This window comes from Vicia villosa, linkage group LG2, assembly GCF_029867415.1.
Source record: "Vicia villosa cultivar HV-30 ecotype Madison, WI linkage group LG2, Vvil1.0, whole genome shotgun sequence".
Classification (NCBI taxonomy): Eukaryota; Viridiplantae; Streptophyta; class Magnoliopsida; order Fabales; family Fabaceae; genus Vicia; species Vicia villosa.
In genome coordinates this window covers 223,502,747-223,574,835 of record NC_081181.1, presented here as the reverse complement: position 1 = coordinate 223,574,835, position 72,089 = coordinate 223,502,747, and the positions used below count along the sequence as shown (strand labels likewise).

The 72,089-nt window shown below is 34.8% G+C and overlaps 4 protein-coding genes and 1 long non-coding RNA gene across 8 annotated transcripts; 2 read left to right on the top strand and 3 right to left on the bottom strand.

Annotated features, from left to right (window-relative positions):
* The first annotated feature begins 59 nt into the window (after positions 1-59).
* LOC131654035 (cinnamoyl-CoA reductase 1-like) lies at positions 60-3,547 on the top strand. Its single transcript, XM_058924434.1, has 5 exons — positions 60-309; positions 422-576; positions 1,585-1,770; positions 1,913-2,265; positions 3,186-3,547. Exons 1-5 carry the CDS (start codon positions 174-176, stop codon positions 3,364-3,366), a joined length of 1,011 nt encoding a protein of 336 aa, XP_058780417.1. The 5' UTR covers positions 60-173; the 3' UTR covers positions 3,367-3,547.
* A 2,603-nt stretch (positions 3,548-6,150) lies between these two features.
* LOC131651451 (aspartic proteinase CDR1-like) lies at positions 6,151-13,293 on the bottom strand. Its single transcript, XM_058921114.1, has 3 exons — positions 13,061-13,293; positions 12,418-12,986; positions 6,151-6,443 (listed from the first exon to the last, which is right to left on the bottom strand). Exons 1-3 carry the CDS (start codon positions 13,291-13,293, stop codon positions 6,151-6,153), a joined length of 1,095 nt encoding a protein of 364 aa, XP_058777097.1.
* Positions 13,294-28,083: 14,790 nt separating this feature from the next.
* On the top strand, positions 28,084-30,876 carry LOC131654034 (uncharacterized). 4 transcript variants are annotated; one of them, XR_009299193.1, is made up of 7 exons: positions 28,084-28,257; positions 28,489-28,664; positions 29,167-29,224; positions 29,830-29,890; positions 29,991-30,075; positions 30,186-30,410; positions 30,505-30,876. It is a non-coding gene; the product is annotated as an uncharacterized LOC131654034 (long non-coding RNA). The 4 variants fall into 4 exon arrangements; XR_009299194.1 differs by having other exon boundaries at positions 29,991-30,410; positions 30,505-30,625; positions 30,706-30,876; XR_009299192.1 differs by having other exon boundaries at positions 28,511-28,664; positions 29,991-30,410.
* Positions 30,877-56,010: 25,134 nt separating this feature from the next.
* LOC131651450 (uncharacterized) lies at positions 56,011-57,321 on the bottom strand. Its single transcript, XM_058921113.1, has one exon. The coding sequence runs from the start codon at positions 57,319-57,321 to the stop codon at positions 56,011-56,013; it is 1,311 nt and encodes a 436-aa protein (XP_058777096.1).
* Positions 57,322-57,821: 500 nt separating this feature from the next.
* On the bottom strand, positions 57,822-58,904 carry LOC131648331 (glutathione S-transferase T2-like). The gene is made up of 2 exons (XM_058918093.1): positions 58,613-58,904; positions 57,822-58,528 (listed from the first exon to the last, which is right to left on the bottom strand). Exons 1-2 carry the CDS (start codon positions 58,902-58,904, stop codon positions 57,822-57,824), a joined length of 999 nt encoding a protein of 332 aa, XP_058774076.1.
* Positions 58,905-72,089: the final 13,185 nt, after the last annotated feature.

Genomic DNA, 72,089 nt, shown 5'->3' with positions numbered 1-72,089 from the left:
ATATTGTAACGGGGTTGGTGAGAATCGATTTTTGTTATAAAAAGCTTCTGATTGTAATTCCTCTCTCATATTTCCACTTCTTACAACCCCACGTCACAAGTCATCACATCACAACAACTTTCCCATTATCACCTTCTCTATCCCACTCCCTTTCTCCTTTCCCCACCACCAATATGCCTTCCGCCGAACCTTCATCGCTCTCCGGCCAAACCATATGCGTCACCGGCGCCGGCGGATTCATCGCTTCATGGATGGTAAAACTCCTCCTCGAAAAAGGCTACACCGTCCGAGGAACCCTGCGAAACCCAGGCATGTTGCTTAATTTCTTAATCGCGTTTTAATTTTCGATAATCAAATTCATCTGAATTAATTAATTAATATATTTTGACGTGAACATGCATGAAATTTGATTTGATTTCAGATGATGCAAAGAATGGACATTTGAAGGAGTTGGAAGGAGCAAAGGAAAGACTAACTCTGCATAAAGTTGATCTATTGGATCTTAACTCCGTTAAAGCTACCGTTAACGGTTGTCACGGTGTTTTTCATACTGCTTCTCCCGTTACCGATAACCCCGTCAGTTTTCATTCCCTTCATTTTCTTCCTTTTTATTTAAAGAATCTTTTTATTTTCTCAATCAAAGGATCCAATCACAAATAAAACCAATTAAATATTGGTCTGCTAAATCAGAATGGGTTTCATGTATATTAGAAAGAAAATACTTTAAAATAGATATTATATTTACAATTTTTAATTTAATATTGATTATGTTTTTGAGATTAATGTGTATGCCTAAAATAATTTTATATTGTCGTTTATTAAAAAATCATTAATATGTCAATGTTGTCAAATTAATTTTAGAATATATATCTGATTTGGCTAACATAAGTTGCTGATTGGTTGTGTATATGAGAAATAATCAATTAGGTTCATTTCTATAAAAAAAATAGTAGATATCTTATAAGTTAATTTATAACCGTTGAATTTTGTAATTAATCTAGCTTAATGATCCATAGAGAATAAGCTATCAGATTGAATTTACAATAATTAATAAAAAATCAACCTATTTAAATAATTTATAAATGAATTTCTTAAAAAGTATTTTTAATTGATAGTTAGTATTTTTAATTTAGATAACGGAAGTAAAATTGAGAGAAAAATAAATAAATTAAAAACCATTTAAATTAATTTATAAGAAAAGGTAAAAACATGACATTGCCAAACAAAGCTTATTATACACTGATTAGATCCATAGAAAGTACCGTTGTAGCATAAACAGAATCATGTCATACGCTGTGATTATTTGAACCGTTGGTTGGTGGGTCTTATATTTCCATAATTTTTTAATAATATTTCCATAAATAAACCTTGTTTGTTCTCTTTCAAGACAGAATAAAATGAACGTGTGTAAAACTCTATACGACGTGGCATATAAATTTCACACCCACCAACTTTCAAATTAATCTTCCACTATATATCTTTTAAATTAATCTATTACTATTAATAATATAAAATTTCAAATATACTAATTTAATTTTACACGAAAATAATTATTAAATTTCTTATTTGGGTAATGTGTTACAGGAAGAGATGGTGGAGCCTGCAGTGAATGGAGCAAAGAATGTTATCATAGCGGCTGCAGAAGCAAATGTGAGGCGCGTGGTTTTCACTTCCTCAATTGGCGCAGTCTATATGGACCCGAACAGGAGCGTTGATGTTGAAGTTGATGAGTCTTGTTGGAGTGATTTGGAGTTTTGCAAGAACACCAAGGTCAATATTCCCTTCATTTATAAACCACTATTATAGTACTAGTGTCGGTGTTGTGTTCTAGGTGTCCGTGCTTCATAAATTATAACTCATATTCTAATATTCTAATGATGAATGCAACTGATTTGAAATTTGAATATTATAGAATTGGTATTGTTATGGGAAAGCAGTGGCAGAACAAGCAGCATGGGATATAGCAAAAGAGAAAAAGGTAGATTTGGTTGTGGTGAATCCAGTTTTGGTTCTTGGACCATTGCTACAACCCACAATCAATGCAAGCACAATTCACATACTAAAGTACTTAACTGGCTCTGCAAAAACCTATGCAAATGCAACACAAGCTTATGTTCATGTTAGGGATGTTGCATTAGCACACATACTTGTTTATGAAAAACCTTCTGCTTCTGGTAGATACTTATGTGCTGAAAGTTCATTGCACCGTGGAGAACTTGTTGAAATTCTGGCTAAGTATTTCCCTGAATACCCAATTCCTACCAAGTAAGCCACTCTTCAATTATTCTTCCTATTATAATTTTCATTATTAATTAATATGAGCTGGTAGTTCTGTTAGTTCCGGTTAGTTCAGACGAGTCGTTATTTATGCAGAGATATCAGATGCAGAGACACATATTCATAATTGTGACATCCCACTTATTTATTTTCTAAAAAGACAAAATTTCATGCAAGGACACAATATTCATAGTTGTGACAACCTACTTATTTATTTTTTAAAAAGACAAAATTTTATTCTTTAAACTAGTCAGTAAAAAAAAAAAAGGAGCTAGTATAGAATAAAAATTTATAAATGTTGAAAAAAATTGGAAAAGAATTGAAAGGTGACATAGTAGGTATACCAACTTTGACTATCTTATGTTATCTATATTCCATGTTCCATTTCCACCACCTAAATAAAGTATCGAAAGTGAAATTAAAACTATTGGTATTATTTTATAAAGTTGAAATAAGTGGAGCATATGCCTCCTTACCAACCTCAATGTCCTTACTCCTTATCACACTATCTATATTCTATATATTATCTACCTCTTCCATTAATATGGGCATATCTAAATAATTAATATCAATAAAATTTATCCTTTTGTTTTTAATCATTTTATATGTTTGCTAATAAATGTTACATTCAATGTCGGATGATGATTTGCTGCAGTAGCAATATCACACTTCCACGCATTTAGATCATTAGAAACCGTTGAATCAAGATCACACGATTCAAATTTAATATTTTATATTATAAGATTAACATTTGTTTTCCTTGAACCGTTGGATCAAGATCGAACGGTCACCAATGGTCTGAATGCGTGATAATGCAAACTGCAGGGAATTTAATTTCTTCAAGGTCATAACTTGCACCTTGGGTCATATAGGTTCAAAGTTAACAAAGTTAATGTTTTACAATGCAGGTGTTCAGATGAAAAGAACCCTCGAGTGAAGCCACATATCTTCTCAAACAAAAAACTGAAAGATTTAGGATTGGAATTTACTCCAGTGAGTCAATGTTTATATGAAACCGTTAAGAGTCTGCAAGAGCATGGTCACATTCCTGTTCCAAAAGAAGATGATTCTGTAGAAGTCAAATCCTAATCCTTATTCAATTTGTCAAAAAGTTTAATTCATGACAAAAACAGAAGCAGCTTTTAGCAATCTACTAGGTACTGGCTCATGTTGCGCATTATGGACATCTTTCCTACTATAGAAAGGCATCATGCAGATTGTAATTGTCATGTTTGAAAATAATCTCAATATGTTATTGTTGTCCTTGTCAGTGATGTTCTTAATTCACCCTATTGGCTCAATACTTGAGAAGTTCTTGGAAATAGTATTTTGGTTTTATATCATGTACGAGAAGGTAACAGAACTTTCTTTATCTTCATAAATTTGAAAGATTCTTTAGATTTTTGCAGTATGTTGGTTTTAGATCTTTTGTTTTTTCGTTTCATTTTGTTGTTGTATGTTTTAATGAAAGCAAAAGATAAAACTAGTCTCAAAAGGAAGGGGAAAACAACCATGGCAGCGAAGAGAGATACTCAATAAGTCAAACAACCAATAGAACAATAAAGTTATAATCATGAGAGAAATAACTAAATCCCCCTACGAAGCTAGAGAGTAGTAAGAAGATTTCTTGGTAGGAAGGTAAAAAAATCGAGGCTACCTAGAATACCATATCCTAAGCCTGATGCCACCATCTTTATCCAGAGAGAGTGGCTATTTTTCTGATGCCACAATCTTTATAGAGAGAGTGGATATTTCTGAATAACAGAAAGTTGATTGGCAACCATCTCATGTTCTTAAATAAAAACGGATCTCATCCATCTCCGATCCCAAACTAGAACTCGTCTTCCCACAAATCTTCCTTGCTCACAAACCACTCTTGTTGATATGAGATATTGAAAAGTTTACGAAACCTGATTTTGAGCAAGGTAAAATCAACCCTCAAGTCTAGCAAGAAAGATGTGTGAGGATGATTTCCCACCTACTTACTAATACCATTCTCAAACCAATCATAGGAATCGTTTGTTATGGATCCAGTAAGAAGCACACATTTCCCTTAAGTGTACGTACACGTGACATACCCAAGTCTAGAAAGAAACACCATGAAATCTATATATCTATCGGATAAATATTAGACTAGAGGCCCGATACATATGAATCCAATTTCCATCTCTATTTGTCCAAGAGTGTGTTTAGATGATGCATTTTAATAAGGTAATGCAATGTTTCAAAGGAATTTAAAATGATTTGCACAAAATTTATTATTTGGATAAAAAAATGATGAATTGTTAAAGTGATGGAAATTTATAGAGTATTTTATCTAAGTTAAATTTAATCATTTTGAAATGACACCAAAAATCAAAGAATTTGAAATTCCTCTTATACTGCATAAAATGTATTTGTTACTATTATTTCTCCAAATTTTGCAAATTGATCCTCATATTTTCTGAAATTATGAAATTGACTCTACAAATTTTCAAAAAATTGCAAATTGGTCCTTAATAATTTTTAAATTTTACAATTTGGTCCTTTAAATTTTTAAAAATTGCAAATTGGTTCCTACTTTTCAATTTTTTAACTTGGTCCAAATTTTTTAAATTTTATAAAAAATTACCTCAAAATTCTAACAATTATTATCTTAATACTCCATCCAAACAAAATAATTTAAAAATGAATGGATTTCAATTGAATCATTTGAATTGCTTTGAATTTTAAATTCCTTAAAAATTGTCAATTACCTCATCCAAACACACTCTAAAAGAGCCAAATTTACAAAGCAGAGATCTAAACGCACCAGCTACCTCTTAGCTTAGATTTGCAATCATCATACCACTTAACTAAAAAAACCTTAGAATCACCCTTCATTGAAATTCTAGAGGAACCTTCTTTCTTTGAATTCTAAAAATCTTCTACAAGACCTTAACAAATCATTTTTATAAAGGACAAGAACAAAATATGTAAGCCCTTAAGAACTTAATTAAGTAAGATTACTCTACCCCCAGGCTGACATACCTATGTTTCCAAGAAAATAACCTCTTAGATACCATATTAACCAACAAATCCCACGTAATCTTAAAGTAGGGGTTGGCCCCATCAGAAAACAAAGATACCAAAAAGGAATGATCCATTGCCTAAAATTGCGAAATTCATTAACTAAGTTAAAACAAATCGAATCAACATTGACTATTATAAGACTACTCTTTATAAAGTTAACACAAAGTCCACATGCAAGCTCGTAACCCCTCGATGGAAAGCCCTACTGAGCTTGATATTTTGAAGGTGGGAGACTACTAACTTCAAAAACCTCACCCTAAAGACTACTCTTTGTAAAGTTAATACAAAGTCTATATGCAAGCTCCAAACCCCTGAGCATAGCCCTAATAAGCTTTATATTTTGACAATTTCTCATCCCACCCCATAACTGTCTTCCGGAAGCACCTTTTTTTTTTGTAACGTTGTTTTATTCCGTAGTTGCACTTACGGAACTCTTCCGTAGATGCATCTACGGGATTAACCCAGACTCATAAAACCAGAACAACAACACTTGTAAGGATAAAAGATCCATTCATTGATTAAAAGACACATCGTAATTTGAAACAAAAAATTAAAAAAACTAAGAGACTTCATCCATTCTTATTGGCTCACCTAATCTCCCCTTTTTAGAAATAACACAAGCACACGGAAGACCATACGTGATAATAATAGTGCAACCACACTTTGCGCTATAACCACCAAAAGTTCCACCACGTTTGGCCTCGTGAAAGATATAATTCAATCCGGCCTGAGACACATTGCCGATCAATTGAGAGTAAAGGATGTTGTCCTTAAATTGATGCTCCACCACCATAATGCTCCGACCGAAAGAGGTTTGTATGCTCAGACTTTATCAGTCCATGCACAAACAAACTTCTCCTTCACCTTGTCAAGAATGGTGCTTTCAACGTATTTCAATAAATCGAGATATTTTTCACATATTTTCCAAAATTGAAATACAACATCAACATACAATTCTTTTCTCGGCGAACTTGCAATACGAGCCCATGCATCCATTATTTGGTCAACAATCACTTCGGGCTTCACCGGTTTTCCACCTTCGGTCTCTACTTGTTTCGTCCCTAGAGCGGGTTTAACCTTACATCTCACATTTCTTGATACAACCTCTAAGAAACCTGCTTAACACTCTCAAGCATCCAGTTTTGTATGGCTTAAAAGCTTTCTTATGTGAGCACTACGACTTCTTATCATTCAAATTTTAGCTTCTTCCTTAAGCTCCTTTCTTGAACTTTAATGTTTCTTCTAGTTTGAATATCAATCTCAACTAAGCTACTATTCTTAATTTATTGATGTTTCAACTAAGCTACTATTCTTAATTTATTGATGTTTCACCTAACTAGCTTCAGTTGGCTTTACCATGTTGCATCGTTGTACACACACACATATATAAATTTTGACTTCAAGTTCTTCTTTTTCTTTGAGCCAAAAATTTTCTTCAAATTGTACTTAGATATTTCAATTTAGCTTTAGTTTGTATCATCATTTCATCAGCGCTTTGGCTATGCATAGCAGCACCCAACTAGTGGCACAGTCACCAATATTTTTTTAAAGCATTCAGATCTTTAATTTATAGAGCTTGAGAGAATAGTTTCGTTGAAGGGAAGTCTTGGAAACATATTCCAACAGCAAAGTCCCAACGGTCACTTTGAAGGAATGGTCAACATCACCGTATAGAAAAGATGTACTTGTGCCACCTTATCGATGTAGAGGTCATAAAGTTCTTGTACTTTTATTTTTAGCTCAAAACCATTATGATCTTCAGTCTTTCTAATGTCTTCAGAGGCTTCAGAACCTAGTCTTCCTAATTCCAAGATCTTTGTTCAACATAATCTTTATCTTGAGAATCTTCAGCACTTGTTCTTTGAGAAGTAATATCTTCAGAGTCTTCAAAACCCGTTCCATCAGAACCTTGTCTTTAGAAACTCTTTAGAACTTGACCTTTAGATATTTCGTCTTCAGAATCTTCAGAATCATGTAACATTAGAAACACATCAAATTAGAAAGCCTTCTAGGCTTTTCTTATAATGTCTCAATTATAATCTTTAGAACTAACATTCATTAGAATCATTATATTTTGACTTTATCATGTACACATCACATGTTTTGCTCCAGAGTGTTGATATCATAGTTTGATGATGTCATACGTCTTCCTATCAGAGTCAGAATCATTTTGACAACAACCACACACTAGAAAGAAATTATATCATACAAAATTCTTCTCTTAGATAACATGTGCAATTACCATCAAAACTCAAAGGTCAGATGGAGAACCAAATCTTGTTCTTACAATCTCCCCCTTTTTGATGATGACAAACAATGTATTTTGATAGATAATTCTTACAGGATAATCACCATAAGTATATAGAGTCAAAGTTAAGCTTAACGGGCCCCCTGATTCTGTTACTCTCAAAATTCGAATGTTGTTGATGACCATAGTTGTTAGTGTTGGTTTTACTTGATGAATTCTAAATCAGATTGTATGATGCTTGTTAAATCTTTCGTTTAAACTCAATTTGGGAAAATTGGTAAAAGAAATAGGACTACTAATGAAAATGGATTATTATTAAAAATAATTTTATCAACAAAAGGGTATCCATCATCGATCCTTTTGTGTTGATACTTCACAACACAATGGTATTATCGGAAGAAAGCATCAACGCACTTTAAGTGTTGCAAGAGCCCTTATATTTCAATATCACCTCCCTAAAACATTTTGGGCTCATGCTATACCATTTATTGTTTTTCTTATCATTTGTTAACCACCTAAAATTTTAAACCACGACTCGCATTACTTTATTATGTATAATATATTTACGGGTTAATAGTGATTTATCCCCTGTTATATAGGCGAGATTCGAGCTACTCCCAATATTTTTTTTCTGGATTACCCTCTTGAAATATGAAAAGTTCTACGTTTTTGTCCCCTATGACCCTCCCTGTAAAATTGTTTTTTTGTTTACCCCCGACTTTTCATAGTTTTTTAGACACTTCGGGGGTACCCTAAAATTATAGGAGGGTAATCCAAAAAGAAAATTATAGGGGGTAACCCGAATCTCGCCTATATGACAGAGGGTAAAGTATGATTATCCCTATATTTAATTATTAGTATCACTTAAAAGTTTTTGATTATCTTATATTTGTTGTATCTTCTAAACTTGGTCGTACTGAATTTGATTCACGTAGTAGAAAATGAATTGATATATTATACAAAAGGTCATATCATATTTATCTCTCGCGACACTACTTTTTTTAAACATATATTTCCCTAACTCGCTCAATTTTAAACCAACCTCACCCCCATGATTACCCTATATAATCCTAATCACGTATTTTTCTAATCATCCTAAACATCCCACTGAACCTATACCTCTCCCCCTGATCTTCACATAACCACCACTCACCCACATTTTCTCATAATACCAATGTTACACCCACACTTTCTCATATTATAAGCAACCTTCTGCAACAAGTAAATCTCTTTATCCAATACATCATGTTATATCCTATGCTAATTTATAAACTCTCATAAGTGTTTTAACTTAAAGCTTTCTAGTCTCACTGAACCTCTTCTTATACACAAGTTACTACTGACCCTAATACTAATTGAAAGCTTGCCATTAACAACGAACTAGAGTCTTTTACAATTAATAATGCATGGGTCTCAGTACCTTTACTTCCCAACAAACACCTGATTGGCTACAAATGAATTTTTAAATTTTTTCTTTTTGCCAATGGAACTGTTAAGAGGTACAAAGCCTGTTTATTTGCTAAGGCATTCAAACAAATCGAGGGAATTGATTATTTAGAAATTTTTAGTCATGTTGTTAAAATGACTAGTATACACATTCTTCTTTCATTAGCTGCTTCCAACAATTGGTATCCCCACCAACTAGATATTAACACTGTAGTAGACAATGAAATCAAAAATTAACTACTCTTACCACTCTAGGCTACATTCAATCCAAATCTACTCTCTATTAACTAAAGCTAATAATCATTCTTTTACTACTATATTAGTTTATTTCTACGATTTAATGATTGCATCCAATAATATGGTCGAAATAAGAAACTTCAAAATTCTTCTGCACAAAAGATATTGAAAACAAAATATTTTCTCAGTTTCGAAATTGCAAGGACCTCTCAAGGCATTTCAGTATGCCAACACAAATACAGTCTCGATCTTCTTCAACAAACCGACCTCCTAACAGCTACACCAACAATACCCTTATATCCCATAAATTTGACTATAGTAAAGATTCACGTTTATCTAATCCTATTATTTACATAAGCTAGATTGATAAATTAATATGTCTTACACACCCATGTCCTGACATATTTTTCTCTATTTGCATATTGTTTCTACACCTATCAAAATCAAATGCAACTTCAGCGCATCTGGGGGCAACTTACCGCAATCTTTGATACATAAAGAGAACACCAACACAAGGTCTTCATTTGAAGACTTCTTCTATAACTGCATTAACGTGATTCACGGACTCAGATTTGAGGGCGTGTTCAAAACCTAGCTTTACTTTTATCTTGACAGCTCTATCATATCATGGGTAAGTAAAAAACAACACATCGTATATGGTTCCTCAGTTGAAAACATCAGAAATGCTTTTTGAAAACATCAGAATTAATAAAATACCTTTTTCATACGGATATTATTTAATTAAAAACCCCCATCTCAAACTCTCGCTCTGTTGACTTAGATTATGCTAATATCCCCTAACATACGCTCTCGTTGTCCCCCTGAGTTTAAAAACACTTTTTGAAAACAAATAATATCTAATTAGTTTTAATACGCTCTCGCTGTCCTTAAAACTAATGTCCTGTGTCTACTATCCGATTAAATATCTCAAACTCTCGCTCTGTTGATTTTAACCTTAATCAGTTCTAAAATCTCAAACTCTCGCTCTGTTGATTTTATAACTTTAATAAATACGATTAGACACAAAAACCAGAAAAAGGTGATTTTCGATAAAATAATATTTAGGCCAATTTATTTCAGATCCTTTTTGGTTAGATTAATTTACATGCTGATATCTGATTAAATTAGCCAGACATACTTATTAAATTAAACATGCATAAATAATAATAATTAGGCATATTAATTAGCATATAATAATTAATCATGAAATCAATAAGTAAATACTGTAAATTAAAAACTGGAATTAAACTCTGAATCTTCAAGTACTCGAACTCTCCACCACAAGTCGGTTGGATTGTTCTTCAATTAATTACTCAGCAGAAAATAAAGAAGGAAATAAAAGACTTGAATCTAACGTAAGATTAGACCAATTAAAGGTTCACAACAATTTCCGGTGTAGAAATTGTTGTGAGAAAAGATGAACGAAAATAGAAACAGATGCTGGAATTAGAATTGCATGAATGAAAAGAAAATAATACTGAACGAGAAACTGTGGTTGGGACAAAATATGGTCCAACCCCTTTTTGTTGGCCTTAAACTTCCTTTTTATTATGGTTCATGCTAACTGCCTCTTCCCCCTCCTTTTCCCCTCGTTTCTCCTTTTTCTCCTCAAAAATAGGAAGGCTTGACTTGGTTCGTGGAGTGTAAAACAGAGACGTGGATATTCAACTTAAAATATCCTTGAAAGAGTCTTGAGACGGGCGTCTCAACTGCATATTATTTGGCATGACGTGCCAAAGAAGGAACGAGGAAAAAAGAGACGGGCGTCTCAATCCAGGCCCAAGAGGGGGGGTGTCGTTCGTCATGCTTCTTCAAGACGGGCTTCTCAATCCATCAAGGCCCATGCCGCTCGTCAAGGTCAAGGTGGTGCCGTTCGTCATGCTTCTTCAAGTGGGCCACGTGTGAGACTCCATTGGGCCTGGGCTTGGTTTCTTCTTTTATTCTCTTTTTGTTCCCTTTTGCTATTTTGTACTCTCATTTCTTCATTTTCTCATAAAGTCTTCAAATAAATAGATACTTGCAAACATGGTTGTCAAACTCGCGGGTAGACTCGTAAACTCGTACGAGTTTACGAGTCTAGGAAGCGTAAGCGAGTAGACTCGCACATAGAATCATTTTTTGATAGACTCGAATAGACTCGGGTAGACTCGCATAAACTCGTATAGACTCGCGAGTCTATCATGAGTTTGCGAGTCTATTAGTTTTTTTAATTTTGTTTTATTAAACCAATAAAGATCCAAACTCCCCAAGAGATTTTAAACCAGTAAAGAGTGTTGTTCTTTCGTTTTAAGATATTCATTCAGATGATGAATGGATTATTGAAGATCCTGATGAAGATAATGTGCAAACTACAGTTATTGTTGAGCAAAATGATGTTATTCTTAACAATATTGTCTAAGATGATGTTGTTGTTATTAAAGTTATGATGTGGTGGGATGACAATGTTGAGTTAGGTGGAAGTAGAACTTGAATTAATTCAACAATGATTACTGATGAAGAAGTTGATTCATCTGGGGTAGAGTTAAATGATGATGATAATTATGGTGATAATTTCACTGAATTTTTTATGATTGAAGGCATTAGCATATATGTTTTATATTTTTTTTGCTTTATGTAGTAGCCAATTAAGAATATATTAGTACTTTAAGTCTTTAACTACATGCTATGCTATTTTATTTGTTTTATTTTCGAGTTTTTTTGCTAAGAAGTTTTTTATAGAGTATGAAATTTAATTTTTAATGTTAATTTGTGTACCATTATTTATATTTGTGTCATATATGAGGTAATTACAAGTGTAGAAATTTGGGATTGAGTCATATATGTGTTACTTATAGGTTTTTGAAAGTCATTTTTTATTTCCCATAGACTCGTACGAGTTTGCGAGTCGATTCTGCGAGTCGAGTCTATGGACCCTTTACGAGTCTGAGTAGACTCGCGAGTTTGACAACCTTGCTTGCAAAATAAACAAATACCAGCGTAATACAAATACAAAGCAATTAAATTTAGACTAAAAATGGGAAATAATTTAAGTGAATTGAGCTACAAATGCAATACATTTACGTGTTATCCCTCTTAATAAATATGAAACAAAATACAAATGTATTATTAATTTATCAAGTAAGTTTGGTACCAGACGTCTACATTTATTCAATACTTACTACAATCAGTAGGTTTGAAGGAGACAATATTTCTTTTGAGATCATGACCAATTAAATGGTTCATTTGTGCCATGCTTCCAAAAAGGCCTAATCCATTGTTATGTGGTCGAAAAGCAAAACATTCAATTCCCTTAAATATAGTACTAAAGACGCCCTTAGGATCTAACTTAACATCTGCGCCACTAAAATGTGCTGTAATTACAGGGAAATTCAGTTTTTTAGATGTAGTATTATAACAAAGGCTAAACGAATCAGTAGGATCTTGAAAGCGCTCTAGTTTAATAACTTTCTTAACCGCAGATTCTAACTTATGAAAAACATGACGTGGAAGAAGAGATACAGGTGTACCCGAGTCAATTATGATGTTATTAGTAGAAGCATTTGTTCCTTCACGTTTAAATCCCTTGTACTTTATTCTCTTATTTCCCACACTAAAGGCCTTCAAAGTTAGATAGTAATAATCTTTTTGTTGGTTCCCAATCATTTTGACCATAGGAGTTGAAACAACTTTATCACCGGACACAGTAGCAGCATCTCCAAAGTTGAGTTTGCTAGATAAATTAGATGTTCTGTAATACTCATTGACGATTAAACAATATGAAAATTATCATCTGTTAGAGATCCTAATTGCTTTATAATTGACATAGGCCCTTTTCCAAGGCCAACTATACCAGAACTTTTACCGTTATACTCAAAGCCTTGAGTATTAGTATGTGCACATCCTATCACAATTTTAGAAAATGAGATAACAGAACCGGAGATGGAATCCAATGTAAGAGTTTCCACACTAAGATCTCCCTGAGTTTTTGTTCCATGACCATAATCTAATGTATACTCACATGCATCTCGATCATAAGAACAAGAAGCATCTGCCATAGATTTGCATGTTCTTGAAGAACATGGAATATTTTGGTAACTCGAAGATTTTGAAGGATTGAAAATAGGAGATGTTTGGTTGTAACATATATTACAAGGCTTGCACTCATGCCAAATTAAATTACTACCTATATCTAAAAAAGCATAGACCTTAAATGGAGGGGTACCAATCGAATAACTCATGAGATATACACCAACGGAATCATAGGGCAAAGATAACTCAATTTATTAAAAAACATGTAATTATATTAAGTAGCAAGAATAAAGTAGAAAATGGACCAAAATTATTTGTTGAATATTAAATAGTCAAAGATCATCACATGATAAGATTGAGAATTCTTTGTAGATTTGTTGGTCATTTATTTAATTACAATATCAAAGCAGGTTAACATGCATGTATTATGTTATTGATCTTAATTATGATTGTTTTCTGAAATATAAACAAAACTAATTGTATAATGTATATGATTGGTGTCCATCCATAAATAAAGCTACTCTTTTCATTGTCATAAAACTGATTATTTTAACAAAGTAATGTATAATATCAAAAATATGAAAAATCAAAAGAGACATACTAAACCTTCTAAATTTTATTAACATTTTTTACTGTTTTCCAATTTTTTAATTATATTAAAAAAATACATTGTCATTTTTTTATAAGACGTAACATATTAAATTTTTGCTATATTTTATATAAAAACACACCAAATATAAACAAAATATTTGTATAGTTTAATTATATTCTAAAATACTTCTTTAAAGAATAATACTTATAAATAATTATTTAATAAAATTTTTCCGTGCATCGCACGGACACACAATTAATAATATTATATTATATTTTAGTTTGTCTTTTTTCAGATAAATGATAAGCGGGTTATAAATTTAGACATGAGTTTGTTGGAAGATTATTCTCTGTTTTTTTTGTTTATTCTATTATATTTGATTTACTTATTAAAAAATAAATTATAGTATATGTAGATAAATATGTCTTTAATATATATGCAAATATACCAATTTTTGCTTATCATTAGTCCTGATAAAATGTTGTTTTCATTTCTCTTTTAATATTGAAAAATGATTTTCTTAATGTTTTTTAAGTTTCTTAATAAATCTGTTATATTAAAAATGAATTTGTAATATTGATTTTAACTTTTATTTTACGAGACCAAAATCAAAGGTTTCGTATTACATTAATCAACTTTAATAAATAAATTTTAGAGACATTAAAAAAACAATGAGGATAAAAACAAAACAACAAATCTATCATTTTGTATTTGCTAATAGTACATCGTATATGACCTTAAGTACAAATAAGTGATGGCCTCTCTTTGCAATTAATGGTGTATTTATACCCAAGTCCCTTCACTTTTTCTTTGATGATTTGTAAAAATTAATATATTTTTTCTTTAGATCTAACCACCACTGTAAATTCCAAAGCAACACTAATTTTTACCGTCCATCTTATAATTTCGATACTCTTGATGAGTTTAAGATCAACAATAACCAAAATGACACTAACTTCTAACATTGCAAACCATTCAAAAAACATTAAAAATCATTCATCATTTAAAATTAAAGAAAATCAATCAAAACATTTCATCCTCTTTGTCCTTCACAGTCACTACACACCTTTCATACCAAACTCACACAAACCTTATCATTGAACCTGTAACTTACCTCTACACAAAATCATAAACCATTCACAATCTCTTATTGAATTATTGTTGTCCGATGTGTTGGTGACAAGTATCTCCACTGTGAGATAGCTATCTCTTGTATTCCCATCTGCATGCCTTGCCCCAACGGAATATTATCACCATTTGATCTGTTGACCGAGTCAGATCTCATGCTCTGATGGTCCATATCCCTTTCCCCAGGTCAATCTATTTGATCAAGACCCTCTAGTTCCCAACTGTTCCTACATTCTAACAGAATCATTTTCCTGTATGTATTATTATGTTACCCTTAAATATAATAATTGCATTTTATTTTTCTGAAAGGAAGACAAATTCCATAATATATAGACTCATTATGTTGCTTTTAAAAACAAGACACAAAGTTACTGCTAGTTGTCATTTTCAAATTTAAGATTAAGTTCTCTTCCTACTCAGTCAGTCATGAAAAATAAAATAGAGAAACAGTAAAAGAGCTTAATAAGACATTAATTCCTTCATTCATTACTAGTACAAACCAAACAAATACATTGAGATCACATCACAGCACACCTAATAAAACTAGAAATAATGAAAATGGCAATTTATTTAATACTTATATATTGCCCATCCAAGTTGGTAGCTACTTCCTTGGTGGTGGAACGGCGGCGGCGGTACGGCAATTAGGCGGATTCTTGCATGGACAACCGCCACCCATGCAGAGTGGCTGAACCACACGAGCGTGGACGTTGAAGACGGCCGCCATTAGAATGACGAGGAACATGAAGAACGCTTTTCCGAGACTCATGGTGCTTGTTTGTTGCGAGAGAGAGAGAGAGATAGATGGAATGTTATGTAATTTGAGAGTGGTGTGTGATATTGTAATGAGTCGGAGGTGTTTTTATAGTTTAATGGAATGAATGGAAGGTGGGGGAATGAAAGGTAGCCAAACTTGAAAGTCTTGTCTAACAATAAACATCACGCGACTGCACACGTGACCATCTACCAATCTTCTACAGTGTGCAGTGATTAAAGAATAAGACAATGTGAAGTTTTGTTGAAACATAAGTACTAGTAGGTAGTAAGCTATTAAAGTACAAATGAAATGCAAATAGAGTTGTAATTGGAAGTTACACAAACACCATAGATTACAAGTAAACAACAGTTGCTTGGTTAACCAAATAAATGCCTTGTATTAAATGTACATCGAATAATTAAATGCATTGGCTAACAAAAATTTCCTTGCTGCAGCAGAACCGTACCTGAAAAACGAATATTGAACAATTCAGTAAGAAAATAAAAGATATTAAAAATGAATAAAAATTGTATATACACTTCTTTGTTTGCAGTCTAATGAACTTGTGATAAGTTTTGTTATGCAACCAAAGCGGTTATTCCAAATATTTTTAAGGATTTAATGGAAATGCACCGACAGTGTAAAGCAGTTTTACACTGTCAGTGAAATCCAAACCGTTAAATTTTATAAAAATTTGACTTTTTAAAAAAATTAAATATAAAGTATTTATTTTAAGGGTTGTGATGCACTGCCCGTGTAAAAAACTTTACACTGACAGTGCACTACCTTTAAGCTCTATTTTTAAATGGGAACAAGTTTTTTCAAATTATCTTTGACACTTTTTTGTTAATCCAAATATTTTGTAAATAAGAACAAGATTTTAATGATCCAATTTTTTTATAAAAAATAATATATATATTTAAATAATATTTACATATGAGAAAATATTGGATCGATCCAAATAATATTTAATATACAATAATTTTAAAGATAATATATGAATAATTTAAAATATATTATTGATGTATTTCTTTTAAAAATTGAAAATTGGATACAATTTTGTTTTTATTTTTAAAATATATCTTTCTTTTAGAAATAATAAACTGTTTTGGTAAAAAAAAAAAAAACATGTCTTGCAAATGTGTATGATCCTTGCATGAAGCCAAGCTAGAAACTCTATCAAAATGTATATATTACGTTATTATTAAAAACTAATATAAGTAAGTATTATTTTAAAATAAACGAGTTTAAAGTGAATTATTTAAATATTACATTATAAAAAAATGTGTGATCTTTAAAATGTTGAGATTTTATCTCCATATCTTTCTCTATAATAACCTTAGATTAAGGGATTGTGCAGCTGTATGCTTTTATTATTTATCCTTATTTAGAGCTCTCTGATATGAAAATTCTCTCCAAATTTGTAGCTCCATTTTAGTATAAATACAAGTTGTATGTACTCATCTAAATCAATTGAGAGAGTATCAATAATAATATACTTTCTTCTTTCAAGTTGGTATCAGAGCGATACCTATTTTTTTTTCCAGTAAACCTAGCCAAATGAGTGAACCAGTAAAAAATAGTGAAAAAGTCGACGAATCATCTGGAATAAAATCAATTCCAGTTGTTGTTCAATCTGAAGACGTTTTCAATGCTGGAATCGTTCTTGATGAATCAAACTATGATGTTTGGTCACAGTTAATAGAGATGCATATTGCTGAAAGAGAGAAACTCTCTTATATCAGAGGAAAAATGAAGAAACTCGCAGAAACAGATGATGGGTATGAAAAATGGTATGCTGAAAACCAGAAAGTGAAAAGATGGTTATTAATGTCCATGAAACCAGAAATCATGAAGAGGTATTTACGTATACCTACTGCCCATGAAATATGGAGTGCCCTGTCAAAGGCATTCTATGATGGAAGTGATGAATTACAAGTCTTTGCTTTAAACCAAAGGGCTTTTGCTGCTAGACAAAATGGAAGATCTCTATCTGAATACTATGGAGAGCTAATTGAGATATTTCGAGAATTGGATCATCGGGATACAGTGAACATGAAAGATCCCGACGATACAATTGCATATAAAAAATCCATTGATCGGTTGAGAGTCCATATATTTCTTGCAGGGTTAGATGACATCTTTGATCAAGTTCGTGGAGAAATCCTGCGCAAGGATCCAACTCCAGGATTGGAAGAATGTTATGGATTGATTCGGAGAGAAGTTGTACGACATGCTACTCTAAAAGGAGAAATTATAGACTCTGAAACTGCTGCAATGATGACTCGAAACCGACAGAAACCAGACAAAAGTGTAGACAAGCGCACTCATTGCGATAAAACTGGACACGTCAAAGGCCGGTGTTTTGAGCTTGTGGGATATCCAGACTGGTGGGATCACAGTCGAGCACCAAAAAAACGGGGCTCGAAGAATGCTTTCGCTGCTGCTGCTGAAACAAATGATAAGGATGTGGGCTTATCATTGGTGAGAACAACGAATATTGATGGTAAGGCTTTAAATATCTCTGCACCTGTTACTGATAATTTATGGATAATTGATTCGGGTGCTACAGATCATATGACTTTTTATTCTAAACAGATTTAACATCTTAGACCCTCTTCACAAAAATCTATTTCTACTGCTAATGGTAGTGAGGCCTCAATTGTTGGGGAAGGATCTTTATCTCTCACTAAAAATTTTAATCTTGATTCCGTTCTAGTTGTCCCATCTTTAGATCATAACCTTTTATCTATTTCTCAAATTACATCATCCTTATCTTGTGTTGTTATTTTTTGGCCTAACTATTGTGTTTTTAAGGACATCTGAACAAAGCAGACGATTGGTTATGGTATTAAGCGGGGGAAGCTGTATTACTTGGACTTGACATCAAAAAGCTGCAACCTGCTATGTCAAGCTTTGAAAGCGGAAAACTCTAAACAAAATAAGAATAAGGCTGAAGTTTGGCTATGGCATCGACGAATGGGTCATGCATCATTTGACTATATCAAAAGATTATTTCCTAGTTTGTTTGAGAATATTGATTCTTCAATTTTGCACTGTGATGTATGTGAACTTGCAAAAAGTCACCGAACTTCATTTCGACTTACTTTGAATAAAAGCCCTATCCCTTTTATGGTTATTCATTCTGATGTGTGGGGGCCATCTAAAATTCAAACATTAGGTGGCTCACGTTGGTTTGTTACTTTTATTGACGATTGTACGAGAGTGACTTGGTTATGGTTAATGAAGTCGAAAAGCGAAGTAAACTTGTTATTTCAGAAGTTTCATAAAATGATTAAAACTCAATATAATGCACAAATTCAAGTTCTTAGGAGTGACAATGGAGGAGAGTACCAAAGTTCTAAATTGCAACAAGTTCAAGTTCAAGTTCTAAATTCGCCGCTATTATCCTATTGGGGGGAAGCTCTTACGTTTGCAGTATATTCAATTAATCGAACACCGTCACGATCTATTGCCTATCAAACACCTTTGAAAGCTCTTAATGATGTCACTATTGCACCACCAGTTCCAAATTTGCCGCTTCGTATTTTTGGTTGTGTAGTGTTTGTTCATCTTCATAAACATCAGCGCGGTAAATTAGCTCCTCGAGCTTTACGGTGTGTTTTTCTTGGATATGTCATGAATAAAAAAGGTTATAGATGCTATCACCCTCCAACTCAGCGCATGTTTATATCAATAGATGTGGTATTTCATGAGGAACTCATGTATTTTTCACCCAAGGCTGAACTGCAGGGGAAGTGTCGCAAGGAATATGATCCTGTAACATGCTTTGATGTTCATGATACTAATGTGATCAATTTGGATCTTGATATCAATTCCCATTTAGAATATGAAAACATGATTGCACAACAAAGTCCAAGTCCATCGATTGAAGATGAAGAAGTAAGTGGACCACAAATTCATAGTCCATCATTTGAAGGTGAAGAATTAATTAGTGGAGCACAAACTGATAATCCATCATTTGAAGAAATTGAACTCCTCGCTAATATACCATACCAGTCGTCTACTGAGGATGTACCTATTCTTGATCCTGAATTTAAAAAAAACAACTCCCAGAGCGTCACAATCGAGGTATCCCTAAATCTAGATATGAACCTGAAATTTCTAGTAAAGTGAAGTATCCTATGAGTCATTATGTTTCAAATCAAAATTTGTCTGAATCAAATAAGTCATTTGCAAATCAATTATCTGTTATATCAATTCCTAACAGTGTGTAGGATGCCTTAGCTAATCCAAAGTGGAAAGCTGCTATGAATGAAGAAATGAATTCATTAGAAAAGAATGAAACATGGGACTTGGTCGATTGCCCAAAAGGAAAGAAACCAGTAGGGTGTCGGTGGGTATACACTGTGAAGTGTAAACCAGATGGTGAAATTGAACGTTTTAAAGCAAGATTGGTAGCAAAACGATATACTCAAGCCTATGGGATTTACTACACTGAGACATTTGCACCATTAGCTAAAATCAATATTGTTCGAGTGTTGCTGTCCTTAGCTGCAAATTTGGACTGGCCCCTACAACAATTTGATGTAAAAAATTCCTTTCTACATGGAGAACTTTTAGAAGAAGTTTATATCGATCTTCCGCCTGGGTGTAACAAGTTAGAAAGACATGAAGGATAGAAAAACACTTAGAAAGGGGGGGTTTGAATAAGTGTAGTTTAAAAACTTGGACGATAAAAATAAATTGCACAGTTATTTTTATCCTAGTTCGTTGTTAAATAAATTACTCCAGTCCACCCCCACGGAGTGATTTACCTCACCTGAGGATTTAATCCACTAATCGCAACAGATTACAATGGTTTCCCACTTAGCCCACGACTAAGTCTTCTAGAGTATCCTGATCACAACCTGATCACTCACTAGTGCAAAAATCACTTTTTAAATCAAACATTTTAAATCAGATGCTATCCATTTGATTTAAAAACTTGAGAATCTAGGACACGAAGGATGCATTTTTTAGTGAATAACATTTAAGTCAATTAACCTGATTTAAAAAGATCTTTTTAATTAAAAAAATTATTTCCCTATCTTCGCCGCGAAAACATAAGCTATACCCTCTTTTATTTCGTTCCACAAAATCCCTAAACACAAAAAAAAAACGATGAACCTTCTCTCTGTGTCTGCGTAAAACCCTTTCATCTAATCGCTTTTCACCCTTCTTCCCGTTCTCATCCTTCTTCATAGCAACCGCAACAACCTCTACCGCCTCTTTCTTCTTCACTGTTGCCAAAACCAAATCCCCCTTATGTGGAGGAGAAACCCTTACTCTCAAACTAATCTTTAACAGGTCCACCTTTCAACATATTCTTAACCCAAACCCTAACCTTCTCCAAAATCAACGGTTTCCCTTTCACAACAACCGCGAAGTCAAAAGCTTACACGCCTAAAAAAAAACAATGAACAAACCCTAAGAATATTTCCTTCTCACTTTCTCTCTCGGAGGAGAAACAAACCCTAGATTTCCTTCTCATTTTCTCTCTCTGCGACGACGAACACATTGCTTTTAGAGTTCCAGATTCTCCACCGTTGATTCTGTTCAGATTTTCTAAGGTTAGTTCTGATTTTGGTCTTTTTCAAGGTTAATTTAGTTTTAGTTTCCATTAGTAGAGAAATTTCGGTGTTGCTACTGTTGTTGCATTCAAATGTTACATAATGAGGCTTTCTTTTTTGAAGATGTTTAAAAGGTTACTTAATGAAAGTTTGCTTCTTTGAGTCGGTGAAGGTTGTATGAATTCATGTGTTTCATAAATTGATAATTTTCTTGGAAATTGGTGAAGTTCAACCTTGAACAAGATAGATTTATGTTCATTTATCCATTTATAGTGGCTGGAGTTGGCTTTTAAGTTTAATTTTGAAGTTGTTTTCTACTGATTTTTTGTTAAGAAAGATAAGTGGGGTGTTAGGAATTTAAATTTTGGATTGGTTTGACTTTTGTGTTTAATTTGCTGGTTGGATTTTTTGTTTTGGATTGGTTTTCTCTTTCTGCTAGATTTTGTTAAGAGACGAGTGAGGTATTCTTAGGAAATGGAATTGGTGTTGTTACTGTTGTTACTGTAACAATAACAAGATCGACAATATATAATCATACAAGTTATATGATTATGCAACATGGAAGGACTTTAGGGGAAAAGAAATACTATAAGTAAAAATAAGCATGATATATGAAAGATTGTTAGGATACTATATAATAAAAATGTTTATCGTATCTTATATAGAAAAGAATCTTTTGAAGTGATTTTAGTGGCACCAATTTTAAAAAATAAAATGATAAAAATTGTATATGATAAAAATGTTTATCTTATATTGAAAAGAATCTTTTGAAGTGGTTTCAGGGGCACCAATTTTAAAAAATAAAATAATAACAATTGGTTAATAAGATGAGAAAAGACAAAGAAAAGGAACATATGTAGTAGTGTCAATCTGTTGAGAGTTGTTTGTCAGTGTCAAACTTTGATGGTGCTATAGTTTACATTGCAAACTTTGTTGACTCACACCTTTGCTTGTATAGTTTTGTTTCTTGTGTGGTGGTGTTTTTGTTTGAGAATATTGATTGAGCTTGTTGAACTCTTTTAGATATGTGCCTTTTAGTGTGATGTACACTGGTTGTGTAGTCCTGCAATATTATGCATGTCTTGTAACTTGTCATCTCCATGGGAGTATCTATTATACAATAAATTTTAGATAGTGTTTTAGGATATTGTGTTTTATGAATAAATTTAGGATATTGCAACTTGTCTCTTTTTATGAATTGACATTTAGGATGCTCTTTAAATAAAATAAAATAAGATCATAGAGGTATTCATGATTTGTGTCCATTTTTTATTTGAGGTGACAAAGGTTGGTGAGGTCCTCAACAATTTCATTCAATGACCGAAAAAACTTTTGCGTCTTGTTACTAATAAGGTATTCATTTTTTGTGTCAATTTTCTATTTCAATATAAAATTCTATCTTATGATATCTAATATTTTATCTTAATTTTTTAGGATGTTGAAGGAAATAAAAAAGATGTCTTTCAATCTAAAAGGTCAGAACTTGAAAACACTGGCGCTGAAAAATTGATGTTAAAGATAATGTCACGGAAAGATGATGTGAAGTTCAAATTGAAAGGGGATAAATTGTTCAATAACGTTGCACAAATTTTATTATAGAATCCATTTGAAGTAATTTGGTTAGGTAAAAAATGGTAATCATAGGTCAGTTCTATTTGTTTTTGTGCTTTTGTTGTAGGCCTCATAGTTTGTTAAACTTTGCTTAGACTAGCTAGAGTTTTGGTAATAGCATATAGTTTAATTTTGACAAGAGGTATTTAGTTCCATGGTACTGTTTGGAACATTGCTTCTTGAATATTTTTTAACAGATCAAATTTATTCAAAATTTGGTTCTATGGTCTTTTGTATTTTGAATATTTTATACCAGATCAAATTTACTTAAAACTTGGTTCTATGGTCTTTTGTAATAATGGTTGTGTATGAAATGTTTGATTAGTGGTTGGTTGTGATAAAATTTTGTATTATTTTTATAATTTTTTGTACAATAAAATAATAATTAAAAAATGACAATAAAAAAAAAACAACATTGTGCTTTTGAATCGAACAAACCAAATTAAAATAATATTACTGAATAATATGAACCGATATAAATTTGAGATTTTAAATCGGATCATATAGATTTAAAAACTCTCGTTACTTTTTGAAATTTTTTTAAATCGGATCAAACCTGATTTAAAAACCAATTTTTTTTAAATCGGCCAGAATTAAATCGGACCACCAACCGATTTAAAAAGTTGTTTTTAACCGATTTAAAAAGTGTTTTTTGTACTAGTGACTCTAGGAACAAATGCTTAGACACAAGCTAAAACTTTCTTAGAGTATCTTGACCACCACGTGATCACTCTAATTACAACTGCTTAGACACAAGCTAAGACTTCCTAGAGTATCCTGATCAACACTTGATCACTCTAGTTACTTAAAAATTAATGTAATCAATTCTAAGAGTATTACAAATGCTTCTTAAATGCTATAATCACAACAGTGATATTTCTCTTAACGTTTAAGCTTAATCTCACTAATATATTACAACAGCAATGTAGTGAGCTTTGATGAAGATGAAGTTTTCTGAGCTTTGAATTTGATCAGCGTTTCAGCAAGTTAATTGTTAGCAAATCGTCAAACTTGCTTCTCATCAGAACTTCATACTTATAGGCGTTTGAGAAGATTACCGTTGGGAGCATTTAATGCTTTGCGTGTTCCGTACAGCATTGCATTTAATGTTTCACGCTTTTGTCAACTACCTCGAGCCTTGTTCACGCTGTGTCTACTGACGTTGCCTTTAATAGCTTCCAACGTTCCTTTTGTCAGTCAGCGTAGCCTGCCACCTGTACTTTCTTCTGATCTGATGTTTGTGTATACAACGTTTGAATATCATCAGAGTCAAACAGCTTGGTGCATAGCATCTTCTTGTCTTCTGACCTTGAAGTGCTTTTGAGCGTGATACCATGAGAACTTCAATGCTTCTGCTTCTGATCTCAAGTTCTTCTGATGCTTTCATAGACCCATGTTCTGATTCTGCCTTGACCATCTTTTGATGTCTTGCCAGACCATGTTCTGATGTTGCATGCCGAACCTTCTGAGACAAAGCTTCTAAGCGCTGATTTGTGCATACTCTTTATATATTTCCTGAAAAGGAAATTGCAATGTATTAGAGTACCACATTATCTCACACAAAATTCATATCCTTGTTATCATCAAAACTAAGAATATTGATCAGAACAAATCTTGTTCTAACAATCTCCCCATTTTTGATGATGACAAAAACATATATAAATGATATGAATTTGCGATCAGAAAGAGCAGACGGCTAAAGACAATTTACACAACTATAGCATAAGCATGTGAATATGTCTCCCCCTGAGATTAACAATCTCCCCTAGAGATGAATAATCTCCCCCTGAAATTAATACTAGAAGAATTTTAATAATAAAAGACTTCCCTGAGTATTTCAGTAGAGACGTTCACAGTGCTTGATCTTCAGAACATTCATGACTTCTGATTTCTGCTTCCACCGGACAGCTTCAGAACTTGAATTTCTTTGATCCACAGAACATTCACAGCTTCTGACTTCTGCTTCCATCGGACAGCTTCAGAACTTGAATTTCTTTGATCCACAGAACATTCACAGCTTCTGATTCTTGATTCCATCAGGACAGCTTCAGAGCTTGAATTTCTTCTTTCATCACTTCATGCTAGATTGTATCAGAACATTGTTGAATGTACCAGAGCATCATCAGAGCATCTCTACATCCTGAAATGTTACAGAACAAAACTAAACGACAAAAGTCAGCATGAATGAGTCAGAACATAGAATATGTTTCAGAACATATAATATGTATCAGAGCCAAGAACACATAATATGTAACAGAGTCATATGGTATGTGTCAGAGCACATAAACATAATGTTTCAGATCATATTCTATCATCAGAATATCTGAACATTCTTCCTTCTTGCTTCTGATTCTGAAGCTTCATAGCACTCAGCTTGCTTCAAGAATCCAAGAACTTGATTTATCTTATGTTGATCTTGAAAAGAGAATCTTCAATTCCTGCAACAACAACAACTTAAAGCATAGAACTTTGCAAGTTCTGTTAGTAATGTGGGGCCTTTGTACCCGGTAACTGATAATATTAATCAGATCATTTATCATATATTTTCTCCCCCTTTTTGTCATAACATCAAAAAGAATATGAAAGATTCAGATGTAGAAAACGACAAAGTCAAACTTTTCATTGATTAAGCAAACAGAATTACAAAAGAGGAATGCAGAAAAACAGATGCAACAAGGAAAGAAATCTACAAAGACTTAAGGACAACAACCCTAGCTTAGACATAATCTTAACTAACAATATCATGAATCCCTACAATCTTCTCAGTTTGTTCAGCCATGAAAGCTTGATACTCTGCATGCCTGTCCATACTGGAACCTCCACTGTAAGAGAATGCATGAATCTCAAGGAGGAAGTGAGAGACAGTTCACAGGAGGAGAGCAAATGTCTCAAATGGGACTTTATCTTAACATAGAAGTCAAGGACATGAGTCTTAACTTCATCCAATATCTCAGGAAAGTCTTCTTCCTTTGGGTTAATGTTGATAACATCATCAAGGAGAAGATCTGACTTAAGACTTCTTGGAATCTTGAGAGATCCATCTTGAAATCTATGTCGGCAACCCCTGAGATATGCTTCTCAATCTGGAACCAAACAGTTCTTCCAACCGTCTTATTCAAAAAGATTGACCACCCTTGAGCCTTTGTCTTCGTTTTTGGTTTGAAACCATAAGCACCCAAGTCATCAGAGTCCACAGAATATTTACACAAAACTTCCATTTCTGATGGAGGAAAGTAGCGAGTTTTCAGTGGAGAAATCTTTTGTCTGTTGAATGCTTGTTGGGAGGAAGTTGAAACAGGATTCATGATGAATGCTAGGTTGAGAATGAATAAACTAAGGTTTATGCAAGACACTTATAAAGAGATAGAGAGAGAGAGAGAAAGCAATGATGACAATGAACGCACAGAGATAGAGAAAAATAAATAGATGGAAAAGAAACGTTTGAGAAAGATGAAACGAAAAAAAATAAACTGAAGGGAAATAAAAAGAAAAGAAATAAACTGAAAAGATGGATAGCATTTAATGTTACATGACGTGAGGAGAGATAATAATGACAAAGAAGTGATTAGAACAGTTACCTAAGTAGGCGTCCCCTCAACTGCACGCAGGCTTGTCCAGAAATAGTGAACACGTGTTTACCATCTGGAAAGCCAGTTACAGCTGTTTTTACTTTTAAAGAGATTCTGAGTCAACTTAGACAATGAAACGTTAGTAATAACAGAATCACTACTTCTAATTGATTACAATTAGAACTTCTTATAAAATACTAATCCAATCTCATTTCAGAAGATACTCATACATAAGATCTTCTTATCTTCTCATTCTGGGCATAAATCTATACTGATATTCTTTAGAATGAACTTAAATCTATCTTCAGCAAGGGGTTTTGTAAAGATATCAGCCCATTGATGGTCTGTATCCACAAAGTTTAAAGATATAACACCCTTCTGAACATAGTCCCTTATGAAATGATGTTTAATCTCAACATGTTTAGCTTTTGAATGTAAGATAGGATTCTTAGATAAACATATTGCAGAAGTATTATCACAGAAGATAGGAATGTTACTCTCATATATATGATAATCTTCTAACTAACTTCTCATCCAGAGCATTTGTGTGCTACAACCAGCAGCAGCAACATATTCTGCTTCTGTTGTTGAGAGGGCAATTGTAGCTTGCTTCTTGGTGTATCATGAGATCAGATGACTTCCAAGAAATTGACAACTTCCAGAAGTACTTTTCCTTTCAATTCTATCTCCAGCATAGTCAGCGTCACAGAATCCTACTAAGTTGTACTCTTTGGATCTTCTGTAAACTAAACCAACGTTAGTAGTACCTTTCAGATACCTCAGAATTCTCTTAACCGCAGTTAAATTAGATTCTCTCGGATCTGATTGGAATCTAGCACATAAGCAAACACTGAATAGAATGTCAGGTCTAGAAGCAGTTAGGTATAGAAGTGATCCAATCATACCTCTGTACAACTTCTGATCTACCTTCTTACTTACCTCATGCTTACCTAGGACACATGTTGGATGCATAGGAGTTTTGGCTTCTTTGCTTTCAGAAAGATTAAACTTCTTCAGAAGTTCTTTCACATACTTCGTTTGATGAACATAAGTTCCATCAGAAGTTTGGTTGATTTGAATTCCAAGGAAATACTTGAGTTCTCCCATCATGCTCATTTCAAATTCATCCTGCATGGACTCAGCAAACTCCTTTCCAAGTGTAGCATTAGATGTCAGTAGTACAAAAATACCTTTTTAGCAGAGGTTGTTAAGTCAGTTCACCTGCCACCTGACTTAAGAAGTGACGCGGTGACAATTTCGTAAATATTTGTAACTTAGTTAGGTCGGTTGCATTTAAAACCGACTTAACAAATATTAAATAAAAATAATATAATTCACATTAAATTTCTTAAGTCGTCTTTATTCATTAATTGACTTAAGAAGTCGATTTTTTAAGTCAGGTATTTCCCACCTAACTTAAGAAGTTTAGTTTACTTATAATAAATTAAATTCTAACATATATTATGAAGGAATCGAACTCCCAACCTTCACCTAACTAAAGTTTTATATATAATATAATAATATTATAATGATAAACATATAATTATATTTAGTTGTATAAAGAATTAATAAATAAGAAACAAAACTTTTCTATTTTCTATCTTCCCGTGAAATCTCCAAACAAACATATTCCTGCTTCTCGCCTCTCGCTGCTCTCTACTCACAAACCACGGTGCACTTGCTACTCGTTATTCACCGTCGTTGGCCTTCCACCACCGGTTGCTCGACTGTCTTGTACTTAGATTGTATTTCTTGTTAAGGTAAGCTTATCCTTATTTATATCTTCTCTAATAAACATTTAGGGTTTCACTCAATCCTAAAACTCCTTCTTCTCAAACCTTCATAAAAATCCCATTTTCTCTCTTAATTGAAGAGTTACAGAATAGTAAGAGGGTTTGATTTTAGTGAGAAACAGATTTGAGGTTTGATTTAAGAATTTAGGTTAGGATTCAACAATTATGTGTATAAATATTTATTTTATTGAATCCTAGCCGCCATTTAATCCTCCAACAGAGATGAAGATGAAATTCATAATCTTCATCGCCTAAGCCTTCATCTGGATTAAATCATCGGTTTGGGACTACCGTCGACACCCTTTCATCATCTCTGTTGCGAAACTGATGGAGTAAAGCCACCGCGTCGGAGTTTCTCATATCTCTATGAACAGGTGAGTGTCTTCCTTTCATAAATTCCTTAGTTTAAACTTTGAAAAGTAGATGGACCAATTTTGTTGAAATCTTAGCTTGTCCGTCTCTCCCGAACTTTGAATCCCATTATAAGGGAATTGGGTTTATTGTTACTTTAAAATTGGATTTCTGCTATGTTTTGGTATAGGTGTAGAGTTAGAGTTAAAATATAAACACTAATATGGATGTAGAGTTAGAGTTAAAAACAAATAATCCCACTATTGCGAAACTTGTATAACAGTAGAGGCAATTAAATTGTAATTTTCGAACCTGAACAAATATTAAAGACTTTGATTCAAAATGCTTGTTCATAAAACTTGATGTTGATAGTATTTGTGTCATATTGCATAAGTATATTCTCTCACAATGGTTCCATCTGGGAAAATATATGTGATTGTTGTAATCAAGTTTTATTCTTATATAGCTTGCTTCAACTCTTCAATTTAACTCTTACTTCATATTTGATTTGTTACTTTTTGATAGATTCTACTTGTGGTAAAATTCCTTCTCTTACTGCTCCTGAAGGCATTTCTGTTAGAAGGTTTGTTCTATACTCAGATGATGTGAATTATGAACTCTTAATTTCACTTTATTAAAAAAATTTGTTTATAAAAATATATTTACTGAGGTAAAATCAAATGAGAAAAAAGAGTACAATTGAAATACTTTTATACAATTAGTAGGGTGAAAGTAAATATAAAGTATACGGTAAATTTTTTGAAGAGAAGAAGAATGTCAAATTGGCCATCACAAAATATTTGTACCATAAAACTACCGTGTTTGAACAAAAATATTTACTTTAATCAACTTAAGTGTCATTTTCCTTCCAAAATTTCTAGTGTCACACTCATGTCGTTGAAGTTTTTGGTTAGTGTCTTTTTCTAATGCTACTTTTCACCATAGTTATATCAATATATATAAACAAATAAACTAATGTGTTACATTGAAATAAATATACTCTCAATGTTTGAATTTTATAACCATCTTTAACCATAATTTCCTGACAAATACTCATATCTTTGAAATGTATGAACTACCCTTCTTCATGTTGAAATTCCCCTGTTATTAGTTGCTCTTGCTAAGCTTCATAATACTCTTTTTCATTTTTTTCTATACTAAAGATGTTGTATGTGTTGGGATATATAGCCTCTGTCAAGGTTGATTTCATAGCAGGAACAAAAACTATATCATGCCTGGAAGCTACTAGGTAAATACTTTTGAAAACCAACATCTATTTTTTTGTGCTTAGTCTATAAATTATTAAATAATGCAGTTTTATTTTAATAATATAATCTTGCTTATTGTAGGAATCTTGTAATCAAGTTTAATCAGAACTTTTGTGGGGCAACTAATGTCTCCTGATGTCACATTCTTCTTCGTCACGTGGACTGAGTTCTCTTTCTCCTTCAGTTTATAGTTCTAGTCACATTCCTCCAACATAGAGTTATTTTCTTCTGACAAAAATATAACTTTTTATGATTCATCATATTGTTGCATTGCAGCCTGACATTGTTGCTCGTGGGGATAATATTCTGGCTTCCTTGTCACCTGTTTATTCTAGCCTAGAATCTGATTCAAGTCAAGATGTGTATCTGCTATTAACTTCACAATTGAATCAGTAACTTCAACACCATGCCCCCACATATCTGATATTGTCGCATTTGCTGCAAAGACTATCCACCCAACTTAGAGCCCCGCCGCAATTAAATCTTCCCTTGTCACAATAGGTAAAAGAATTTTCAAACCTTTTTGTCACAGTTTTAAATAAAGGTATGACTGCAATCTGGTCGCGACATAACAGTTTTCTCCCTTTCTATGAAGCTTCTCTAAAAAACGAATGCAGTCAATACATTGGAGTCAAGGGAGTATGTACAAAAAAGCTGGTCCATTTGGTAATTATCAATAATTGTCAATTATAGCCTGTAGACTTGCCTCACTTAAGGTAATCAAAAGAAATAATAGAACTCAAGTGGCATATATCCTGAAAGTTTGTTTATAACCAATGATTTCTCTTTGCCGTAGGTATATACAAGTTAGGAAGTGTATTATTCTTAGTAACTGTAGAATTAAGTCATGTTCTCCCCACTTCTAACTTCCTGCAATCCATTTTCATGCCGATTGGGTTAGAATGTCTTGTACTGAAGCTTTTGTATTCACATGATTTTTATCATGTAATAAAATATTTTTAACTTAGCACTCATCTTTTTCCTGATGTAGTCTTCACTCTTCATGAGTTTTAATTTATTATAATATAATGGTATATTTTTGCTGATATATTCTTTTATTTTTGTTGTCGGGATTTGTACTAATTAGTTTTCTACAGTGACAAATAGTTAGCTGTTGGGTTAGGCATAGTTAATTTAAACCTTAATTTAGGTCTTACTTTATGATTTGTTTCTATCTATGATCTTTAGACAATTATTTGCAGTACCCTTTTTTTTACTTGTTATATATGGATAGACATTTTGCATAATATTTGATAAGACAATATTTGTATTTCTAGGTCTTTATAAAAAATAAAATTGATAAGACAATATTTGTATTTCTAGGTTTTTATGAAAAAAAATTGCATAAAAATTCAACTTGTTAGGTCGGTTAAATATATCTGATTTAAGATATAAACTTCTTAAGTCGGGCACAAATGGCATAAGGAGTTCTAAAAGTCTAAACTTATTAAGTCGGGTGCTATTTAACCGACCTAACAACATTTTCTTAAGTCAGGTCCAAAGCCGACTTAAGAAGTCAAAACTTCTTATGTCGGCATTTCTTAGGTCAGGTTCGGAACCGTCTTAAAAAGTCATTCTTAACCGACTTAAAAAGTGTTTTTTCCACTAGTGTGTTCCAAAGATGATATCATCAACATATATTTGACATATTAGAATATCCTTTTTAAAGGTTTTACAAAAGAGAGTAGTGTCCACTTTTCCTCTAGTGAAACCATTTTCCAGAAGGAAGGAACTTAAACGTTCATACCAAGCTCTCGGAGCTTGCTTCAATCCGTATAATGATTTCTTTAATTTAAAAACATGATTTGGAGACTTAGAGTCTTCAAAACCAGGGGGTTGATGGACATAAACTTCTTCATCTATATAACCATTTAAGAAGGCACTCTTAACATCCATCTGATAAAGAGTGATGTCATGTTGAGTGGCAAAAGAAATTAAAAGACGAATAGATTCTAACCTGGCCACTGGTGCAAAGGTTTCTGTGTAGTCAATCCCTTCTAGCTGACTATAACCTTGAGCAACCAGTCTGGCTTTGTTTCTTACCACTTCTCCCTTCTCGCTTAGCTTGTTTCTGAACACCCATTTAGTACCAATGATGTTAAATCCTTTTGGTCTAGGAACCAAGTCCCATACGTCATTCCTTGTAAACTGATTTAGTTCTTCTTGCATGGCAATTATCCAGTCAGGATCTTCTAGAGCTTGATCAACAGAAGTTGGCTCGATCAAAGAAACAAGACCTAATTGATATTCTGCATTGTTCTTAAGGAATGCCCTTGTTTTGATGGGATCATCTTTCTTCCCAAGGATCACATCTTCTGAATGAGCTGAAGCAAGTCTAGGTGATCTTCCGACCGTTGGTTCTTCAGAAATCCTGAGATTCTCTAAAGATGCAGCAACTTGATCTTCTGATCCATTGCTTCTGAGACTGCCAGCTTCTGCAACATTGCTTCTTGGTTCTACTGCTTCTGATATATCAATATCAAAATCTGCAAAATTCTCAAACTGCTTTGGTTTTTCAAGACCAAGCTTATCATCAAACCTGATATTGATTGATTCTTCTACAATCAATGTTTCAGTATTGTATACTCTGTAGCCTTTTGAGGGTTTAGAATATCCAAGAAGGAAACACTTTTGTGCCTTAAAATCAAACTTACCAAGATGATCTTTAGTATTCAGAATAAAACATACACATCCAAAAGGATGGAAATATGAAATGTTGGGCTTTCTGTTCTTCCACAATTCATAAGGAGTCTTATTTAGAATAGGTCTTATAGAGATTCTATTCTGAATATAACATGCAGTGTTTATTGCTTCTGCCCAGAAATGCTTAGCCATATTGGTTTCATTGATCATGGTTCTGGCCATTTCTTGTAGAGTCATATTCTTTCGCTCTACAATTCCATTTTGTTGTGGAGTTCTAGGACAAGAGAAATCATGGGCAATACCATTTTCTTTGAAGAACTCCTCAAAGAATCTGTTTTCAAATTCGCCACCATGATCACTTCTAACCTTTATGATTTTACACTCTTTCTCAGATTGGATCTGAGTGCAGAATTCAAAGAACACTGAATGAGACTCATCTTTGTGTTTCAAGAACTTTACCCATGTCCAGCGGCTATAATCATCAACGATGACTAATCCATATTTCTTCCCTCTGACAGATGCTATTTTGACAGGGCCAAACAGATCAATGTGCAAGAGTTCTAACGGCCTTGAGGAAGAAACAACATTCTTAGACTTGAATGCAGGTCTGGAGAACTTGCCCTTCTGACATGCTTCATAAAGAGCATCTGATTTGTATTTCAGATTTGGGAGTCCTCTGACCAGATTTAGTTTGTTAATCTGAGAAATCTTTCTCAAACTAGCATGTCCTAATCTTCTGTGCCAGATCCATTGCTCTTCAGAAACAGACATAAGACAAGTCACCTTCTGATTCTTAAGATCTTGAAGATCTGTCTTATAAACGTTGTTCTTTCTCTTGCCTGTAAATAGGATTGAGCCATCCTTCTGACTTACAGCCTTGCAAGACTTTTGATTGAAGATTATATCATAACCATTGTCACTTAATTGACTTATGGACAATAAGTTATGCGTTAATCCTTCTACAAAAAGTACATTAGTTATGGAAGGAGAGTTACCAAACTTTATAGTTCCTGAGCCAATGATTTTGCCCTTCTGATCTCCTCCAAACTTGACTTCACCACCTGGTTTAAGCACCAGATCTTGGAATGTAGACCTTCTTCCCGTCATGTGTCTCGAGCACCCAGAGTCCAGGTACCATGACATTTTGCTGTTTGTCCTCTTTGCCGCCAAGGATATCTGCAACAGAAATTATCTTCTCCTTAGGTACCCACAATTTCTTGGGTCCTTTCTTGTTAGTTCTCCTCAAGTTCTGATTGAACTTGGGTTTAATAAAATATTTAACAGGAGGAACAACATGATATTCTTTAGGTTTGTCAGCATGATATTTCTTAGGATGTGTCTCATGCTTCTTGGTGTGAACAGTGTTAAACTTCTATGCATGTGAAGTGAGCCTAATATCATGAGCATGGCCATATTTGAACTGATCATACAAAGGCTTGTATGTGATCTTCAGATCATCAACAGGTTCAAATTTATGTGAGGTGTCACCCTCATAGCCAAAACCAAACCTTCTGTTTCCAGAAACACCATATATCATAGAAGCAAGATGGCTTCTGCCAATACTTCTAGATAAGAATTTTCTGAAGCTCGAGTCATATTCTTTCAGAATATGATTCATGCTAGGAATGGATTTTTCTGTTTCAGAAGGAGATCCACTATCTTTGGATAGATTTAAAACTTTTTCCTTCAGTTCAGAGTTTTCCACTTCCAGCTTCTTAGTTTCAAATTCAAATTGCTTCTTCAGCTTTTTGTATTTGATACTAAGATGAACCTTGAGTTCCAGAAGTTCTGTTAATCTGGAAACTAACTCTTCTCTAGATTGTTCAGAAAATACCTCTTCAGAATCTGATTCTGATGTAGATTCCGATCCATCATCTTCTGTAGCCATCAGCGCGAAGTTGGCTTGTTCTCCTTCAGAGTCTGATTCTGATTCTGATTCAGAATCATCCCATGTTGCCATAAGACCTTTCTTCTTATGAAACTTCTTTTTGGGATTCTCCTTCTGAAGTTTTGGACACTCGTTCTTGTAATGTCCAGGCTCATTGCACTCATAGCAGACAGCCTTCTTCTTGTCAGATCTTCTGTCACCAGAAGATTCTCCACGTTCAAATCTCTTTGAACTTCTGAAGCCTCTGAACTTCCTTTGCTTGCTCTTCCAGAGTTGGTTTACCCTTCTGGAGATCATGGACAGTTCATCATCTTCTTCTTTAGATTCTGATTCTTCAGGATCTTCTTCTCTAGCCTGAAAAGCGTTAGTGCATTTTTTAATATTAGATTTTAATGCAATAGACTTACCTTTCTTCTGAGGATCGTTTGCATCCAGCTCTATTTCATGGCTTCTCAAGGCACTGATAAGCTCTTCCAAAGAAACTTCATTCAGATTCTTTGCAATCTTGAATGCAGTCACCATTGGACCCCATCTTCTGGGTAAGCTTCTGATAATCTTCTTTACATGATCAGCCTTGGTGTAGCCTTTATCCAGAACTCTCAATCCAGCCGTTAGAGTTTGAAATCTTGAGAACATCTTCTCAATATCTTCATCATCCTCCATCTTGAAGGCTTCATATTTCTGGATTAGAGTAAGAGCTTTAGTCTCCTTGACTTGAGCATTTCCCTCATGGGTCATTTTCAATGACTCATATATATCATAGGCAGATTCCCTGTTAGATATCTTCTCATACTCAGCATGAGAGATAGCATTCAGCAAAACAGTCCTACATTTATGATGATTCTTGAAAAGCTTCTTCTGATCATCATCCATTTCTTGCCTGGTAAGCCTTACGCCACTAGCATTTACTGGATGTTTGTAACCATCCATCAGAAGATCCCATAGTTCACCATCTAGACCAAGAAAGTAACTTTCCAGTTTATCTTTCCAGTATTCAAAGTTTTCACCATCAAATACTGGTGGTCTAGTATAACCATTGTTACCATTATATTGCTCAGCAGAGCCAGATGTAGATGCAGATGAATTTGTTTGAGTTTCACCATCCATCTTATACTGAAGCGTTTTTCTCTTCCTGAATCTTTTCTAAACACGGTTAAGTGCTTGCACCTTAGAACCGGCGCTCTGATACCAATTGAAGGATAGAAAAACACTTAGAAAGGGGGGGTTTGAATAAGTGTAGTTTAAAAACTTAGACGATAAAAATAAATTGCAAAGTTATTTTTATCCTGGTTCGTTGTTAACTAAACTACTCCAGTCCACCCCCACGGAGTGATTTACCTCACCTGAGGATTTAATCCACTAATCGCAACAGATTACAATGGTTTTCCACTTAGCCCACGACTAAGTCTTCTAGAGTATCCTGATCACAACCTGATCACTCTAGGAACAAATGCTTAAACACAAGCTAAGACTTTCTTAGAGTATCCTGACCACCACGTGATCACTCTAATTACAACTGCTTAGACACAAGCTAAGACTTCCTAGAGTATCCTGATCAACACTTGATCACTCTAGTTACTTACAAATTAATGTAATCAATTCTAAGAGTATTACAAATGCTTCTTAAAAGCTATAATCACAACAGTGATATTTCTCTTAACGTTTAAGCTTAATCTCACTAATATATTACAACAGCAATGTAGTGAGCTTTGATGAAGATGAAGTTTTCTGAGCTTTGAATTTGATCAGCGTTTCAGCAAGTTAATTGTTAGCAAATCGTCAACCTTGTTTCTCATCAGAACTTCATACTTATAGGTGTTTGAGAAGATGACCGTTGGGAGCATTAAATGCTTTGCGTGTTCCGTACAACATTGCATTTAATGTTTCACGCTTTTGTCAACTACCTCAAGCCTTGTTCACGCTGTGTCTATTGACGTTGCCTTTAATAGCTTCCAACGTTCCTTTTGTCAGTCAGCGTAGCCTGCCACCTGTACTTTCTTCTGATCTGATGTTTGTGTATACAACGTTTGAATATCATCAGAGTCAAACAGCTTGGTGCATAGCATCTTCTTGTCTTCTGACGTTGAAGTGCTTCTGAGCGTGATACCATGAGAACTTCAGTGCTTCTGCTTCTGATCTCAAGTTCTTCTAATGCTTCAATAGATCCATGTTCTGATTCTGCCTTGACCATCTTCTGATGTCTTGCCAGACCATGTTCTGATGTTGCATGCTGAACCTTCTGAGACAAAGCTTCTGAGCGCTGATTTGTGCATATTCTTTATATATTTCCTGAAAAGGAAATTGCAATGTATTAGAGTACCACATTATCTCACACAAAATTCATATCCTTGTTATCATCAAAACTAAGAATATTGATCAGAACAAATCTTGTTCTAACAAGACATGCCCAAAAAGTGTGTAAATTGAAGAAGTCATTATATGGACTGAAGCAATCTCCAAGAGCATGGTTTGGAAGATTTACAAAATCCATGATAACTTTTGGATACATCTGTTAGAACAAGATTTGTTCTGATCAATTATCTTAGTTTTGATGATAACAATAATATGAATTTTGCTTAAGATTATATGGTACTCTAATCCAATGCAATTTCCCTTTCAGGAAATATATAAAGAGTACGCATAATTCAGCGCTCAGAAGCTTTGTCTCAAAGGGTTCAGCATGCAACATCAGAACATGGTCTGGCAAGACATCAGAAGATGGTCGAAGCAGAATCAGAACATGGGTCTATGGAAGCATCAGAAGAACAAGAGAACAGAAGCACTGAAGTTCTGATGGTATCACGCTCAGAAGCACTTCAAGGTCAGAAGATCAGAAGATGCTATGCACCAAGCTGTTTGACTCTGATGATATTCAAACGTTGTATTCACAAACATCAGATCAGAAGGAAGTACAAGTGGCAGGCTACGCTGACTGACAAAAGGAACGTTAAAAGCTACTAAAGGCTATGTCAGTAGACACAGCGTGAACAAGGCTCGAGGTAGTTGACAAAAGCGTATAACATTAAATGCGATGCTGTACGGAACACGCAAAGCATTAAATGCACTCAACGGTCATCTTCTCCAACGCCTATAAATATGAAGTTCTGATGAGAAGCAAGGTTAACGATTCTGCACCAAAACAACTCATATCAAACTTGCTGAAACTCTGTTCAAATCTAAACTCAGAATCTTCATCTTCATCAAAGCTCACTACATTGCTTTTGTAATATATTAGTGAGATTAAGCTTAAACGATTAAGAGAAATATCACAGTTGTGATTATCGCTTTTAAGAAGCAATTGTAATACTCTTAGATTGATTACATTAAGTTGTAAGGAACTAGAGTGATCGTGTGGATCAGAATACTCTAGGAAGTCTTAGGAGTGAACTAAGCAGATTGTAACTAGAGTGATCGTGTGGATCAGTATACTCTAGAAAAGTCTTAGAGGGTATCTAAGCAGTTGTTCCTGGAGTGATCAGTGTGTGATCAGTAGACTCTGGAAGACTTAGTTGCTGACTAAGTGGAGAACCATTGTAATCCGTGCGATTAGTGGATTAAATCCTCAGTTGAGGTAAATCATCTCTGCGGGGGTGGACTGGAGTAGTTTAGTTAACAACGAACCAGGATAAAAATAACTGTGCAATTTATTTTTATCTGTCAAGTTTTTAAAGCTACACTTATTCAAACCCCCCCTTTCTAAGTGTTTTTCTATCCTTCAATTGGTATCAGAGCGCCGGTTCTAAGGTGCAAGCACTTAACCGTTTTTAGAAAAGATTCAGGAAGAGAAAAACGCTTCAGTAAAAGATGGTTGATGAAAGTGAAAAGTCTACACCTGCATCTACATCTGGCTCTGCTGAGCAGTACAACGGTAACAATGGTTATACTAGACCGCCGGTATTTGATGGTGAAAACTTTGAATACTGGAAAGATAAACTGGAAAGTTACTTTCTGGGTCTAGATGGTGATCTATGGGATCTTCTGATGGATGGTTACAAACATCCTGTAAATGCCAGAGGCGTAAAGCTGACAAGGCAAGAAATGGATGATGATCAGAAAAAGCTTTTCAGGAATCATCATAAATGCAGAACTGTTTTGCTGAATGCTATCTCTCATGCTGAGTATGAGAAGATATCTAACAGGGAAACGGCCTATGACATATATGAGTCCTTGAAAATGACTCATGAAGGAAATGCTCAAGTCAAGGAGACTAAAGCTCTAGCTTTAATCCAGAAGTATGAAGCCTTCAAGATGGAGGATGATGAAGACATTGAAAAGATGTTTTCAAGATTTCAAACTCTTACTGCTGGATTGAGAGTTCTTGACAAGGGATACACCAAGGCTGATCATGTAAAGAAAATCATCAGAAGCTTACCCAGAAGATGGGGTCCTATGGTGACTGCATTCAAGATTGCAAAGAATCTGAATGAAGTTTCTCTGGAAGAGCTCATCAGTGCCTTAAGAAGTCATGAAATAGAGCTGGACGCAAATGAGCCTCAAAAGAAAGGTAAGTCTATTGCATTAAAATCCAATATCAAGAAATGCACTAACGCTTTTCAGGCTAGAGAAGAAGATCCTGAAGAATCAGAATCTGAAGAAGAAGATGAACTGTCTTTGATCTCCAGAAGGCTAAATCAACTCTGGAAGACCAAGCAAAGGAAGTTCAGAGGTTTCAGAAGTTCAAAGAAATTTGAACGTGGAGAATCTTCTGATGACAGAAGATTTGACAAGAAGAAGGTCATGTGCTATGAATGCAATGAGCCTGGACACTACAAGAACGAATGTCCAAATCTTCAGAAGGAAAATCCCAAGAAGAAGTTTCATAAGAAGAAAGGTCTTATGGCAACCTGGGATGAGTCAGAAGATGATTCAGACTCTGAAGATGAGCAGGCCAACTGTGCGCTGATGGCGACAGAAGATGACGGATCAAAATCTACATCAGAATCAGATTCTGAAGAGGTATTTTCTGAACTTACTAGAGATGAGTTAGTTTCCGGTCTAACTGAACTACTGGAACTCAAGTCTCAGATTAGTCTCAAATACAAAAAGCTGAAAAAGCTATTTGAATTTGAAACAAAGAAGCTTGAGTTGGAGAATTCTGAATTAAAAGAAAAACTTTTAAAATTATCCAATAATGTTGGATCTCCTTCTGATTCAGAAAAATCCACTCCCAGTCTAAACCATATTCTGAAAGAATATGATTTAAGTTTCAGGAAGTTCTTATCTAGAAGTATTGGCAGAAGTCAGCTAGCTTCTATGATATATGCTGTGTCTGGAAACAAAAGAGTAGGCATTGGTTTTGAGGGTGAAACCCCATACAAACTTGAACCTGTTGATGAAATGAAATTCACATACAAGCCATTGTATGATCAGTTCAAGTATGGCCACTCCCATGATATTAGGCACACTTCACATGCTCAAAGTTTTCACATTGCACACACCAAAAAGCATGTGACACAACCTAGGAAATATCATGAAACTCACATTAAAAATTATCATGCTGTTCCTCCTATTGCTTACAATGTTAAACCCAAGTTCAATCAGAACTTGAGAAAATCTAACAAGAAAGGACCCAAAAAGATGTGGGTACCTAAGGATAAGATTATTCCTATTGCAGATATCCTTGACTGCAAAAAGGACAAAGCACAACATGTCATGGTACCTGGACTCTGGATGCTCGCGACACATGACAGGAAGAAGGTCTATGTTCCAAGACCTGGTGCTTAAGTCTGGAGGAAAAGTCAAGTTTGGAGGAGATCAGAAGGGCAAGATAATTGGCTCTGGAACTATAAAGTCTGGTAACTCTCCTTCCATTTCTAATGTACTTCTTGTAGAAGGATTAACACATAACCTCTTATCTATCAGTCAATTGAGTGACAATGGTTATGATATAATCTTTAATCAAGAGTCTTGCAAGGCTGTAAATCAGAAGGATGGCTCAATCCTATTTACAAGCAAGAGGAAGAACAACATTTATAAGACAGATCTGCAAGATCTTATGAGTCAGAAGGTGACTTGTCTTATGTCTGTTTCTGAAGAGCAGTGGGTCTGGCACAGAAGATTAGGTCATGCTAGTTTGAGAAAGATTTCTCAGATTAACAAACTGAATCTGGTCAGAGGACTCCCTAATCTGAAATTCAAATCAGATGCTCTTTGTGAAGCATGTCAAAAGGGCAAGTTCTCCAAACCTGCATTCAAGTCCAAGAATGTTGTGTCTACCTCAAGGCCATTAGAACTCTTGCACATTGATCTGTTTGGCCCAGTCAAAACAGCATCTGTCAGAGGGAAGAAATATGGATTAGTCATCATAGATGATTATAGCCGCTGGACATGGGTAAAATTCTTGAAACACAAGGATGAGACTCATTCAGTGTTCTTTGATTTCTGCATTCAGATTCAATCTGAAAAAGAGTGTAAAATCATAAAGGTTAGAAGTGATCATGGTGGTGAATTTGAGAACAGATCCTTTGAAGAATTCTTCAAAGAAAATGGTATTGCCCATGATTTCTCCTGTCCTAGAACTCCACAGCAAAATGGGGTTGTAGAACGAAAGAATAGGACTCTGCAAGAAATGGCCAGAACCATGATCAATGAAACCAATATGGCTAAGCATTTCTGGGCAGAAGCAATAAACACTGCATGCTATATTCAGAATAGAATCTCTATCAGACCTATTCTAAATAAGACTCCCTATGAATTGTGGAAGAATAGAAAGCCCAACATTTCATATTTCCATCCTTTTGGATGTGTATGCTTTATTCTGAACACTAAAGATCATCTTGGTAAGTTTGATTCCAAAGCACAAAAATGTTTCCTTCTTGGATATTCTGAACGCTCAAAAGGCTACAGAGTATACAATACTGAAACATTGATTGTAGAAGAATCAATCAATATCAGGTTTGATGATAAGCTTGGTTCTGAAAAACCAAAGCAGTTTGATAATTTTGCAGATTGTGATATTGATATATCAGAAGTTGTTGAGCCAAGAAGCAACGCATCAGAAGCAGAGCTTCTCAGAAGCAAAGAATCTGAAGATCAAGTATCAGCTTCTCTGGAGGATCTAAGCATTTCTGAAGAACCATCTGTCAGAAGATCATCCAGACTCATCTCTGGTCATTCAGAAGATGTCATTCTTGGAAAGAAGGATGATCCAATCAGAACAAGAGCATTCCTTAAGAACAATGCAGATTGTCAATTAGGTCTTGTATCTTTGATCGAGCCAACTTCTGTTGATCATGCTCTAGAAGATCCAGACTGGATAATTGCTATGCAAGAAGAACTGAATCAGTTTACAAGGAATGATGTTTGGGATCTTGTTCCTAGACCAGATGGATTCAATATAATTGGTACAAAATGGGTCTTCAGAAACAAGCTCAGTGAGAAAGGCGAAGTGGTAAGGAACAAAGCCAGACTGGTGGCTCAGGGTTATAGTCAGCAAGAAGGGATTGATTATACAGAAACCTTTGCACCAGTGGCCAGGTTAGAATCTATTCGTCTATTAATTTCATTTGCCACTCAACATAACATCACTCTTTATCAGATGGATGTTAAGAGTGCCTTCTTAAATGGTTATATAGATGAAGAAGTTTATGTCCATCAACCTCCTGGTTTTGAAGACTCTATGTCTCCTAATCATGTTTTTAAACTTAAGAAATCATTATATGGATTGAAACAGGCTCCCAGAGCTTGGTATGAACGCTTAAGTTCTTTCCTTCTGGATAATGGTTTCACTAGAGGAAAAGTGGACACTACTCTCTTTTGTAAAACCTTTAAAAGGGATATTTTAATTTGTCAAATATATGTAGATGATATTATTTTTGGAACATCTAATGCTACACTTGGAAAGGAGTTTGCTGAGTCTATGCAGGCTGAGTTTGAAATGAGCATGATGGGAGAACTCAAGTATTTCCTTGGAATACAAATAAATCAAACATCAGAAGGAACGTATGTTCACCAAACCAAGTATGTGAAGGAACTTCTGAAGAAGTTTAATCTTCTAGACTGCAAAGAAGCCAAAACTCCTATGCATCCAACATGCATTCTAGGTAAGGATGAGGTAAGTAAGAAGGTAGATCAGAAGTTATACAGAGGTATGATTGGATCTCTTCTATATTTGACTGCTTCTAGACCTGACATTCTGTTCAGTGTTTGTTTGTGTGCTAGATTCCAATCAGATCCTAGAGAATCTCATTTAACTGCTGTTAAGAGAATTCTAAGGTATCTGAAAGGTACTACTAATGTTGGCTTAGTTTACAGAAAATCTAAAGAATACAACTTAGTAGGATTCTGCGATGCTGACTATGCTGGAGATAGAATTGAAAGAAAAAGTACTTCAGGAAGTTGCCAATTTCTTGGAAGTCATTTGATCTCTTGGTATAGCAAGAAGCAAGCAACCATTGCTCTATCAACAACAGAAGCAGAATATGTCGCTGCTGCTGGTTGTAGTACACAGATGCTCTGGATGAAGAGTCAGTTAGAAGATTATCAGATATTTGAGAGTAACATTCCTATATTCTGTGATAATACTTCTGCTATATGTTTATCTAAGAATCCTATTCTTCATTCAAAAGCTAAACATATTGAGATTAAACATCATTTCATAAGGGACTATGTTCAGAAGGGTGTTATATCTTTAAACTTTGTTGATACAGACCATCAATGGGCTGATATCTTTACAAAACCCCTGGCTGAAGATAGGTTTAAGTTCATTCTGAAGAACATCAGTATGGATTTATGCCCAGAATGAGAAGATGAGAAGTTCTTATGTATGAGTATCTTCTGAAATGAAAATGGATTATTTTTTTAATCAGAAGTTCTGATTGAAATCTTTTAGAAATTATGATTCGGTTATTACTAACGTTTCATTGTCTAAGTTGATTCAGAACCTCTTTTAAAGCAAAACAGCTGTTACGTTTTTATCTCGGGATGGTAAACCTGTCGTTACTATTCATGGATAAGCGCGCGTGCAGTTGAAGGGACACCGACCATAGGTAACTGTGCTAGTCACCTCATTTGTCTTTATTATCTCTCCTCACGTCACGTAACATTAAATGCTATTCATCTTTCGTTTCATTTTATTTTCTTTTAAATACTCTTCAAACTCTTCTCTTTCCCTCTCATCTTTCTCTATCTCTTTGCATTCCTCATCAAGTTTTTCTCTCTCTCTCTTCCGTTTTCGTCTCTTGCTCAAACATTTTTTGTTTAAAAATCCTAGCTCAAACCTAGCGTTCACCCTAAGCCTGTTGAAGATCTATGACTCAAAGGCGACAGATCTCTGCATATCTCGGGATGACTCTCCTAATACCTCTCAAGTCAGACCTCTTCTTTGATGTTGTTATCAACTTTCACCCAAAGACAGAAGACTTTCTTGAGTTATGGGAGGAGGTTAAGAATGATATTCTTAACTTCTATGTTGAGGGAAAGCCCCGTTTGCAACATTAGCTCTCTGTCTGTGAACTGTCCCTCTCTTCCTCTTTGGTCACTTGGATCTCTCCTACAATGGAGGTTCTAGTCTGGAAGACAAGAGTCCACAGGGATTCTTGATGGGTTGACACCGAGCGTGTCCTGCTAGGGTGCTGTTTTTAATTTTTGTAGTCATTTCCTCTTGGGATGACTTTTTATGTATTTGCTAGGAATGTTTCTCATCTTGTTAAACATAGGAACCTTTTGTAATATCTTTTGATTATTAATGAAAAAGTTTCTTTGTTTTACATTCCAGTGATCTTATTTGTCGTGTTATTCATCTGAATCTTTTGAAATATTCTTTTTGATGTTATGACAAAAAGGGGGAGAAGATAAATGATAAATGATTTGATTAATCTATCAGTTGCTGGGTAAAGCTCCCACACATTTTCTAACAAGAACTGCAAGTTCTATATGGTTTAAAGTGTTTTGCAGGTATAAAGAACTGAAGAGAATCTCCAAAGCAAACACAAGAAGCAAAACCATGGAAACTGAAGCAAGCCGAGTGCTGTCAAGCTTCAGAGATCAGAAGCAAGAAAGAAGAATGAATCAGAAGCACTGATAATAGAATTTGATCTATATTTGTCTATTTACTCTGACAAAATTCTATTTGCTCTGATACATTATTTAAGCCTATATGGCTCTGATACATATAATGTTATAGCTCTGATACATATAATGTGTTAGAAGTTACATTTTATGTTCTGACTCGTTCATGCTGACTTTTGTCGTTTAGTTTTTTGTTCTGTAACATTTCAGGATGTAGAGATGCTCTGATGATGCTCTGGTACATTCAACAATGTTCTGATACAAATCTAGCATGAAGTAATGTTGGTAGAAATTCAAGCTCTGAAGCTATCCGAGGGAAGCAGAAATTCAAAGCTGAGAATGTTATAAAGATCCAGAAAACTCAAGTTCTGAAGCTGTCCTAAATGGAAGCAGAAATCAGAAGCTGTGAATGTTCTGAAGATCAAAGAAATTCAAGTTCTGAAGCTGTCCTGAATGGAAGCAGAAATCAGAAGCTGTGAATGTTCAGAAGATCAAAGAAATTCAAGTTCTGAAGCTGTCCTAGATGGAAGCAGGAATCAGAAGCTGTGAGTGTTCTAGGGATCTAAGGAAATTCTAGTTCTGAAGCTGTCCTATGGAAGCAGAAGTCAGAAGCTATGAATTCTCTAAAGACAGAAGCTTATATGATCGTCTCTACCGAAATAATCAGGGAAGTCTTTTATTAAAATTCTTCGAGTATTTATTTCAGGGGGAGATTATTTATCTCAGGGGGAGATTGTTAATCTCAGGGGGAGACATATTCATATGCTTATGCTATAGCTGTGTAATTTGTCTTTTGCCGTCTGTTCTTTCTGATCGCAAATTCATATCATTTATATATGTTTTTGTCATCATCAAAAAGGGGGAGATTGTTAGAACAAGATTTGTTCTGATCAATTATCTTAGTTTTGATGATAACAATAATATGAATTTTGCTTAAGATTATATGGTACTCTAATCCAATGCAATTTCCCTTTCAGGAAATATATAAAGAGTACGCATAATTCAGCGCTCAGAAGCTTTGTCTCAAAGGGTTCAGCATGCAACATCAGAACATGGTCTGGCAAGACATCAGAAGATGGTCGAAGCAGAATCAGAACATGGGTCTATGGAAGCATCAGAAGAACAAGAGAACAGAAGCACTGAAGTTCTGATGGTATCACGCTCAGAAGCACTTCAAGGTCAGAAGATCAGAAGATGCTATGCACCAAGCTGTTTGACTCTGATGATATTCAAACGTTGTATTCACAAACATCAGATCAGAAGGAAGTACAAGTGGCAGGCTACGCTGACTGACAAAAGGAACGTTAAAAGCTACTAAAGGCTATGTCAGTAGACACAGCGTGAACAAGGCTCGAGGTAGTTGACAAAAGCGTATAACATTAAATGCGATGCTGTACGGAACACGCAAAGCATTAAATGCACTCAACGGTCATCTTCTCCAACGCCTATAAATATGAAGTTCTGATGAGAAGCAAGGTTAACGATTCTGCACCAAAACAACTCATATCAAACTTGCTGAAACTCTGTTCAAATCTAAACTCAGAATCTTCATCTTCATCAAAGCTCACTACATTGCTTTTGTAATATATTAGTGAGATTAAGCTTAAACGATTAAGAGAAATATCACAGTTGTGATTATCGCTTTTAAGAAGCAATTGTAATACTCTTAGATTGATTACATTAAGTTGTAAGGAACTAGAGTGATCGTGTGGATCAGAATACTCTAGGAAGTCTTAGGAGTGAACTAAGCAGATTGTAACTAGAGTGATCGTGTGGATCAGTATACTCTAGAAAAGTCTTAGAGGGTATCTAAGCAGTTGTTCCTGGAGTGATCAGTGTGTGATCAGTAGACTCTGGAAGACTTAGTTGCTGACTAAGTGGAGAACCATTGTAATCCGTGCGATTAGTGGATTAAATCCTCAGTTGAGGTAAATCATCTCTGCGGGGGTGGACTGGAGTAGTTTAGTTAACAACGAACCAAGATAAAAATAACTGTGCAATTTATTTTTATCTGTCAAGTTTTTAAAGCTACACTTATTCAAACCCCCCCTTTCTAAGTGTTTTTCTATCCTTCAACATCCAAAGCAACTCAGATCATACTTTGTTTTTAAAGAAACAACAAGGTAAGATTACAGCCCTTATCATATATGTAGATGACATGGTGGTTACCAGAAATGATCCAGAAGAACGGAAAGCACTGCAAGAGTACTTGTCTAGAGAATTTGAAATGAAAGATCTTGGTTCCTTGAAGTATTTTCTCGGGATTGAAGTCTCTAGATCCAAGAAAGGTATTTTCTTATCTCAAATAAAATATGCATTAGACTTGTTGCAGGAAACTGGCATGTCAGCATGTCAACCAGCTGGTTCACTAATGGAGGAAGGCTTGAAGTTACACAATATAACAGATCAAGTTTCATGTGATAAAGGTGTTAGAACAAGATTTGTTCTGATCAATATTCTTAGTTTTGATGATAACAAGGATATGAATTTTGTATACGATAATGTGGTACTCTAATACACTGCAATTTCCCTTTCAGGAAATATATAAAAAGTATGCACAAATCAGCGCTCAGAAGCTTTGACTCAGAAGGTTCAGCATGCAATATCAGAACATGGTCTGGCAAGACATCAGAAGATGGTCAAGAAGAATCAGAACATGGGTCTATGGAAGAATCATAAGAACTTGAGATCAGAAGCAGAAGCACTGAAGTTCTCATGGTATCACGCTCAGAAGCTCTTCAAGGTCAGAAGACAAGAAGATGCTCTGCACCAAGCTGTTTGACTCTGATGATATTCAAATGTTGTATACACAAACATCAGATCAGAAGCAAGTACAAGATGCCAGGCTACGCTGACTGACAAAAGGAACGTTAGAAGCTATTAAAGGCAACGTCAATAGACACAGCGTAAACAAGGCTTGAGGTAGTTGACAAAAGAGTGAAACATTAAATGCAATGCTGTACGGATTACGCAAAGCATTAAATGCTCCCAACGGTCATCTTCTCAAGTGCCTATATATATGAAGTTATGATGAGAAGCAAGGTTACGAATTCTGAGGAACTCTAATACAAACTTGCTGAAACGCTGCTCAAATCAAAAGCTCTCAAACTTCATCTTCTTCAAACTCACTACATTGCTGTTGTAATATATTAGTGAGATTAAGCTTAAACTTTAAGAGAAATATCACTGTTGTGATTATAGCTTTTCAGAAGCATTGTAATACTCTTAGAATTTGATTACATTAAGCAGGTTGTAACTAGAGTGATCACGTGGTGATCAAGATACTCTAGAAAGTCTTAGCTTGTGTCTAAGCGGTTGTTCCTAGAGTGATCAGGTTGTGATCAGAAGACTCTAGAAGACTTAGTCGTGGGCTAAGTGGAAAACCATTGTAATCTTGTGAGATTAGTGGATTAAATCCTCGGTTGAGGTAAATCACCTTGTGTCATACCCCAAAATTTGCCCACACTTTTTAGTGACAAAAATTTTCAAAATTATTTTTAAAATTGGATTTTTATAAAATCTCGGATTCATTTACATCGACGTCCTGAATTTTTAAAAATATTCAATTTAAAGTCTATGTTAAAATATAGTAGTTTACTCTTAAATTACTTATATTTTAATAAATAGAAAATGTTGGCCGATGCTTCATATACTTTCAATTGGTTTTTTATTTCAAATAAATAAAATAGCACAATTGTTAAGAATCAAAGACTTGTAAATAGAAGGTCACGGGTTCAATTCCCGCTTGGTGCATTTCTATGTTTTTTTTAACTATTTTTTTGTATCTTTTTTTTGCACCTGGACACAAGCACGTCCAGGTTCTTAATCTTGATCATCAAGAAAGGTCCATGGGCCTTTGGGTTGAATCTTTTCCTTTTTAGGATTATTTTGACCTAGTTTCCAGTCTATAAATAGTGGCTCTCCACTCTCTCATTTCAACAACAACCATAACAATTATCTAACATTTTCACAAACATTGTCATAAGCTTTTTCTAAAGTTTTTTTTTAGTTTTGGCCGATGATTTTTATATGAGGCCCCTTATTCTATTAATTTCATTTTTTAACCGTGTAACGAGATGATGATTTCCGATGGTTGTTATTTCTTCTTGAATATTTGCATTAATATTAACAATAATGTTTTTTTAAAAACTTATTTACAATACAATTTGTTCTCTCTGGATCGGACGATTCACCATTGAATTTTCACTAAACCGCTTTTCACTAATTTTTATAAACCACTTTTCACTAATTTTTATTATTATTAATTTTTATAAAACCTAAAATGCTTCCTTTTACCATAGATCTACCATTTCCCCACTGTGCAAAACTACATGGCTTAAATTCACATAGGAAAACATGGAATTGAACTCATGCAGACATCACTCTCATTTTCACATACACCAATGATGAATTGAACTTTTCAATGTCATATACTGTTTCAGGAGATTCACGCTAAGTTATATTCAACCTGCTTCTTCGTGTGTTCCATTTTAGGATATGCAAATGAATTTGACAGGTTCAATGTTGAAAAGCTAAGATGAATTGGAGGTTTTTAATGTCAAAATGATCAGACGAAGCACGCCACACTTGTTGATACTAATTATGAAATGTCTTCATCAAACTAACCATAAAAAGACAAAGAAAATTTGCAACATTGATTTGTGTTTTTGCAGGTAGATCAAAGACAACAATTCATGGTTTTTTTAGTCTGTTAGTTTTTGTTTTACAGATGAAGATTAAAGATAGACCAGCACTTCACAACATTCAGCCACAATAACAATTCGATTCAGCTTCGCACCAATCTACAGATCCAAAAAATAACTCAGAACCAAACTTCAGCAACTTGCATCATCCGCTCAGCAACAACAGTAGATCCACAAGATGCAATTTCACCCCGACTCCACGATCCGCAACAACAACTTCTCATTTCCGAAACAGATTCAATACCGACGAGCCGCATCTTCACGACAGAATCTTCAACGCACACCGATCAAGTGATGCATTTCCAGTGTAAACAATCAATCCATCGATTCTTGCTAGAGGTATCTCTTCGATTCCCTTTCTATCTCTGCAGATTGTTTGATCTTGGTTATTATTTGTGCTTAAGTGTAATACATGCTAGTTTTGTTTGAATATTTTATTGAGTTTTCAAGATGAAATAGGGAATTTGTTGTTGGTTTGTTGATTGGGACGAAATTATAAAAACATCAGAATTGAGAATGATTGGAACAGAGGGAGTATAAGTCTGAGCGTGAGAGAGGAGCCGTTAGAAGATGATTGAGACTTGGGGCAGATTTTTGTGTATTTTAGGGTTTATTGAATTAATTTGGTTATGGGCCATTTTCCTTATAAACCCAATCCTTATTACACCGTGTTTGTACTAATAAACCCCCAGGGCTATTATTTTAAATGTTTCGGGCCAGACAACGAGGCCCACCCGAATTTCTTCTATGCTATCCCCTGCAGCAAAATTCATCCACTGGCTTGCAAAATACATTTGAATTATCTTGGGTTCTGTTTGCAGCATATTGGGCCTACACGTAGCCCAACGCTCCCTGCTACTGTTTACACCCTGTTTCATTATTTTAGCCCATTCTCATCTTTTCTCCTTTAATTGCTTTATTGTTTTCATTTTTGTTTAAATCTTTATTTGGTTAATTGATAAAAAACCAAAAATACTTTATTTTCTCCTTTATATTAATAATACCAAAAATAAAAAGAAAAATAAACAAATAAATTTGAGTTAATTGTTAATTTGAGGTTTGTTTAGATATTTTTACTAATTTTTTTATTTATTAATATTTGGTTGTCAATATTTTTTATTCTCGTGCACTATTTTCCTATATACGTACTAACGCTTTCTTGTTATTGTGAGGTACTACCTTAAAGTTTGGGACGTGTCTCATGGACATTTGCAAGTTACTAATTCTTTTACATTTAATCGTTTAACTTCCACTTTAATTTCCATCCGAGTTTATTGTAATAATTCTCATCCCCGTTTTTAATTATGTACTCCCCATCCCGAAGCTATGTAATAGCGTAAGATTTATCTTTCTGCTTTTTACTTTCCGCACTTTTAATTTTTTTGCAAAATTAACTGCTTAGATGTATGGCTTAGGATTGTATGTTCAAGATTAAAATCAATCGCTAGCTAACCGTAACTCAAGATAAATAAATACTCGAATCTAACACACTTGCACGCACTCACCTTCAGGGTTTCCCCTCTCAGTTGCCTTTCGGAAAATAATAGTCAGTCCCTCGAAGCGTAGGGATACCTTAGCACATGTTACCTACGATTCAAAATCATCATTGTCCCGTCGGAATAAAGATCATAGTCCCTTCGAGTTGCCTACGATGAAATGATCTCGTCCCTCGAGTTGCCTTCGATAAATGATGATAGTCCCTTCGGATTGCTAAGGTATCTTTACTGGTTGCCTCTATGACTATCCACATCTCATAAGACTTCCTACCCTCTTTATGGTATGGATAGTCTCTATGACGATTCGATGACCCTTCGATGACCCGCACATCCAATGTATAGGACTACCTACCCTCAAATGGTATGGATAGTAATATCGCCCAAGGAAAGCCTTAATGAATAGGAAAGACCTTATAAACTTAGGGTAAGAACTCTTAAGTGCTTGCTCACAATCAATTCAAACAAAAACATGTACTTTTCACACCATGTTTTTTAACATTGTCTTTTTAGACATTTTCAAAACAAAAGGTGTTTTCTAAACACACACTACTTTTTTTAAGCAAATCAAACATTTCAAACAAAAGTGAGCTAAACAGTTAAGAGCCCGTAGATAACTACGGATGAAAAGGGTGCTTACACCTTCCCTTTTCATAACCTACCCCCCGAACTCAATCTCTTTTCAAAGAAGGTCTTTCCTGTTCTTTTATACCTTTCCTAATTGGATAAAATAAAAGTCGGTGGCGACTCTCGCTCACCGCAACATTGTTGCATATTAAAAATAAAAGTCAGTTCACCGTGTTACACCTTGTCAGGGGTGGACTGGAGTAGTTTAGTTAACAACGAACCAGGATAAAAATAACTGTGCAAATTGTTTTTATCTTACAAGTTTTTAGACTACACTTATTCAAACCTCCCATTTCTAAGTGTTTTTCTATCCTTCAATTGGCATCAGAGCACCGGTTCTAAGGTGCAAGCACTTAACCGTGTTTAGAAAAGATTCAGAAAGAGAAAAACGCTTTAGTAAAAGATGGCTGGTGAAGAACTTACATCTACATCTTGCTCTACTGAGCAATACAATGGAAATGGTAACAATGGTTACACTAGACCACCAGTATTTGATGGTGAAAACTTTGAATACTGGAAAGACAAACTGGAAAGTTACTTTCTTGGTCTAGATGGTGAACTATGGGATCTTCTGATGGATGGTTACAAACATCCAGTTAAAGCCAGTGGCGTAAGGCTTACAAGGCAAGAAATGGATGATGATCAGAAGAAGCTTTTCAAGAATCATCATAAATGTAGGACTGTTTTGCTGAATGCTATCTTTCATGCTAAGTATGAGAAGATATCTAACAGGAAAACGGCCTATGATATATATGAGTCATTGAAAATGACCCATGAGGGAAATGCTCAAGTCAAGGAGACTAAAGCTCTTTCTCTAATCCAGAGATATGAAGCCTTCAAGATGGAGGATGATGAAAACATTGAGAAGATGTTCTCAAGATTTCAAACGCTAACTGCTTGATTGAGAGTTCTGGATAAAGGCCACACCAAGGCTGATCATGTAAAGAAGATCATCAGAAGCTTACCCAGAAGATGGGTTCCAATGGTAACTGCATTCAAGATTGCAAAGAATCTGAATGAGGTTTCTTTGGAAGAGCTAATCAGTGCCTTGAGAAGCCATGAAATAGAGCTGGATGCAAACGAGCCTCAAAAGAAAGGTAAGTTTATTGCGTTAAAATCAAAAGTTAAAAAATGCACTAACGCTTTTCAGGCTAAAGAAGAAGATTCTGAAGAATCAGAATCAGAAGAAGAAGATGAACTGTCCATGATCTCCAGAAGGGTAAACCAACTCTGGAAGAGCAAGCAAAGGAAGTTCAAAGGCTTCAGAAGTTCAAAGAGATTTGAACGAGGAGAATCTTCTGATGGCAGAAGATGTGACAGGAAAAAGGGTGTCTGCTATGAGTGCAATGAGTCTGGACACTTCAAGAATGAATGTTTAAAACTTCAGAAGGAGAATACCAAGAAAAAGTTTCATAAGAAGAAAGGTCTTATGGAAACATGGGATGATTCTGAATCAGAATCAGAATCAGACTCTGAAGGAGAGCAAGCCAACTTTGCGCTGATGGCTACAGAAGATGATGGATCAGAATCTACATCAGAATCAGATTCTGAAGAGATATCCTTGGCTGCAAAGAAGTCAAAGCACAACATGTCATGGTACCTGGATTCAGGATGTTCTCGACACATGACGGGAAGAAGGTCTATGTTCCAAGACCTGGTGCTTAAATCTGCTGGAGAAGTTAAGTTTGGAGAAGATTAGAAGGGAAAGATTATTGGCTCTGGAACCATTTGTATGGGTAACTCTCCTTCCATAACTAATGTTCTTTTAGTAGATGGATTAGCTCATAACTTATTGCCCATAAGTCAATTAAGTGACAAAGGTTATGACATAATCTTTAATCAAAAGTTTTGCAAGGCTGTAAGTCAGAAGGATGGATCAATCCTATTTACAGGCAAGAGAAAGAATAACATTTATAAGACAGATATTCAAGATCTTAAGAATCAGAAGGTAACCTGTCTTATGTCTGTTTCTGAAGACCAATGGGTCTGGCACAGAAGATTAGGACATGCTAGTTTGAGAAAGATTTCTCAGATTAACAAACTAAATCTTGTCAGAGGACTCCCTAATCTGAAATTCAAATCAGATGCTCTTTGTGAAGCATGTCAGAAGGGCAAGTTCTCCAAACCTGCATTCAAGTCTAAGAATGTTGTTTCTTCCTCAAGGCCGTTAGAACTCTTGCACATTGATCTGTTTGGCCCAGTCAAAACAGCATCTGTCAGAGGAAAGAAATATGGATTAGTCATCGTTGATGATTATAGCCGCTAGACATGGGTAAAGTTCTTAAGACACAAGGATGAGTCTCATTCAGTGTTCTTTGAATTCTGCACTAAGATTCAATCTCAGAAGGGGTGCAAAATCATAAAGGTCAGAAGTGATCACGGTGGCGAATTTGAGAACAAATTCTTTGAGGAGTTCTTCAAAGAAAATGGTATTGCCCATGATTTCTCTTGTCCTAGAACTCCACAACAAAATGGAGTTGTAGAACGAAAGAATAGGACTCTGCAAGAAATGGCCAGAACCATGATCAACGAAACCAATATGGCTAATCATTTATGGGCAGAAGCAATAAACACTGCTTGTTATATTCAGAATAGAATCTCTATTAGACCTATTCTAAATAAGACTCCCTATGAATTGTGGAATAACAGAAAACCCAACATTTCATATTTTCATCCTTTTGGATGTGTATGTTTTATTCTGAATACTAAAGATCATCTTGGTAAGTTTGATTCTAAAGCACAAAAGTGTTTCCTTCTTGGATATTCTGAACGCTCTAAAGGCTACAGAGTATACAATACTGAAACATTGATTGTAGAAGAATCAATCAATATCAGGTTTGATGATAAGCTTGGTCTTGAAAAACCAAAGCAGCTTGAGAATTTTGCAGATATAGATATTAACATATCAGAAGCTGTAGAACCAAGAAGCAAAGCATCAGAAGCTGATAGTCTCAGAAGCAATGGATCAGAAGATCAAGTTGCTGCATCTTTAGAGGATCTCAGTATCTTTGAAGAGCCAACAGTCAGAAGATGATCCAGACTTGCATCAGCTCATTCAGAAGATGTGATCCTTGGAAAGAAAGATGATCCCATCAGAACGGTGAACTGACTTTTATTTGAAATGTCGCGGTTAAGCAAGAGTCGCCACCGACTTTTATTTTATCCAATTGGAAAGGCAAAAAGAACAGGAAAGACCTTTGAAAGATTTTGAGTTCGGGGGGTAAGTTATACAAAGGGAAGGTGTAAGGCACCCTTTGCATCCATGGTTATCCATGGGCTCTTAATTGCTTAGCTCACTTTGTTTGTTTGAAATGTTTGAAAAGTGTCGTGTGTGAATAGTAAAAACTTCGAAGGCAACAGGCGACAAGAGAGGTACCCTAAAGGTGAGTGCGTGCAAATGTGTTATATTCAATTATTTAATCTTGATGATAGTGAGCTAACGGTTGATTTTTAGTTATCACTCCCTATTTTACTAACCACGCAGTTTATATCATACAGAAAAATAAAATGCAGAAATTTAAAGACAAAAAATAAACCTACAACTATTACAAGGCTTCGGGATTAAGGGGGTACATAACAAAAAATTGTGGGATGCGGAAAGTAAAAATACGGGAAAGTAAAAAGGCCCTAATTACTATTACATCAAAAATTGAATGGGCAGCCTATACACCTTCTAGAATTAAATAAAGGGGAAATTAAATTAATCAAAAATCAAAGGCATGCGACATACACTAGAGTGGAAGATGGGAAGAGAATTCGCAGGAAGAATGTAGTTTAGAAAAATCATGGTCAAAAACCTTATGGCTAAGAACATAAGGTAAAAGCCTAAAACCTAGCCTACAGTTTTCATCAAGGTTTAAAATTATACCAATTCATTTGATAACTTAAATCCTAATCGGGTTAAATTAGCCTAAGTCTATTGATTAGGTTACTAATTACTAATTACTAATCCTAAATTAATTAATTAATTACTATAGTTATTAATCTAAAAACTCAAATTAAATTATTAATTTAATTAAAATTGATTATCTAAATTAAATATAAAATTATAAAACCAAACCTAAGCTAAAGTTACAAAACAAAAAAAAACCTAAATGAAAGTATTAAAAAAAAAGAACACAAACAATTACGTAAAAAGAAAAGTAAAGAAATTTGGAAAAAAACCTGGCTAGGATCTTGTGTGATGGATCTATGGAGGTCTTTGGTAGGGAGGCGCATCCTGTGCCTTCAGATTCGGTATAAGGCCAATCCAACGGTTGATCTGTGCTATTGCACCGTAGTCGTATGCGTGGGATGATACTAGATCTGTGACCAACTCAAACGTTTAAATGGTTAAAATAAAACTGGCCCAGGTGAGGCTCGAACCTGGGAGACATAAGAGCATCTCCAATGGTGCAACCCATTATTTGGTTCTTTGTGGGACCCATTAGTCCACATCATCTTGAAGCAACTCACTCCAATTTTCACTCCAATGGTGTAATTCAAAAGAACTCATATTGGGTCCCACAATTTTCCTTTGTATAATAATATTTTATTCATACTAAATTTTATTTGATTTAAAATAATTTTTTAAATTTTAATTAATATAAAATAAATAAAATTAAACATAAAATTTAAAATTATAATTTAAATTAATCTCAAATACATGACATATAATTAGAAACAATAAAAATATAATCAAAACAATAAAAATATAATCAAAACAATAAAAATAAATTACATAACATAATTACTCAAATTTAATTTTCATCGTCCTCATGTCCAAAACGTTCCCAGATATGCTCGACTAGATCTCCTTGAAGTTGGCGATGAACTTGTTTTTCACGAAGAGTTGCCCTTCTTTGTAGTCTTGTTGCAAGATTCGGATGAGGACCGTTAAATATTTCAGGCGTTGAGTTGTTGTTACCTCCATTATCGTAACAGTAATCAAAATCACCTCCATATGTGTGTCGTTCGTCTTCGACAATCATGTTGTGCAATATAATGCAAGTATATATGGTATGCTTGAGGGTTTCCATGTGCCAAGCACGCGCTGGACCACGTATTATTGCAAATCGAGATTGAAGCACTCCAAATGCCCGTTCCACATCCTTTCTAGCTGATTCTTGGTGTTGTGCAAATAGTTTTCTCTTTTCTCCTTGCGGCATTGAAATGGTCTTGACAAATGTAGCCCACTCAGGATATATACCATCCGCTAAATAATACCCCATATTATATGGAGTTCCATTGATTGTATATTGCACAGTAGCAGCACGTCCTTCCAAAATATCGTTAAACACATTAGATTGGTTTAGCACATTAATGTCATTGTTTGAACCTGCAATACCAAAAAATGCATGCCAAATCCATAAGTCTTGTGATGCCACTGCTTCAAGCATGATCGTGGGTTTACCATGATCACCTCGACAAAACTGTCCTTTCCACGCAACAGGACAATTCTTCCATTCCCAATGCATACAATCAATGGAACCTAGCATGCCTGGAAATCCACGTGACTCCCCAATTTGTAAAAGATGCTCAACATCATTGTTATTAGGCCTTCTCAAATACTGAGCCCCAAATACCTCATTCACGCCCCTTACGAATCTCTCTAAGCACTCAATTGCAGTGCTTTCACCAATTCGAACATATTCGTCTACAATGTCAGCGGAAGATCCATATGCCAACATACGAATAGCAGAAGTACACTTCTGCAATGGTGAAAGACCCATTTTACCAGTTGCATCGACCCTCATTTGAAAATATTCATCATGATTTCCAAGGGTTTCTACAATTCGAAGAAACAAATGCCTATGCATTCTAAACCTTCTACGGAATTGGGCATCAGTGTATACTGGATTTTCTGAGAAGTAGTCGTTGAATAATCGTATATTCCCTTCTTCACGATTCCGATCTATCACTGATCTTCTTTTTCGCTTTGATGAACTTCCAGATTGATGTTCCTTCTCGAGCATTGACAACAATAGTTCTTCGTCTGTGTTGTCCATAAGTTCTTCTTCAATCACCTCCCAAAAAAGTTTGTTGAGGTTGTTTGAATTGTTTGAATCCATTGAAGTGAGATAAAAGTGATAGAAAAATGATAGAAGAATGAGAGAAGGGTGATAGAAAAGATGATAGAAGAATGATAGATGGTGGTAGAAAAGTGAGAAAAGAATGAAAGTATATATAAGGATAGTTTGAATAACGGCTAGTTTGAATAATAACGGCTAGTTTGAATAGCGGCTAGTTTGAATAATAACGGCTTGTTTGAATAACGGCTAGTTTGAATAATAACGGCTAGTTTGAATAGCGGCTAGTTTGAATAATAACGGCTAGTTTGAATAACGGCTAGTTTGAATAATAACGGCTAGTTTGAATAACGACTAGTTTTGAATAATATTTAAATATAATAAATACTAGAACATTGCATATTATTACAATAATTGTTGATACATAACAAGTACTACGTAATTTTTAAATATAATAAATACTAGAACATTGCATCTTATTACAATAGGGGTTGATACTACATAATATTTAAATATAATAAATACTAGAACATTGCATATTATTACCATCCATATTTTTCTTTTAGGTTATTACAACGTTTTTCATGAAATTCACGTTGATTATCGTTCATCTTAGAAGTGTCTGACATTATGAATTGCATTGCTTCAAACTCCATCTTTTCCTTGACTAATTTTTTTTCTTCCTCCTTAAGTCGTGCAAGGTTTTCCATTACTTCCATTCTTTTATTCATTGTATCAGAAATAACACTAGAAGGAGGTTCAGTTGCATTTGCATTTTCCTTTGCCTTACCTTTTCGTTTTGCCGCCTTTTGTCCCATTGGACGCTCCATTGGAGATGATGAGTTAAACTCATAACTTGAAGGTGTCTCTGAGTTTGGCGATGCCGTGTATGCACCGCTAACAGAATTATTTGTTCTCTTTGAAGAATTTTCAATGGATGCTCCCATCCATTTAGGTTCATCTTTTAAAAGCCGCCATGCATACTCAAGATTGAATGGTGCACCTTCATCTTGTTCAAAAAAAGCATGTGCATTGACTAAGATATCTTTCTCTGATGCCCCACTTTTTTTTTCACGAACAGCTTGTTTGTAACACCCAACAAATTTTTGAACAAGGCCATTTATTCGATGCCATCGAGATTTTAATTGGCCTTGTAGCTTTTCTCGTGACTGCCCACGATATTGGTTATAATTATCGGTGATTCTTAACCAAAAACTATCGACTTTTTGATCAACTCCCACAATTGGATCCTTTGAAATATTGAGCCATGATTGCATAAGAAGTGTATCCTCTTCTCTTGTGAATACCTCTCGAGGTTTTTTTTTAACAGAACGCCTTTGTTCTTTTTCAACTGTAATATTTTCAATACCAACTTGAGTTGAAAATTGTGGAACTTGGCATTCAGACATAAACCCATTTGGTGTTTCGGGTTCATGATGAGAAAAACTCATCCCATGAGTATTTATCGGTGGTCTAAAATAGATATTTGGGTTGTTTGGTGGCGGAAAAAATACAGTAGAGTTTGTTGACGGCAAGGGAAATTGAGAATTTTGAGGATTAGAATTTTGCTGATTTTGCATGAGATGGAACATAGATTGTTGAAAATTATATTGATTAGGGTCCATTTGACCTTAACAATAATAATTTGAACAAAAAAGATGAAAAATTTGGTAAAATATATGATCAATTGAAGGCTAATAAGATGAAATTGTGAGAGAAAAAATTAAAATACTAGGAGTAAGGAATAAATTTGTGTGATGAAATTTGACTAACATTTGCTTCTATTTATAACCAAATAAATTATTAAAATAAAAAAATAAAATAAAAAAACAAAAGAGCCGTTGCATTGCAACTTATTAAAAAAAAAAGAAAAAAAAAACAAAAGAGCCGTTTGAATAGCACAAGTTTCAATTTATATTAATATTTTATTCAAAGTAACCGTTGCAATGCAATTGCACGCATGCTTGCGTGGCGGAACACTGTTTTTTTCATTTCATTCCAGCTGGCGTACGAAACTGAAATTGCCGGCCGTTGGAGAAGCTCTAAGTCACGCTATCTCTTCCACTACCAAGCAAGCTGTAGATTCAAACTGTTAGTATAATAAGTATAAAAAAATAAATAAGAAAATAATCATTAAATAAGGAAGTCAAAGAGAATAGCTCGCGTGGGTCCCAGCAACCCTTTGAACAACCAATTGCGTGGGGGGATAGTGGCAGACTTTGTTGACCCGCGAACGGCGTGCCTCCACGCGCATGAGAGAGGGCCTAAGCATTGACTAACCAATCACGTTATCCGAAGGTGGGTAGGGCGGACAACTCACCATCTTCAACCTCCGCACCTGCGGATTTACATGCGAGAACACTTGCCACTTTACCTGCGGAAATTTACTACTTCTCCATGGTTAATTCTTCATCTTGGGAACCTGCAAAAAACGAAACGAACAACAACCAAGGCCACCCAGGTCTCCTTTTTAGGGTGTCCTGATTTCATTAACGCAATTTGTTTGGCCTGAAAACGCCCGAAAATACAAAAACGAAAACCATGTTTGCTAATGCCCTAGTCATGGTGAACTCGTATTCATGCGTGAAACCTGTGATCCAGGGGTTCCAATCTCCTCTAAACATCATCACAAACACATTAGTAACATTAAATCACATCAACACTTGATAATACATAAAAACGAATCATTAAGAAATATGAATAAGTATGAACACTATGAATGGATGTTTCTCAAGCTTTACGTCTTAGCCATGGATGCAAACTTACTCTTTTTTACCTTGCGAACAGAATGAGACGTTTAGTTTGGCTTGAGAGTGATTGTTTCTTCAAAATATCGTAGCCCTAGTTTGTGAAGATTTTTTGAGACTTTTTAGTGTGTTCTTGGAGGCTGCAAATCCGTGAATCCTAATTATGCTCCACGCCTTGTAGTATGTATAGGGAGTTATTTAGGTCAAGGATGGGCTTGGATCTATTGGTTCTTTAGAGAGATTGAATTTTGACATAAAATATGATGAAAATCTTTTCATTTTTGGTTTATTTTATTTTCCAATCTTCACCCATATTTCTCTCATTCACATGATTGGTATTGAATTGACTAAATATTTAATGCATGAATTATTTTATTTTATTTTATTTATTTGTGATTTTACTTGATTTATTTTGAGTTTTAATGGGTAAAATCAAAGATAAATAAAAATAAAATCATGAAATAAATAATATATGACTAATGAGCCATTTCCAATCTCAAGATCACGTGGGAAGTGTAATGTCATAGGCCCATTACTCAAAAATATGAAATTCACCAATTAGGGCTTTCTGTAAATTCTCAAAAATCGTCCAACTTGTACCATGCATATATCCCTCATTTTTAATCATATGAAGGTGTTCTCATACTTTTTAGAAAGCTCAAAGAGTCTTTTAAGCACTCCTTTTGGTTTCGTCTTTATTGAAGTTTCCATGTTCATGTACACTTCTTTGCAAAAAGACGAGTTTTTTTGCGATCTTCTAGAAGGACCTGTAATGTTTTGGCTTGTATCTTCCAAATGAAGCATTTTTAGACTTGGCATGTGAGAGACAAAATTGTAGAGAATTCAATTTCCTTCAAATTGAGCTTTGGATGGAAAATTTCTGATGTTCCATGTGAAAGTTATGGCTGGTCAAAGCTCAGTTGACTTTCTCCTATGAAACCCTAATTTAGAAACTTTCGAATTCGTTGATTTCTGATCTTTTCTTGATGAACCATGATAAATCCTTGATCAAATGGTTAAGGGTACCTTATAATGAGGATGTTGACCAAAAATCAGAAGTTTTGACTATGGTTTGACCATAGTTTGACTTTTGGGTCAACTAGTCGATTATTGATCGTTTGAGCAGTTGATTGAGTAACCTTTTGAATCAGGGCTTGAAACTTGGCCTGGGGATACTATGAGGCGTATGATAGACCATGAAGCCCACTTGAGATATCAGAAGTTGATTTTACTTTGAGAGAATCAAAACCCTGGTTTAGAGGTTGTTGCTTAGGAGAGAGACTACATGCTTCTTTCTTGTGTGTTTTTGAGCATTTGAAAGTCAGATGGATTAAAATATGAATAAATATGTTGGGAAAATTTTGGGGTATGACAATTGCCATGCAAGAATAATTAAATCAGTTTACAAGGAATGATGTATGGGACTTGGTTCCTAGACCAAAAGGATACAACATCATCGGCACTAAGTGGGTATTCAGAAACAAGCTAAGCAAGAAGGGAGAAGTGGTAAGAAACAAAGCCAGACTGGTTGCTCAGGGTTATAGTCAGCAAGAAGAGATTGACTACACAGAAAACTTTGCACCAATGGCCAGGTTAGAATCTATTCGTCTATTAATCTCTTTTGCCACTCAACACAACATCACTCTTTATCAGATGGATGTCAAGAGTGCCTTCTTAAATGGTTATATAGATGAAGAAGTTTATGTCCATCAACCTCCTGGTTTTGAAGACTCTAAGTCTCCAAATCATGTTTTTAAATTAAAGAAATCATTATACGGATTGAAGCAAGCTCCTAGAGCTTGGTATGAACGTTTAAGTTCTTTCCTTCTGGAAAATGGTTTCACTAGAGGAAAAGTGGACACTACTCTCTTTTGTAAGACCTTTAAAAAGGATGAGGTACGTAAGAAGGTGGATCAGAAGTTGTACAAAGATATGATTGGATCTCTTCTATACTTAACTGCTTCTAGACTTGACATTCTATTTAGTGTTTGTTTGTGTGCTAGATTCCAATCAGATCCTAGAGAATCTCACTTAACTGCTGTTAAGAGAATTCCGAGGTATCTGAAAGGTACTACTAATGTTGGTTTAGTCTACAGAAGATCCAAAGAATACAACTTAGTAGGATTTTGTGATGTTGACTATGCTGGAGATAGAATTGAAAGGAAGAGCACTTCTAGAAGTTGTCAATTTCTTGGAAGTCATCTGATCTCATGGTACAACAAGAAGCAAGCTACTATTGCCCTCTCAACAACAGAAGCAGAATATGTTGCTGCTGCTGGTTGTAGCACACAAATGCTCTGGATGAGAAGTCAGCTAGAAGATTATCAGATATATGAGAGTAACATTCCTATTTTCTGTGATAATACTTCTGCTATATGTTTATCAAATAATCCTATCTTACATTCCAAAGCTAAACATATTGAGATTAAACATCATTTCATAAGGGACTATGTTCAGAAGGGTGTTATATCTTTAAACTTTGTGGATACAGACCATCAATGGGCTGATATCTTTACAAAACCCCTTGCTGAAGATAGGTTTAAGTTCATTCTGAAGAATATCAGTATGGACTTGTGCCCAGAATGAGAAGATGAGAAGATCTTTGTATGAATATCTTCTGAAATGTGTTAAGACTAGGCATCCATAAGAAGTTCTGATTCTAATCAATTAGAAATTCTGATTCTGTTATCTCTAACGTGTCATTTTCTAAGTTGATTCAGAAGCTCTTTTAAAGCAAAACAGCTGTCACCAGTCTCTCCAGAAAATGAACACGTATTCACCATTTCTGGACAAGCATGCGAGCAGTTGAGGGGACGCCTACCTAGGTAATTATCTCTCCTCACGTCACGTAACATTAAATACTACCCATCATTTCTTTTTATTTCTTTTCTTTTATATTCTTCAAACGTTTCTTTTCCCTCTTTTATTTCTCTCACTTGCATTCAGTTTCATTTCTTCTTTCTCTCTCCCTCTCTCTCTCTACATTCATATCATAAACCCTAGCGGTTCATCGTCAATCTGCACTTCGCCATGAATCCTTCTTCAAGCTCGTCAAACCAAGCAGCAGATAACAAGTTGAAGAGAAAGGCAATCGAAGAAACTGAAAATGAAGCAAAGAAGACAAGGATCACCTACGATCCTCTCAAGGTGAATCCGTTTGAAGCTATGATGTCTGGAAACTACTTCAGGCAAGTGTTTGAACCCCTTGAAGATATCCCTCAATCACCTCCCTCTACACAGACTTCCACTCCCTCATCATCATCACACAACTTTCTGCGATCACCATCATCACCACAAACTCTCAACCCTACCCCCATATCTACCATCCTTCTCTTACCTACTGATATCCCATCCTCCTCAAATCATCCCACAGATATATCTCTCTCTCTCTCTCTCTCACACCCTATACCCACCAGAACACCAAACCCCTATAGCTGTTTGTATCATGACTCCAGATTCACCTTTAACCCTCCAACACCTACCTCTCATACCTATCTTGAGCTTTTACACTCTGATGTAAATAGCTAGTTGGAGATTCTGGGTGCTGCACACCTCAACAATCTCGATGAGCCTGCTACTCGCAACCTCTGGGAAACTTTTCGCCAGGATTTTCTGGTTAGGGCTATGGATGTCCAGAGAAGACTCATGGCTGAAGCACCTGGTGCTCGTGGTCTTCTTTTAGAAGCTGGTGATAGCAGCTATCACCATCTCATCAGGAACAGAAGAGTTCTTGAAGAGAGGATACCTGCAGATGAGCTGGATGAAGAAAATCCCTGCAGAGACATTGTGGTCTGGAGACCAAGGAATCCAGTTCTAACTGGAGATTTTCAATGGCTGTTTAACTGGTTCAGAATGAACCCTTCTGAAAGCGCTCCTCAGATGGTCTTTCCAGAAGTTGTTTATCCTGCAGAAGTTGTAGGTCCAACCCCTCCAACAAACCTAGCAGCTATTCTTCAGGTGTTGGAAGATGGAGCTTCTGAGTTGCCTGAATTAGAATACGCTGAGGCTGCTTCTGAGTCAAACTCATATGTTGAGATGGAAGGTGTAGAAGCTGAAGACCTTCCAGAAGATCGCCCTGCTGAGATTGCTGTCCCTGTAGGAAGAAGTTTTGAGGCTTCTTCTTCTGGTGAACCCTCAGTTCTGGTGAAGACTTTGGAAGCTCTACATCAGAATCAAGCTGAGTTGGCTTCTCGTTTGGATAAGCAAGAAGAAACCAATGTTGAGTTTCGCTCCTTCATGGCAAGGAAAACTGAGAGCACTGATGGGATTCATGACATGCTGGCGCAGATTGTGTCTAAGCTAGGGTTTTAGTCTTTGAGTCCTTGTAGTTTTTCTTTCCTTGTTGCATTTTTTTCTGCATATCTATATTGTACTTCTTCCTTATCAATCAATGAAAAATTCCGTTTCTTTCCTATTGTCTTGTTTTTCATCTGAATCTTTTATGTTTTTGATGTTATGATAAAAAGGGGGAGAAAAATGTGATAAATGATCTGATTAATATTATCAGTTACCGGGAAGAAAGTCCCTACACCTCTAACAGAATTTGCAAGATATGTGTTTCTAAGTGTTTTGCAGGATTGAAGACAATCTCGAAGGCTTAACACCAAAAGCAAATCCATGAGGAAAATCAATCAAGCTCTTGGATTCTTGAAGCAAGAAGCTTCAGAATCAGAAGCAAGAAGCAAGAAGGAAGAATGTGATGATATTCTGATGAAAGAATATTCCTTTTCATTCTTATTCTTTATATGTTCTGATGCATAATTTTATATGCTCTGAAATATTTTATGCGTGTTCTGTCAAATAGATATATTTCTGAAACACATTATATATGATCAGATGCAGTCCATATGCTCTGATACATATTTTATGTTCTGACTCATTCATGCTGACTTTTGTCGTTTAGTTTGTTCTGTAACATTTCAAGATGTAGAGATGCTCTGATGACGCTCTGGTACATTCAACAATGTTCTGATACAATCTAGCATGAATTGACGTAAGAAGAAATTCAAGCTCTGAAGCTGTCCTAATGGAAGCAAGAATCAGAAGCTGTGAATGTTCTGAATATCTAGGAAATTCAAGTTCTGAAGCTGTCCGATGGAAGCGGGAATCAGAAGCTGTGAATGTTCTGGAGATCTAAAGAAATTCAAGTTCTGAAGCTGTCCGATGGAAGCAGGAATCAGAAACTGTGAATGTTCTGAAGATCGAAGAAATTCAAGTTCTGAAGCTGTCCGATGGAAGAAGGAATCAGAAGCTGTGAATGTTTTGAGGATCTAAAGAAATTCAAGTTCTGAAGCTGTCCTATGGAAGCACGAATCAGAAGCTATGAATGTTATGAAGACCTAAGCATATGTGAACGTCTCTACTGAAATACTCAGGGAAGTCTTTTATTTATAAAATTCTTCTAGTATTTATTTCAGGGGGAGATTATCTATCTCAGGGGGAGATTGTAAATCTCAGGGGGAGACATATTCACACATTGTCTATATGCTTATGCTATAGCTGTGTAATTTTCCTTTGCCGTCTGTTCTTTTCTGATTGCAAATTCATATCATTCATGTATGTTTTTGTCATCATCAAAAAGGGGGAGATTGTTAGAACAAGATTTATTCTGATCAATATTCTTAGTTTTTATGATAAAAAGGATATGAATTTTGTATAAGATAATGTGGTACTCTAATACACTGCAATTTCCCTTTCAGGAAATATATAAAGAGTATGCACAAATCAGCGCTCAGAAGCTTTGACTCAGAAGGTTCAGCATGCAACATCAGAACATGGTTTGGCAAGACATCAGAAGATGGTCAAGCAGAATCAGAACATGGGTCTATGGAAGCATCAGAAGAACTTGAGATCAGAAGCAGAAGCACTGAAGTTCTCATGGTATCACGCTCAGGAGCTCTTCAAGGTCAGAAGACAAGAAGATGCTCTGCATCAAGCTGTTTGACTTTGATGATATTCAAACGTTGTATACACAAACATCAAATCAGAAGCAAGTACAAGATGGCAGGCTACGCTGACTGACAAAAGGAACGTTAGAAGCTATTAAAGGCAACGTCAGTAGACACAGCGTAAACAAGGCTCGAGGTAGTTGACCAAAGAGTGAAACATTAAATGCAATGCTATACGGATTACGCAAAGCATTAAATGCTCCCAACGGTCATCTTCTCAAGTGCCTATATATATGAAGTTCTGATGAGAAGCAAGGTTACGAATTCTGAGGAACTCTAATACAAACTTGCTGAAACGCTGCTCAAATCAAAAGCTTTCAAACTTCATCTTCATCAAACTCACTACATTGCTGTTGTAATATATTAGTGAGATTAAAGTTAAACTTTAAGAGAAATATCACTGTTGTGATTATAGCTTTTCAGAAGCATTGTAATACTCTTAGAATTTGATTACATTAAGCAGGTTGTAACTAGAGTGATCACGTGGTGATCAGGATACTCTAGAAAGTCTTAGCTTGTGTCTAAGCGGTTGTTCCTAGAGTGATCAGGTTGTGATCAGAAGACTCTAGAAGACTTAGTCGTGGGCTAAGTGGAAAACCATTGTAATCTTGTGAGATTAGTGGATTAAATCCTCGGTTGAGGTAAATCACCTTGTCAGGGGTGGACTGGAGTAGTTTAGTTAACAACGAACCAGGATAAAAATAACTGTGCAAATTGTTTTTATCTTACAAGTTTTTCGACTACACTTATTCAAACCCCCCCTTTCTAAGTGTTTTTCTATCCTTCAAAAGGAAGGTACCAAAGGCTTGTGGGCAAATTAATGTATTTAGCTCACACAAGACCAGACCTTGCCTATGCATTAAGGAAGGTACCAAAGGTTTGTGAAGCTTTATGGTTGAAACATCTTCTAGAAGATTTGGGTTTTCCACAAAGGAAACCAATTCATCTTTATTGTGATAACAAAGCTGCATGTGATATTGCCCATAATCCAGTTCAGCACGATCGAACAAAGCATGTTGAGGTGGACAGATTTTTTATCAAAGAGAAATTAGATGCAAAGATTTTGGAGTTGCCTAAGATTCGATCCGAAGATCAATTAACCGACATGCTTACTAAAGCTGTCTCAAGTAAAGTATTCTTGAAGTATCTCCACAAGTTGGGCATGAATGATATATATGCACCAACTTGAGGGGAAGTGTTGAGATTTTATCTCCATATCTTTCTCTATAATGACCTTAGATCAAGGGATTGTGCAGCTGTATGCTTTTATTATTTATCCTTATTTAGAGCTCTCTGATATGGAAATTCTCTCCTAATTTGTAGCTCCATTTTAGTATAAATACAAGTTATATGTACTCATCTAAATCAATTAAGAGAGTATCAATAATAATATACTTTCTTCTTCCAAGTTAAAATAGTCTAAATAAAATATTATAAAAAAAAAATTTATTTTTGTTTTGAAAATAAGTTGTGTTGAGTTTTGTTTTGTTAAGAAAAATTTAAAAATACACAAGTATACTTTTCAAATGTGATTGAATATCTTAAAATGTGTTTAAATATTTTAAATGATATTCAAATATATTTTTAAGTGTGATTGATTATTTTAAATGTGAAATAATTATTAAACAATTTATTGAATCTTTATTTTTAAATAATTATTATGCCATATACTATTTGAGACCCTTTGAAACATTTAAAAACATTTAAATTGAGAAATACTTTAAAAATGTGTAAGAATATTTTAACATATTTTTAAAATATATTTAAATATTATTTAATTATTTTAATATCATCAATAATGTGCTTAATTTTATAAAATAAGTAAACATGGTTTAAATTAAAGGTTTTACAACTGATTTGATTTGAAGATGGTTACAAAAATACATATTTTAATTTGTTGCTCCATATATTAATTAATATTTTATTTTTGTTGGAATAAATAGTCTTGATTTATATATTGATTTAAATAAAAATTTATTCTCTAATGTTGCTGATGAATGCGAGTTGCTTATTTATTTTCCAGATAATGATTACTAATTTTAATTAAAAAAATTATATTAAAAATATATATCTGAAACGAGACATGAAGTTATTGATCTAAATATTGATTATTAACGGGACATGAAGTTACTAATCAAAGTTTTTTTTAACAGGACATGAAGTTACTTAATGTTGATTATTTATTTCCCAAATAATGATTATTAATTTTAATTAAAAGAATGTACATTGAAACGAGACATGAAATTATTGATCAAAATATTGATTATTAACGGGACATGAAGTTACTGATCAGAATGTTTTTTTATTAATTATACTTTTAATTATTATTTTTTCACGGGTAATCAAACATTTTTTTAATTAAAAATTATATATCAAAAGAAATACGCGTCTTATACTGGAACCCGTGCGAACGCCATAAAAGTTACACAAACACCATAGATTAGAAGTAAACAATAGTTGCTTGGTTAACCAAATAAATGTCTTGTATTAAATGTATGTCGAATAATTAAATGCATTGGCCAACAAAAATTTCCTTGCTGCAGCAGAACCGTACCTGAAAAACGAATATTGAACAATTCAGTAAGAAAATAAAAGATATTAAAAATGAATAAAAAGTGTATATAACTTACTAAATGTTTGCAAATGCTTCTTTGCAAACAACGTTAGCCATAGAGATTTTGGGATTATTGTTGTCATATCATTATGTATCAATATTTTGATCCGTTTTTTTTATTGTTGTCCTTGAAATAGCCAAATATAGTTGACCATGACTAAACAAATCTTTTGGAATATACAACCCAACCCAATCCAACAATTTCCCTGGAGATTTGTTAATGGTCATTGCATATGAAACAATGATTGAAATTGTTGTCTGTTTAATTTGATATGCCAAGGTGACTCTGAAGGGGACATATACATTCCTATGTAAATTAATTTTCCATGGTCTTTTCCACCCATTATTTCAACTTCAAAAACATGATTTTCCAGTTTAGTCACAATTAGCCTTGCACTATTGCAGAAACTCTTTGATTGGTCAATCTTGCGCATAAGCATAATTGGGGTGCCAATTTTTAATTTTATGAGATCAAAGTCCAGTCTTTATTGGCACCTCCAAAGAGATCAAAGTTCAATCCTTATTGGCATCTTGAAGATCTAATCATCATTGGTAATCTATTCACAATAATACCAATTGATGTTGGAGCTTTTCTTCACTCTGATCATTCTAGCAAAGACAACCAAGCGCCACCTAACATGTTCACATCAAAATCCCGATCTTGTATCGACACCTTGCATATAGTAATCCATCATTACATGGCATTACATCACTGAAACGCGTGGCATTTCCATCTTGATGGAGCATTACGCCATATAACTCAAACATGCATATGAAACATAAGCCAAGATTCAAGCCTTTTTCGAAAACACAATAACCCTCAATTGAGAAAATGGTTTTTCTCTCAAGAGAATATCATCTCCACAGAAATCCTCATTGGTATTCCCAACAATTTCTCCTTTCCAACACTTGTTCGTGTTGACATTGCCTTTTCAGTACTCATCCATATTGATTTCCAACACTCATCAGTGTTGATCTTACATGTTTCAATACTCGTCCATATTAATCTCTAATAGTTATCTGTGTTGACCACATATTTTCAACACTCTTTCGTGTTGACTTCATTTTTCCAACGCTCGTTCGTCTTGACCTTATTTATTTCCAAAACTTGTCGTTTAATCTTACATTTTCAATACTTGTCCGTATTTATTCCCTATACCCGTCTGTGTTGAAATTAACTTTGTCAATACTTGTCTGTATTGATTCCCAACACTCGTTCGTGTCGATCTTATTACATTTTCAATACTCATCGTATTAATTTCCAACACTCGTCCATGTTGATCTTATTTTCTTTTCAATACTCGTCTGTGTCAGTTCATAACACTCATCCATGTTGATCTAATTAAAATAACTAAAATGAAATAAAACAACAATTAACAACTAATAAATAGAAAGATTAGAGCATGTATGAACTCACAAAATGTGGGATAACAAAAACAAAACCCTTTTAGGGATAAAATGAAAAATAAATAAGAATCCACTAAGTTGAAAACCCCAAGGGGAAACTTTGGCAAAAAGGATATCCAGGTGGGCTAAAAACTGAGAGGCGCTCTAGGAAAATCTTAGGGATTAAAAGGCAAGAGGCTGCGATTTGTGAAGAATCTGCAAGTTCACTACAATAATGGAAATCCTGAACGTGAATAATCAATCCAGCAACTCTCTTTAGAATCAAAGTACCACGATCTTTAAGGATATAGGGATTAAAGAAGAATTTAAACTCAATAGAAATTCGAGATTTTCTCATTGCTTCATTTTTTTCAATTACCTCCTTCAATAATTGTTTCTTCATGTAATTTGTAACATCCCGAGCCTTCAACGCTCTCGGCACTGTCACCTCACGATCTTCTCTACACCTTCACTAGTAGATTTTTTGCCTTTCATGGGAATCGAACCATGTACCCTGGGGTTCAAGTGAAGGATAGAAAAACACTTAAAAAATGGGGGTTTGAATAGGTGTAGTTTAAAACTCGTAAGATAAAAACAACTTGCAAAAGTATCTTTATCCTGGTTCGTTGTTAACAAAACTACTCCAGTCCACCCCTGACAAGGTGATTTACCTCAACTGAGGATTTAATCCACTAATCACAAGAGATTACAATTGTTTTCCACTTAGCCCACGACTAAGTCTTCTAGAGTCTTCTGATCACAACCTGATCACTCTAGGAACAACCTGCTTAGACACAAGCTAAGACTTTCTAGAGTATACTGATCACAACTTGATCACTCTAGTTACAACCTGCTTAGACACCAGCTAAGACTTCCTAGAGTATACTAATCACAACGTGATCATTCTAGTTCTTACAACTTAATGTAAACAAATTCTAAGAGTATTACAATGCTTCTGAAAATCTATAATCACAACAGTGATATTTCTCTTAAAGTTTAAGCTTAATCTCACTAATATATTACAACAGCAATGTAGTGAGCTTGATGATGATGAAGTTTGAGAGCTTTTGAATTTGACAGCGTTTCAGTATAATGCGCAAGTATTCTCAAAGTTGGTAACCTTGCTTCTCATCAGAACTTCATATTGAAGGATAGAAAAACACTTATAAAGGGGGAGGGGGTTTGAATAAGTGTAGTTTAAAAACTTGTAAGATAAAAACAATTTGCACAGTTATTTTTATCCTGGTTCGTTGTTAACAAAACTACTCCAGTCCACCCCTGACAAGGTGATTTACCTCAACCGAGGAATTAATCCACTAATCTCACAAGATTACAATGGTTTTCCACTTAGCCCACGACTAAGTCTTCTAGAGTCTCCTGATCACAACCTGATCACTCTAGGAACAACTGCTTAGACACAAGCTAAAACTTTTTAGAGTATCCTGATCACCACGTGATCACTCTAGTTACAACCTGCTTAGACACAAGATAAGACTTCCTAGAGTATCCTGATCAAACCTGATCACTCTAGTTCTTACAACTTAATGTAATTATATTCTAAGAGTATTACAATGCTTCTGAAAAGCTATAATCACAACAGTGATATTTCTCTTAAAGTTTAAGCTTAATCTCACTAATATATTACAACAACAATGTAGTGAGCTTGATGATGATGAAGTTTGAGAGCTTTTGGATTTGACAGCGTTTCAGTATAATGTGCAAGTATTCACAGAGTTGGTAACCTTGCTTCTCATCAGAACTTCATATATATAGGCACTTGAGAAGACGACCCTTGGGAGCATTTAATGCTTTGCGTAATCCGTACAGCATTGCATTTAATGTTTCACTCTTTTGTCAACTACCTCGAGCCTTGTTTACGCTGTGTCTACTGATGTTGCCTTTAATAGCTTTTAACGTTCCTTTTGTCAGTCAGCGTAGCCTGCCATCTTGTACTTGCTTCTGATCTGATGTTTGTGTATTCAACGTTTGAATATCATCAAAGTCAAACAGCTTGGTGCAGAGCATCTTCTTGTCTTCTGACCTTGAAGTGCTTCTGAGCGTGATACCATGAGAACTTCAGTGCTTCTGCTTCTGATCTCAAGTTCTTCTGATGCT

Excerpts from the sequence above, each read along its gene's own strand:
- LOC131654035 (XM_058924434.1), top strand. The coding sequence starts at position 174 with ATGCCTTCCGCCGAACCTTCATCGCTCTCCGGCCAAACCATATGCGTC. Across the intron at positions 577-1,584 it reads CTCCCGTTACCGATAACCCC|GAAGAGATGGTGGAGCCTGC; the intron begins GTCAGTTTTCAT and ends AATGTGTTACAG. Across the intron at positions 2,266-3,185 it reads GAATACCCAATTCCTACCAA|GTGTTCAGATGAAAAGAACC; the intron begins GTAAGCCACTCT and ends TTTACAATGCAG.
- LOC131651451 (XM_058921114.1), bottom strand. The coding sequence starts at position 13,293 with ATGGCAGATGCTTCTTGTTCTTATGATCGAGATGCATGTGAGTATACA. Across the intron at positions 12,987-13,060 it reads GGCCTTGGAAAAGGGCCTAT|AACATCTAATTTATCTAGCA; the intron begins GTCAATTATAAA and ends TGAGTATTACAG. Across the intron at positions 6,444-12,417 it reads CTTCAAACCTACTGATTGTA|GTTTCTTAGAGGTTGTATCA; the intron begins GTAAGTATTGAA and ends AGTGTTAAGCAG.
- LOC131651450 (XM_058921113.1), bottom strand. The coding sequence starts at position 57,321 with ATGGATTCAAACAATTCAAACAACCTCAACAAACTTTTTTGGGAGGTG.
- LOC131648331 (XM_058918093.1), bottom strand. The coding sequence starts at position 58,904 with ATGGACCCTAATCAATATAATTTTCAACAATCTATGTTCCATCTCATG. Across the intron at positions 58,529-58,612 it reads AGTTGAAAAAGAACAAAGGC|ATCCAATTGTGGGAGTTGAT; the intron begins GTTCTGTTAAAA and ends ATATTTCAAAGG.